The following is a 72,089-nucleotide window of genomic DNA, read 5'->3' on the forward strand; positions in this document are numbered from 1 at the left end:
CCGAAATCATCTGTTGGGAAAGCTTCAGGAAGAAGTGAATTGTTAAGAGTTGGCAAGGACAATCTTTTGTTGTTGTTGTTGTTTTGGTTCAAAACAAAAGGCAATTCCATTGCTCTGCATTTCTGCAGCAAAACTATTTTGCTCTTAAAATTTTATTTTAGGATTTAATGAATTAATGCTTTATTGAAATACAGGTAAATATTTTATTATAAAATATCTTTTATTGCAACAATATGGATGAATGTCAGAAATATAATGTAAAAGAAGTCAAACATAAAAAGTAGATATTTTAAGATTTCACCTCTAACAAAGTACAAATTTGAAGTTAATCTTTGCTCTTAGTAGTCATAATGGTTGTTATCCTTGAAAGGGAATGGCACAGAAATAGGAGCAGAACTAGTAATGCTTTGTTCATTGATTTTGGTGCTGATTACATAGACATGTCTCATCTGTGAAAAATTTATCAACCTATATAAACTTATACACACATATTTAAGAATGCTGTATTTCAAAAAATGTTCAAGTAAGAATATATTCATCTAGGGCTTCCCTGGTGGCGCAGTGGTTGAGAGTCAACCTGCCAATGCAGGGGACGCGGGTTCGTGCCCCGGTCCGGGAGGATCCCACGTGCCGCGGAGCGGCTGGGCCCGTTAGCCATGGCCGCTGAGCCTGCGCATCCGGAGCCTGTGCTCCGCAACGGGAGAGGCCACAACAGTGAGAGGCCCGTGTACCGCAAAAAAAAAAAAAAAAAAAAAAAAAAAAAAAAAAAGAATATATTCATCTAAAATACAGAAACCACAATGAAAAAAACTAAAAAAAAAAAAAAAATTAATTTCATGACCCAAAAACTGTCACTTCATTTTTTTTTAATTTTAAGACTTTACAATTTTTGTAGTTATAAAATTAATGTAAGGGTGTTGTAAAAATTCAAATGAAGAAGTATATTTAGTAAAAAGCAACCATTTACACTTAACTGCCTCCTTTCCCAGTATAATGAATCCCTCATTCTTCCCCATATCCCCAGATTGAACCCATGCTATCAAGAGGGTGTTTATAGTTCCACATATTTATTTTTCTTTGCATAAGAGAGCATACTATATATTTAAACATATAACATATCATTTAAAAACATAAATAGGAAAATTTGTTCTGAGTTTCTTTTTATCTTGTAGGTCTTGTCTTATCAGTACATAAGACAATACTTCATTCTGTTGAACATCTGCAGAATATTCCAGTTTATGAATGAATTTATTAAGATGTGTAAAATTATGAATACTTAATTTGTATTTGTTTCCAGTTTTTCATTATTAAAAGCAATTCAGAAAAATCCTTGTAGACAGATGTGTTAATCCACTCAGGTTGCCATAACAGAATACCACAGGCTAGGTAGCTTAAACAACAGAAATTTATTTTTTCACAATCCTGGAGGCTTGAAGTCCAAGATCAAGGCGCTGGCAGGGTTGGTTTCTGGTAAGAGCTCTCTTCCTGGCTTGCAGACAGCTGCCTTCTCCTTGTGCCCTCACATGGCCCTTCCTCTTGGAACACATTGAAAGGGATCGCTGGTTTCCCTTGCTCTTCATATGAAGACATCAGCCCTATTGGATTAAGGCCCCAACCAGATGATCTCATTTAAACTTAATTACATCCTTAAAGGCCCCATCTCCAAATGCAGTCAGTCACATTAGGGTTTGGCAGGTTAGGGTTTCAACATGTCAGCTTGGGGAGGGGACACATATTTGTGCAAGTGTGTATTTTTGTAAGTTGTAAGTTTGATACATATATATGTGTATATGCATATATAAGTAAATATACATGTATGTATGTGTATATATATAGTATGTATATCTATCTATATAGTATGTATACAATTTAAAAATACTATTGAAAACCTTATCACGTGAGCCATTTTATATCCTTCATTTCTTAACATTCTGTCATGAGCATTTTCTAATATTATGCAATATTCTGTGAAAAAATTATTTTAACTGTTGTATAGTATTTTATAGGGTTTGTAAACATTCTGGTTTGGGGGATATAAGATTTTTTCCTAGTTTCTTTTAACATAAAAGTGGGCTGTCATTGAATGTAAATTTCTACCCACATCTCTATTTCTTTTATATAGATACATCCTTAGAAATTAATTACTTAATCACAGGACAGGATAATTTTTAAGACTTTTTGTATATATTGCCATATTTTTTTACTCTTAGAGTTATATAAACTTACATATCTACCAAGTGTATATTATCAATGAGATTAAATATTTTTATATACATTGGACATTGACATTTTTTCTTTTGTATTTCTCTAATCAGGCTTCTTTTAGGATATATTTTTCCTATTGATTATGTTTTCATTTTATATACTATGCATTTTTTCTAAGTATTTTCTCTTTTACTTTTAATCAGGTTTATTGACATCCAGGTTTTTGATAAATTACTCTGTTATAATTTTTAATTATTTTGTTCATAATGTATTGTTCTAACCCAAGCTCTGATAAATACACATACACACACACCCTTTCTATTTTTAATGACTTTGTATTATACATTTCACTTCATATAAATATTTTTATATAAATTATAAAGTAAGGCTCTGTTTTCCTCCCTAATGCTAATACTTTTCTCAGTACCACTTAATAATTCTTTTTCCCCACAAAGTTATGATCTCACCTTTATTATACATTGAAGTTTTGCCTACAATAGGCTATCTTCTGCTATATTTTATTCTGTCCATTTTAATCTGGCCACCAGTTCTTCTACAAAAATTATATTGTTTTGATTATCATGTGTTATATTACACTTTGATATCTAGTAGGAGCAGGACACAGTAATTACTTTTCTTTTCAAAAAAATTGTTACAAGGAGACTACCTGAGACCTTCCTTTAGGGAGCTGGATGATTGCTGATTTGGGACCAACACTCCTTTTTTTGTCCAAAGAGACCATTTGAAACTTCAGGGCACTTTGCTCTCGTCACAACTGTTGCCCTTTGTTACTAAACACAAAATCAAACTGTTTTCTTTAATCATGTTATTACTAGACTTCTACTTCATTTGTTGGACAACTAATTGAGAAGGAGAGAGTGACCATAGTTTTACAGGTTGAGAAACAGAAAACAAATTCACTTAATTGTTTACGAGAAACTGAAATGCCACAAGAGTTTCTGAGAAGCCTAATTTCTACAACGGCATTCTACTGTATCCAACTTCAGAAGATTTCTCAAACTCCAGGGAACGATAGAAAGTCTTCTCAATCTTTTATAGTTATACAACACTGTATTTATTTTTCATCTTTCTTATGCATTATGACCACAAGCATTACAGAAGGCTATGAAGTCTGGGCTTTACTGGAGCCCCAAAGTGATGAATCATCACATGAATCTTTGTTGCCAAGGTAGGGGCCTGTTTTCTGCACTTTCATGAATCTTTTAAAATTTCAGAGGCACATTTGAAACAGTGTACCAGTGTTAATGTTGTTTTGCTGAGAAACTTAGACACTTTTTGTGTGTTTGTTTGTTTGTTTTCCAGTTATCATTTCATTTCCCTCAGGTTTCTTGGGATGTAGGGAATCAAGCAACAGAGGTTTTATAAATTATAAAATTGTACTTCTCCAAAACCACTCCCATGGTATGATTCTCAACCCTTTCAGGGCTCCGAAGAGCTCAGGAGTCTCCCTCCTCCCCGCCCAATTATAACACACTTCACCAAAATCAAGAAGAGCAGTTCACCTCATAATTCTAAAATTGTTCTGCACTCTCTGAGTCCTGTCGTATACTGAAAAACTACTGGTACTGATATGTAAACTCTCAGTTCTCTCTTGGTGAGAATTTTCCAAACGTAACTGGAAAATCCATGCTTTTTAAACCTACTACAAGACTGGTGAGGAAAAAGGTCTATAGGTTTTGATTTATTCACAATGACAAGTACACTCATTCAACATTTAATGAATGCCTCTCCTGTTTAGGCTCTATGTCCTGGAGAATAAAAAAAAAATGAATAACACAAAGACTTTACCTAATACATAGGTCATCGTGTGCTCTTGTAGGCTGAGAAAAGCAACTGACAGAAGTGGCCCTATGTACAGAAGCTTGACGTCTTCCAGAGTCAAAACACAGGCTTCCAGGCCATGCATTCAGGAACAAGTGAAACAGAGCTGCCATAAAAGACCATAAGGACAATGGAACTGTTCCAGAGACCTGTTTAGAAAAGTTGCTGCCTGGGCAGTTTTTGTACAGTAGCTGCAGGCATGGCTAATGACCCATGAAACCATGGACCTTGACAAAGTAAACAGTTTCTCAACAGTATCCCTGAAAGACTAGACTGACTCGTTCAACTCCTGTAGCTAAAAGCAGAATTTGAGGTGGTATAACGTTATCTGAATAAATGTGAATTAAGACCTTCTTGAAATGTAGCTCCAATTTCTCAGTAATCTTTTGTAGAACACCCCGGGAGAAGGGCATATTCATATCCGAGCCTGTTTCACCTACAAAGTAAGAGAATTCGTTGGCATGATACAATCATATAAAGAATTCCCTTCTGGAAGAGTGGAAACAAGATGAAAGAGACATCAAACTGCTGGTGTGACCCTGAAACTACCCCTTTGCCACTGCTGCTTCCCACCCCCAGCCTGGACAACTCAGCACAATGACTCAAGTGTGCAGCCCCTTCCTCATGAATTGGCCAAGCAACCAACATGCTGTTACTATGTGAGGATCATTTAATCACAGCTTTCCTTGGAGGAAAAAAATAAGTGATTGTACATATATTTCTTACTGCTTCTCTCTCTCTCTCTTTTTCATTCCTTTCATCCTTCCCTTCCTTTTTCTCTCCTTTCATTCTTCAAGCACTCATGCCTCTTTGCTATGGTGTGGCTGATATGGTCAGAGATGGTGAGGTGGGGATTTGGGGCATCTGGTGGGTTGCAGAGAAAGGGAGGAAAGGTTTATTTTTAATGATATGAGATAATAAAAAGATGACTAAGTTTTGGTTTTATTCATTCCATAGCACAGCATTCAACCAGGGAGACAGATATAAAGCAAAACAAACAAGCAAACAAAAACAAACAAAAAAACCTATAAATGGACAAAGTAATAGTATCCTGTGAGTGCATAGACTGTGCCAGGATAACTAGTCGGGTAAGCGATTTGATCACCAATTTTTTTAAACCCTTGCCTGGATTGTATGAAAGTGAGAAAATCTGATTCCCCATTTGCTAAGATCCCGGTGTAGCCATCACCGGTGTAATGGTTTTATTCATTTATTTAATAAGTTTTATTACAACACTTACGGACAAGGCCACTGCTACAAGCTATGGGAATACTGAGATCTTAAGGACAGAGCCTGAGGAATTAAAAGTAGGCTAGGGACAAACAGACAAGTAACCACCACCAAGACAAGGAAGCGTAGGATGCCTCTCATAGGGGTGGTAAACGGCATCGTTCTGGAGTTTAGGAATGTAGAGCTGGATATAGGAGAAAATCTGCAGTGGCATCCCCTGGACCATTCTTTTCCTGCCCCCTTCACTCGCCCGTGTCCCTCTCAGCTTTCTCTAGACACTCACTGTCCCCAGGGCTCTTCTGCAAAGTGCATCTTGCTCCTTCTTGTATTTTTTTGCTCCTGAATCCCAATAAACAGATTCTTGCTAGTGTGCTGAGTGATAATGGATTAATCTGTAAGAGCTGCGAGGTAGTCCATTTCAACATACATTTTGGAGATAATGTCCCAAAGGAATGGTGAGACATTTTCCGGTAACACCACAGGCTGGTGGTAGAAATATTTTTGGATAAGTCGGTAGATGTCTTTCAAATCTTACCACATAAGCAAACCACTTTCTCTGCCATCATGTAGGGCTGTTCCTCCAAGTATATTTACCTTTTACAAAAAATAAGAAGTTTGACTGTAGAAGACTGTTATTTAATGCAAACTTAGTTGTGATACCACCCGCAAATTGCCCCACACAATTTCCTGTAGGCATCCACAGTCTAGCCCTGTCTATTTTATGTCTTTTAGAAAAGCCAAGAGTGACCTGTAATTACAAGCAAACATTGCCAGTTTGTGTTTGTGTTAAGTGTTCCTCTTACACTTTGAAAAGAATGATTGTATGTTTGTGCTAAGTGTTCCTCTTACACTTTGAAAAGAATGATTGTATCATGAAAGCAATTCCCTTGGGTGCTAAGGACTTGGAGACAGTTAAGGAATCTCATTCTTGCTTAATTGTAAGCCTCACACTGATTTCTTCTCAATTATTGCATATATTCTTATTCAGGGTCCCTCATCTACATATACAGCTCTCAAGTGAAAAGGACGTGTGAATGCTAAAGGGCCAGGTCATGCTTTCTTACCTAGGCATTAACTGGCTGGAGAGAAGATCAGTGTAATATTGTTATTTGGAAATGGGAAACGCTTATTTGGAAATCCATATGTGTCAGGTTTTAAGCTCTTAATTTTTTTTTAAGTCCCGTATCCTCCACACACAGACAGTTGAGCTTGTTTAACTGTAAAGATTTCCACCTGCCAGTCCATCTGCTGAGTAAAGAATTGGCTGGATGGGGTGATCGGGCTCAGAAAGGAGAGCCGTTGTTCTGGGCTGATGGAAACAGACACAGTCATGGCCGGAGACCTGTTATTCCCTCCTGCATCAGAGAAAGTCTCAGGCTGGTTTCACAGCTGTTTGTTCACATGACTGAAAAATGGAAGGAAAACCTGGGGAGCTGTAAAAAAAAAAAGGCTAAAAATTTCCTGGCTGAGAACATTTTCGCATCCAATCATTCGTCTAAAAAATCTTCCTGAGTGCGCTCTGAGTTTCTTCTTCTGGTTCTTCTCCACCAGTCACTGGAATGTTCTTTAAAAAGAATAACCGCCTCGGTCATTAAAGAGAATCAAGGTGGCATTGGTCTGTGGCCTTTTTGGCAGGATAGGCTGTCCTCACACATTACCTTTGCAGTGACAGAATTTTGCTTTTCCCCCCTTTTCCTGCCATGGAACGACGCCAAAGGAAAACTGAGAGAGATCCCAGCTGGATGAGTCCTGAATGAAGTATTTCAACTGGACAGGGCTCACTTCTTCTTTGCTTTGTTCCTCAATTTTTAATTTTATTTTGTCATACTATAATGAACGTCATTATAGTAATTATAATGGTAATTACTTGGAGTTCACCCATTTTTGCCAATTAACATCTTTGATCAATACAATGGAAATTTAAACATTCATCAGTATGATCAGATAAGCTTAGAACTACAACTATTGGACTGAAAGTTTCATCACTAAATATTCAGTATATCCACAGAGGCACACACACAGATACATATATGCAAACAGCATGAGCTGTAGAGCAAGAATGTGTAACCGAATTTTTTAAGTGGAAAAAAAATAGGTTTGCAATTTTCAAAACCAGATTAAGCTTTAAGATTAAGGAAATTGAGATTGGGAGTCATTTAAAATTAATTTAAAACTTTTCAAATTTATATATTATATATAGTTTTTCCTATTAAAAAGATTTAAACTATACACACGCACAAGTACATCTGTGACGATATAGGATCAAAAATAAGTAAAAGACAAACTTTGGTCTGGGTCTAGCATTTAACATTACCTCTTCATAAGAATATTTTATGAGTGGAGCAAGAGAAAAAAAAAACTATAAAAGGAAAATACTTTGGTATTGAAACTTTTTACAGCATGCATTTTTTTTTCTTTCCCTTTTTGCGGTACGCGGGCCTCTCACTGTTGTGGCCTCTCCCGTTGCGGAGCACAGGCTCTGGACGCGCAGGCTCAGCGGCCATGGCTCACGGGCCCAGCTGCTCCGCGGCATGTGGGATCTTCCCGGACTGGGGCACGAACCCGTGTCCCCTGCATGGGCAGGCGGACTCCCAACCGCTGCGCCACCAGGGAAGCCCACAACATGCATTTTTTTAACTAAAAAGGGAGGAGGAGGAGAGGAAGAATAAAAGGAGTGGAAGGATGACCAGAGGCAGAGGGGAAGGAGAGAGAACAAGAGGAAAGGAAGAGAAAGAAGGGGGTGAGGGGACAGGGAAGCAGGAAGAGAGAATGAAGGGCTTTTCCAATCACGGGCTGTGACGACCTTTTGAAATTTGTCATTCATAGTATGTCATCCTTAGTTAAACTTGGCATCCCAGGTTAGAGAGAGAGAATTAAAAACAAAACAAAAACATTTTAGTGATTTGATAAATGTTAAAATTCCTGGGCTACCGTTTCTTCATCTATGAAAATGATTCTGTGTGTCTTAGACATCACCAAACCATTCATCAATTTATGGATTTAATAAATAAGATAAAATTCAAACACTCTAAATGCCATAGAAAACATATTTTTACCTTAAGTTTCAATCTATGTGGAAATGTCCCTATGTATCATTATTTACAGTGGTTGTATTTTTTAGGTTGTTAGGACATTATTAAAATTAGATTTGGAATTTTTAAGCCACACAACTCTGTCTCTTGGTCCCAGGGGAAAAAAGCACTATTTTTTCCCCATCTCATTTAAGATATAGGAAAATCAGACAGCAGAAGCTAAGTTAAATCAAAATGCATTATGTAGCAGTCACCTTGTGCATTGTGAAAAAGCTCCATGGTTTGTTTGTTTGTTTTCAGCTTTCAGCAACTGTTAAAAAATCACTTGTCAATTCAGAGATGTAGATTTGAATATGTGCATTTGAAATAATTATCTTTCAGAGCCTTTGGTCCCTTTAGCAAAGATTAAATGGGCAGTGTCAATCCAGTAAAATGTTTCATAACTAAAATTTAATAAGAACTTGAAAAAGATGAGGTGCCAGTGGCTATTCAAAAGTACACTTTGAAAACAGTGGTATTATGTTACAGCCTGACTCTCCTATAGTCAATTATTTTAATTAAATGGGTTTTCTGGTTAGTGACAAACCCTCAGGTACAAAGGCATACTAAAATCCCATTATCTTTTCTTTGTACCCATTCGTTAAATTTGTATCTTAAAAGTTTCCACTGTGTTATGATTTAGAAAATAAATTTTGAGATTATCACAAAATCTTAACTGTAGACAAAAATTTATTCAAACACTGATTATTTCACTTAAGTTTTCCTCTAATCATAATGTACTTGCATGGGATGCTGTTATTATTGATTAAAAGGTACTGAGTTAAGAAAAATATTTAGTTTGCTTAATTAAGCTGAAGTAACATTGAATAAAAATTCAGGTACAGAATAAAACAGAGAAGTGATGTGAATAGAGGTTCATTAATAGCATCTTCAAATTGGAAGGGACCTCAGTGGTCATTTAATCAAACCTCTTTCTTAAGTCAGAGAGCTCCACAAAAATAGGCTGACATTTATTCATCCTATGCTTGCTTACTTTCAAGGATGGGGAGCTCATTCCTTCACAAGACAATGCATTTATATTATTGAAATTGTGTTATCTTTCTTCCTGCATATGCTACCCATTGGTTTTATATTTTCCCTTTGAAACATTAGAGAAAATAAGTCTATTCCTTCCTGCAGATGAATGATGCACCTCCTCCCACCTCCTAATATTTAAAAATGATTTTATGTTCCCAATTACATCTTAACTTCTCTAGTTTTTCAACCATTCTTTGAGGACATGATACTCAGACCAGATTCCACACTATCTCAGTTAAATTATTCTGAATCCTCTCTACTTGGTGCCATACAATCACATCTAGAAATGGATTCATTCTCCTAGATGTGGTCTGACTAGTGCTGAATACAATGCTGGAGGAAAGCTTAGTTGATTTGAACGGTGTTTTTCTCTTAATGCAACATAGAAACATGTAATTAGCATGCTGGATAAGGGGATGGTGGTGGTGGCTGTTGTTTGATGACATCATCTTTGGGTTTTCTTGCTGTGGTCAACTAAAGCACTCCGATCTCTTTTTCGTCAGCTGCTGTCAAGACAGTCTTTGTCATTGTTTTGTTTATCTGCATTTTTGTTGTTGTTATCGCTTTTGATCTCCAAGGAGGAATTGAGTGTTGAATTGAGTGTTAAAGAGGCGAACTTCTGGTGCTACTAAGGCCACTTTGAATCTTAATTTTATTCTCTTGTGTGTTCTCTGTCATCCTCATGCTTGGAGTTCTGCAAGTTTGATAAATAAGGCTTTCTTGTCACAAAGTTCACAGGTGAAAAGTTAAACATGACAGAATCAGAAAAACCTGTGGAATCCTACAGGTGTTTAGAAGTCTTGTAGCCTGTTATAAAGCAGTGGTCCCCAACCTCTTTGGCACCAGGGACCAGTTTCGTGGAAGACAATTTTTCCACTGATCCAGGGGAGGGGATGGTTGAAGAAGTAATGTGAGCAATGGTTCAGGTGGTAATACAAGTGATGGGAGCGATGGGGAGCGATGGGGAGCAATGGGGAGCGGCAGATGAAGCTTCATCGCTTGCCTGCCACTCGCCTCCTGTTTTGTGGCCCGGTTCTTAACAGGCCTTGGACCGGTACCGGTCCACGGCCCAGGGGTTGGGAACCCCTGCTATTAAGGATCCTTCTCCAGTCACTAATTTATATATACACTTTGAGTATGACCAGTCAAGTCTAAGTTATTACCTTATGAGGAACCTCCTCAAATCGTTTAAAAATCAAGCTTTAAAGTGAAAGGTGATGGAGGTAAGGTTAGCAGACACAGGCCCCAGAGTGCCAGGGTTCAAACCTGGGCTCTGCCAATGACCAGCTGCATGAGCTGGCCTTTCTTATCTTCTCTTGATTCACTTACCTCACCTCTAAAGTAGAGATGATAATGATGGTCTGATGATGATGATAATGATGATGAAAGAATCTGTACATAGGACTGTTGTGAGGATTAAATGAATTAATATACCTAAAGTACCAAGGAAAATACCTGACATATAATAAACACAACATAGTGACCAAAATTAAGCTTACATTTTTAGCATTCTTCTGACATATCAGCTTTTGTGAATCAATGTCTTACCAATCATCAATTTAATTGTTTCAGTGGTAATAAACCATGGGATTAATAATTTATTCTAAAAGTATACCTAGAATAAAAATTAAGCCTGCAGTTAATCATTTTAAAATCCAACTTTGTCCATTTTTTTAAGTTTTAAATGGTTATAAGGTACATAAATATGACATAAAAAGGTATCATATGTTCTTTTGAAGCCTTCGAAGAAAGAGAAAAATTAAAAATGACATCAGTTTTTTATATATATTTAAGACTATATTAGGAAATATATTATTCTAAATTAAAGAAAATAATATATCCTTAATCTTAATTATATTATATTTGAAAGAAAACTGCTTTTGAACACCATGTTTGGTATAAAAAATGACGTCCATGTATGTATACAATAGCTTATTTTTCATTAGTTCAAATGTTTTCCTATATGTAAAGGATTTTGCTCTCTCTCAGTGGTCTAAGTAGAAAAGAAATACTTAGAGATGTTTGCTTTTAGAGGGAAAAATAAAATTTTTATTATCAAAACTTATAGGAAGTCTTCTTGAAATGGAAATGGAAATCCTTTTCTGGACTTTATTAAATTGTCTATTCATAGTAAACTCCTTTCCCATATTTACTAAGATGATAGGGATGGGTGTCTTTTCGTTTGCTTTGGATAATTCTGTGCATCCCCAAGATTGGAAGCCTCACTTAAATGAAGTTCAAGTATTTCTGAAAATACTTAATATAAGAGTCAAGGTGTATTCTAAATGTAAAATATACACCGAATTTTGATAACTGTGCATGAAAATGTAAACTATCTCAATACTTTAAATATTTTGTCCATATTGAAATAATATTTTGTATACACTCAGTAAAATAAAATCTATTAGTTTTACTTGTTCTTTTTACTTTTTCCTAATGTGGTTACTAAAACATTTATGTCGTTCCCATTATGTTGCTGTTGTACAACCCTGATCTAGAAGCATCTCATTTCCATCTACCACCCTCCAGCCCCACAGCCACCATAATCTGGAACGCCATAATATTTTCCTAAAATATGGTTTCCAATACTTCTATCTCCAGTCTAACCTCCACCTATTAGTGAAGACGATATTCCTAATGCAAAATCCACATTGAATGGATTCTTCACTATTTCCCCAAATTAAATTCTAATGATGGTAAGCAATCTTAATGGCTCACCTCTCTAAACTTATCCCTAACCCATCCTCTTCAAAAGATGTGTCCCAACCATGCTTTTGCATTCTCTCTCCCTGATGGGACTTAGTCACACCACTTCCTTTGCGGCTTCTTCCCTTGTGGCTAAGGTTTACTCACCCTCCAGGATTAGCTCAGATAGTATCTTCTCTGTAAAGTCCTGTTTGATATCCCAAGCTTTATTTAGATCCCCTCCCTGTCTCCCAAATAGCTTAAAGGCATCTGAGCTATTTTTCACATTACACTGCAATTATCTTTTCGCTTGTGTCTCCTTTATTATACCATGAGATCCTGAGTGCAGAAAATGTGGAAGGGAGACCCATGGGAAGGTCATTATATATGGTTTTAAGTTCTCTTAAGGAATCTCCTTAATTCATGTTACTTCACTATAATAGTATCAACTGCAAAGTATCTTTTGTTTAAAACTACTACTGGAATGAGACTTATGTTGAAAACGGGCATTCAAAACCTTCTATTAAAGGATCTATGAAAACTCCCAGTGCTTCTGGGTAATTTTGTGAACAAGAAGAATGCACTGTTCTTGTTGATAAGTGCCTTGATTAACTGTAACTGACATATTTCCTGGAGTCAAAATCAACCATTTTTCATGTTGTGTGAATTCCACCTACCAGGACAGAGGTCCACAGAGGTGAGGCTCAGTTGGGCGGGTGCTGCTTCTTCCTCAGGGCATCACAAGGAGGCACCCATCTTGTGCCCTTTGCCTCTCTTCCACTGGCTTTTTGACCCAGAAAAAGCACCAGAACAGTGTTTGCCTCCCTTTCTCCTCTCCTCCCCCAATCCAAGTACTCCAAAAGTCCTAGATGTTAATCCTCAAATCCCCAAATCTAAAATGATAGTATATATAATCATACTCTCATAGTATGTCTAATCATCGTAATTTTGTTGTTTACTCATTTCTTGTGAGGAATTAATAGGAGTGTGTTGATATATGCTCCTCTGCTTGCCTCTTTGATTGTTAAATGATTTACCTTAAATGGTTACGACTGTGATAGCTTCATCTCAAATGTTGATGATGTGGAGGTAGCGTTAAAGTCAAATATCATTTTCTTAAACATCGTTAACCAAGAGGGGCTACAGAGAACATTCATTTGTCAGATCAGCAGAGACTCTCACTTCCACCAATCATAAGCGCTTACCATCTGAAAGATTGTGAGTCAAGGTTGTATGTTGAATAGTTCTAGAGATAAACCTTATATACAAATATTTATTGGGCAGGAAGTAATGAGTTCTGTAAGAAAATGTGCACAATGTGTGGACAAAGAATGTCACCTGCCATATCAGTAAATGAGGGGTGTTGCAGCCATCAAGTCATAAGCCTCTGCAGCCACCCCTAATGGTGCACCCTGAGGGGATTCCGGGTGGAGAAAAACAGGATACTGGCCGTAGATAGTTTAAGGTGCAGATCAAAGGAGTAATTTCACTAAGCCCAGACTCTTGCATCTTTCCATATATAGAAAAGTACCAAATCTATTAACTTGAGGTGTCTGTCTTTCTTTAATTAGCAGTAATCTTTTGATTTTGACCATCTTATTTGTGTGTTTGTTTATTTATTTGCAAAAACTCCTGCATAACTCCTATATATCCTCACTTACTTCTTCAGGACAGCCCCGCAGAGCTATCTCAAGTCTTCAGTATGTCCACTGAATAAACCATAATTCTCCCCTTTTAGGTTGTGCAATATTTTTCAGTCAACAAATGTTACAGATTTTTCATAAAATAGAGACATTCTTTCCACTTAGAAGCATAAAAGAAAGATTCAAAGAGTTGGGATAATTTGATCTGGGCCCTAAGTAATTTTGGAAAAAATTTCGATGGACTTTATATAAGCCAGGATCTTTAGCTTCAGAATCTTAGACTTTAGTGAATTTGAGCAGGAGAGGAACTTACTGCAAGGACATTAAGTTGCTCAGAGGATCTCTAGGAGGGCTCGAGAATTCTGCTCCAGTGTGATACAAGCAGCCATAAGACCTCAAATCATGCTCTGAGAATGAGTTTCTGTTCATGTATACTGCTGTCACTGAAACCTTGGAGACTTCTTTCTTTTAATTAATTTTTATTGGAGTATAGTTACTTTACAATGTTGTGTTAGTTTCTACTGTACAGCAAAGTGAATCAGCTATACGTATACATATATCCCCTCCTTTGTGGATTTCTTTCGCATTTAGGTCACCACAGAGCATTGAGTAGAGTTCCTTGAGCTATACAGTAGGTTCTCATTCGCTATCTATTTTATTCATAGTATCAATAGTGTATATATATCAATCCCAATCTCCCAATTCATCCTGCACCCACCTTTCTCCCTTGGTATCCATATGTTTGTTTTCTACATCTGTATCTCCACCTCTGCCCTGCAGATAAGATTGTCTATATCAATTATTCAGATTCCACATATATGCATTAGTATACGGTATTTGTTTTTCTCTTTCTGACTTACTTTGCTCTGTATGACAGTCTCCAGGTCCATCCACATCTCTACAAATGACCCAATTTCATTCCTTTTTATGGCTGAATAATATTCCATTGTATATGTGTACCACATCTTCTTTATCCAATCCTCTGTTGATGGACATTTAGGTTGCTTCTATGTCCTGGATATTGTAAATAGTGCTGCAGTGAACATTGGGGTGCATGTATCTTTTTGAATTATGGTTTTCTCTGGGTATATGTCCAGGAGTGGGATTGCTGGGTCATATGGTGGTTCTATTTTTAGTTTTTTAAGGAACCTCCATACTGTTCTCCATAGTGGCTGTATCAGTTTACATTCCCAGCAACAGTGCAAGAGTGTTCTCATTTCTCCACACCCTCTCCAGCATTTATTGTTTGTAGATTTTTTGATGATGGTCATTCTGACCAGTGTGAGGTGATGGCTCGTAGTTTTGATTTGCCTTTCTCTAATAATTAATGATGTTGAGCAACTTTCCATGTGTTTGTTGGCAATCTGTATGTCTTCTTTGGTAAATGTCTATTTAGGTCTTCCACCCATTTTTTTGATTGGATTGTTTGTTTTTTTGGTATTGAGCTGCATGAGCTAGGTGTATATTTTGGAGATTAATCCTTTGTCAGTTGCTTTGTTCGTAAATATTTTCTCCCATTCTGAGGGTTGTCTTTTCGTCTTGTTTATGGTTTCCTTTGCTGTGCAAAAGCTTTTGAGTTTAATTAGGCCCCACTTGTTTATTTTTGTTTTTATTTTCATTACTCTAGGAGGTGGGTCAAAAAAGATCTTGCTGCAATTTATGTCAAAAAATTTTCTGCCTATGTTTTCCTCTAAGAGTTTTAGAGTGTCTGGCCTTAAATTCAGGTCTTTAATCCATTTTGAGTTTATCTTGGAGACTTTTTCTTGCTGCAACCAGAGAAAAACCTCTGCAACCTCTACCACCAGAGAAAATTCTTCCTAGTTCCCTTTTTTGCATCAATACCCACAGACTAAAAAGGCAGAGACCATCACAAGTGACCATATTCATGCTGCAAAGGAAAAGAAGAACAAGTATCTGACGTCCTTCTCTTCTGCAATGAGAGGAAGGCTGAACATCTTGAAAAGATTCCTAGGGAGTTCAGATGCCCGATGATCCAACGAGTGGCCGATGTTCAGCATAGGTGGAGGGAGTGTGAGTGAGCATTCCCTGAAAAATGAAAGGCATTAAGAGAAAGCATCCGGATAATGATGCATGCAGTGTGACCAGAGAAATAAGCAGTGTGTGCTGTTTCTAGAACCTAAGAGTCCATGGAAAGGCTGGTAGGGATGCGGGAGAGAAGAAAAGAAGACTAGAAGTCAGACTAGGTCAGATGATAGACCTTTTTATATATTGACCAAAGAAATCAGGGGGTTTTTGCCTGGTTTTGTTTTTTAATATCGGTAATGGGGAGTCTCAGAGGCTTACAGCAGGGAAGTGATTTGTCTTGAGGTACACAAGCCCTATTGCTCTGTCTTTGAAAAAGAGATACGGTTATTTGACACTTGACTCTTTCTGATGCTAATTTCTACTGTTAGAATTTGCCTTGTGAAATTCTTTACTCTCTGAATTTCTAACAAGATGACTTGGAGATTTCATCTTCTTCCAATACGATTTTGATTTTGAATAATACATGGGAAAGCATGATATAAATCAAACTTTTTCATATCACATGTCTCAAGTGATGTTAAAATAAAGTTCTCATAGTACGTGACATTTCAGAGAATTTGACTGGTCTTAATATTAGCAGATGCCTCAGAAAAGAAGTAGGGCCTGAAAGGGCAGTTCATCAACCACTATAAATTCCAGTTTTCATGTTGTTACTCTTGGAAAGTAGATTGGCCTTTTTGTTTTCCGTTTTTTCTTCTCTTCCCTTTTTTTTTCTACCAATAAATTAAATTTGACCATTTTACACTTTTGCTAAATTCTTGTCTATTTTCTATTTAAAAAATCTATTCCTGTTTAGTTTATTTGTATAATTTTATTTCCAAAAACAGATTTAGGAGTGAGATCTTCAATGAAAGGCATATCTTAGGTCAATAATAAGGAAATGGAAGGAGACCAATCAGAATGGGAAAAAGAAGGAAAATAGGTCAAGCCTCAGTGTAAGGTGGTTTCTGTGATTGAGCTTCAGATGGACTCAGCTTCCTTGAATTTAAGGCAAAAAGAGTAAGAGAGATTATCGCCAAAATTAAGAGCTTTATAATTTTCAAGAAACAGTTTTCAGGTACTAAATTCTAATAAAAATGTCAATTGTGTGACTTCGTATGGGTCATATTGAGTGATATAAATGGCAATCAAATCAACATTAAAAAATAAATACAGAAGCAAATTTGACAAGGCTAAATTGTTAAAAATGAGTTTGTAAACAACTTCTAGATACGAAGAAAAAAGATGAGTTGTAAATGCATACACACATGGATGATGATGTAATTGATAAATATTTGTATGGAGGAAGCAAGAATAAGTGAGTTAACGTATGCTGTGGAATGTCCACTGTAGGCAAGATGTGAGCTTTTTCCGTCTTTCCTTTTTCACTTTTGAGTCTTATTCATTCCTTTCTTATGTTAGTAGTTATAAATGTATATTATTTATCATAAAGGGCTATTCTGATTAATGAGAAAACCGTGGTGACATTAATATATATGATAGATTTTATTCCTATTGACCATGGTAGAAGGAAAATGCTTTTAATCATGGAGAGTAATACTTTTCAGAGACTGGCTCAGGATCTTTATTTTTAGTTATTTCCTATCCTTTCAACTAGATTATGATTACTTTTATTCCTGAATATACCACAACACATATGATAGGTATTTGTTACATATTTTCTAAATAAATGACTACTTTTATTGCTTTTTCAAGAGAAAGGCCATTTTCAAGGCTCAGATAAATAGCACACCCTACCAATCAAATGTCTATACTTGATGTTTAATTTCAAATGAAAGTTCATAACATTAAATCCAGACATTAGACCTATAATAAACACCAAATATAATTATGTTGTCCTTGAGTCAGTCTTCTGCTCCTTTGGATGTATTATCTAAGTGACTTATTTCATGAACTTCAGCCCAGAGCAGTTTCTTATTTATAAAGCACTTAATTAATGGAACAGAAATGGCTGCTAATGTTTAGGGATTTATTGGTTTAAGATGATGACCGAATAAATTAAACTTTAGTGGCATTGTAAAGGGAATTAATAATATCAGCAGAAGTTCTTGATTTGCACATTTTAATTAAAGCAAGCCACACTGGTAAATTTAAACAATTTTAAAGGAGTACAAATAAGTATAATGACACGTTCCATATTGTAAAGGATATATATGTATATCACTACATTGAAATTGAAAACTGGTCATGAAGTGAAGCTTAATGTGCTCTGTTTACTAGCTCAGAAAGTACTAGCGACCATCCTATACATAATGGTCTCTCAGTGACTGCTTATTTACTAGAGCCTGAGGCCCTTCTGTGACACATGATTTATATACACAATTAATTCAGGCCAGTCAGTAAAACAGAATCATCGTAATCATTAACCTCTGCACGTTCTATGTATTCACATGGACATGGCACCTAAGAGATGTTACCAATAAAATGGTCTTCATGTTTGCTCTCTAAATATCCTTGTTTTTATGCTGAAAATTTGTCTCTTTAGAGTTTTTAATATATATATATATTTATACTTATATATTTTAGAGTTGTATATATATGTGTATATATATATAATATATATATATATTTTATATTTTCATTATATATATTTAGAATCCTAAAAGCAGGGCAGAATAGAATTGGAGATTCTAACATATGACAGTCAAGATCTTCTATAGTCTCAGCAGGTATATCCCAGGGGCTGCCACCATTCAAAGAGTTAATCTTAGAATGAGCTGGATGATTTGGCAGCCAAGATTCAGGAGAGGGGAACTGAGGGCTTTCCTAGCAGGATTTCTGTTATGGGTCCAAACCCGGCTGGCCATTTAATAGTGGGAAGGAGACCAGAGTAGATGGATGAAGAACTAAGCCAGGATGATTTCAGTGTGAGGCTGGGTTCAAAGGGAATATCGTCAAAGAAGGTGACCTCCAAACTCAGAACTAAGGTTCCTACAGGGGCTGATAGACCAGATGGACAGATTAGAACTCTGAAGAAGAGGCTCTCAGAACTTATCTTTCTTGTTTTCAAAGTGGCCTAACCCCAGGGGCCCTGGTCAAGAGATCCAGGCCAGACACCTGGGAAGCTGACAGTTTATGAGTGAAGAATGCAATTTTAAAACAATCTGTTCTTTGAATGCCCTCGTGGGAGATGGTTGCTTCATTGACAGTGGGGGTCAAGTTGTTTTTAGCATCAAGACTTCCTCAACTTTTAATTGACTGTCAGCTCAATAGTGCCTCTATGGTGAAGATGGCAGGCACCATCTTTCTAAAATAGAAACTAAATGAGTTTCAACCGTGTTTCAGCTGAACATTTCGATAGAGTACAACGTTTCAGTAACATGAAAGATTTCAAATTTTCAGGAACATATTTTCTCACTGAGGTTGACATTGGTGAAATATTTGAATCTCCAGATCTCTCTAGAGATTGTGTACCTGCCCCACCCTGACTTATTTTTGGAGTACCTAGGTTGTATTTCATAGGCACAACAGCAAGTCTCATCTGCCATGTTAGTTACGCTTCCTCTGCAAAATTCCTTCATAGGCACAGCCCCTATTGATGTGCTGATCAGAGTGACCACAATACGGCCACTGCTAAAACTCTGAAAGTGTGTGTGGGGAGCACTGCAGTAAGTCTGGAGGAGGCAGCGTGGCTGTTCCCTGGAGCTCCCCTGTGTCATGATGCCACACTGCCATCCTCTGCCACCAGTGAGCTTGGAACAGCAACTACATTCTCTTGTTCTGGCGCCAAATGGAAGACTGTTTTGTGGATCCTCCATCTCCTAAAAATTTTGCATGAAGGGGTTCCTTCCTTTAAAATAATTCCCATTTAACAGAAGAAAATTGTGTAATTTAGTAAACTGTCAACGATTACGTAGCATGGAAGTGCAAGAGATATGATTTACAGCTAGCAATCTGAATTAAGTGTGTTTGTATTTGAACAATTATGCTGCTTTGCTCCAGGTAATCTGTTACTGGAGACCTCTCACCTCTTAATATGATTTCTTTCAATCCCTCAGGAAAATAGATTCTTGGTAAAACAGAACCACCTTGGCATCTCCATGAATACCCAGCCAAGCCCGAATTTCAATAATTCTAGTAGACTGAATTTTGGAAAAGATTTGCTGCTGCTCTATCCTGGCCCTCTCTCTGTTGGGCTTGCCCCTGCTGAATGATCATACTTCCTGCCCCTTGGTGTCATGCTTGCTCGCGTGACCAGCTTTGGTCAATAAAATTTAATAGGAATTTGTAGGTGCCTTTCTGGACTAGAAGTTTGAGGAGTCAGTTCTATTTTCCCTATTTCAAGACCACCATGCGCAGAAAGGTGTAGCTCATTTAGCCTGCATCACAGAGTGAAAAAGATAAAGAACAGAGCGGAAGTTGCTCCCCAAAAGACAAGAGTTAGAAAAGAAACTTTGTTTTCGTAAGGTACTGAGACTTTGCGGTTGTTTACTATCAAGCATCACTTAGCCTAAGCTGGCTGACAGAGGGGTCAACACAGTGTGGGCAAAGGCTTGGCTCCTTGTGAAAGTCAGCTGCTGCCTCGGTCTCCATAGGATCTGATGAAGTAGCATTCCCAGGCTACAGGGTCTAAGGCAATCATCCTTTCTCTTGAAACATGGCTTGGCAGTAGGTAAACTTAATAGGAGAGAGTAACTGATTGGGTTGTGATACAGTGAAACAGAGGAAGGAGTCAAAGATGTCTTCCATGTTTGCATGGTTCTGGGATGCGTCGACTACTGATTTGTCTCTCCCCCCACTCCTTCTTGGTCAAGTCCACCATAGTTGAATCTTTAGTGATGTTGGTTCATCCTTGAAAACTTCATGGTAAGTTAAAAAATTTTTGATCATGAAGAACTGGATGTAAGTCCTGGATCTGCAAATGGCTAGCTTTGTGACCTTCAGAATGTTAACTATTGCTCTGATCCTCGAGTTTTTTCAACCTGGAATATAGCAATAACCATTTTCCTTGTCTTCATTTCAGCTCCCTCCTGTCCCTGTCCCTCTTTTGCAAGCTTGTCTGTATAAAATACATACTTGCTTTTATCCTTTGCTTGCTTATCATTTTTCAATAAGTCCTTCTGCCCACTAGACAAACTCTAAATTCTTTGACAAGGCATACCAAACCTCCATGAACTGGCCCCTATCTACTGCTATAGTTTTCATCTCCTGATGTTCCTTACCCGCACTTTGTGCTCTAACAATATAGAACTACTTGCATTTCCCCAGATGAGACCATGTCTCACTGTCTTCTACCTGCAAACCTTTGTATATGCTGCTCCCTCTGGCTTGTTCTTCCACTTGAAGCTCCTGCTTCCCTTACATTCGGGTTTGTGATTTCAGCCAGAACTGTTTTAAGCACTCGGAAAACCTTCTCTTGCTTTTTGTTAGGTTATACCCATTTATGTTTTCTTAAACACACAGGGAAAAAAAAAATCCAAGATAGGCTTTTTACAGTGAAAAGAAGCAGTCTAGACTTGTCTTTTGAGAAAAAGGAAATATTCCATAAGGTTCAAACTCTTATATTCTATGATTAGCGAAACATAATACTTTAACTAAATTTATTTGTGATGTATATCTCTATCAGCAACCTCAAGAGGAAGAGGGTCTGGTCCTCTGACTGAAGATAGACCTGGGACAAAGATATTCTTTTCTAAATTTAATTAATTAACTAATTTCTTACTTTATATTGGTTTTTTTAAATTTAATTTTTATTTTATATTGGAGCATAGTTGATTTACAATGTTGTGTCAGTTTCAAGTGTACAGCAAAGTGATTCAGTTATACATATACATATATTCCTTCTTTTTCAGATTCCTTTACCATAGAGGTTAGTACAGAAAATGGAATAGAGTTCTCTGTGCTATACAGTAGGTCCTTGTTGATGATCTATTTTATATATAGTAGTGTGTATACGTTAATCCCAAACTCCTAATTTACATTAAGCGGTTTTGTAGTTAATGGTTTACAGGTCTTCCCTCCATTATAAACTGTAATGAACTTCAAGATATTAAACACGATCTTTCCATCTTTGGAACCCCAGTGCCTAGCTCATGCTGGTTCATTATAAATATTTTATTTTAATTTATCTCCAGAATAGAGTCAGATTCAGACTTGACTAATATGTTTACTAGACACAGAATACTAGGCACTTTGATATGTTATTTTATAAACTCTCCATTCATTGTATAATTTTCATTTCATAGCTACAGAAACTGATTCATTAGAATATAAGTTACACAGTGTCAGATAATAAGAACAGGGCCAGAAATTCAACCGAGGCCTCTCTGAATCAATGAGTTTTGTTGTTTTTACTATATTATAGTCTGGCTTTATTATTGAAAAAAGCTACTCACAGAAATACTTAATGACCTTACCTCTAAAAGGAAGAAAACATAATTAACAGTTCCAAGTATCCCTCTCATTTTCCTACTAAATTTGAAACAAAAAGCAGTGATTGGAGGTTACAGGAACAGTGTGAGGGAAGACAAGAATGTTGAAGTTCATCTTCAGGAAAAAAAAAAAAAACAAGGACAGATGCTTAATATTTCATGTCTTATAGGATATCAAAAACTATAAGCCAGACACTATGACAATAAGATAGTAAAAATCTTAATAAATTTTGTAGACAGCCCACATTTATTCATTTTGCTATCAACTTTTTATTTCTCCACAGTGATTCACATTTAAGCCCTTAAAACATGAAAAGAAAGTGGTCTCTTGGGAGAACAAGAAGAAAGAATGGAGTCAGAGATATTACATCTTTCCATTTCAACGGCCAGGCATGGAGGAGAGCAATCTTTTGGGATTGAGTCACTTACATGGAGGAGGAGAGAAGGAAATGAGTCATCACAGTCTGTGAAACAGAAAGAAAAGAAAGAAAAGGAACCAAGGAATAACAAGGCTCATGTGAGTTAATAGGTTGTGCCCCTGGAAAATTACTGACGATCGTCAAGCCTGAATTCCCTCTTTTTTAAAGTGGGAATAATTGCTCTTACTTCACAGCGTTTCCTTGATGTTAAATTATGTAGATAACATGGGTATTGCATATAGAATTATTTCTATCACATAATAACCCAGAACTGAATTGTACTGGGTGCTTCAATAAATATTAGTTCCCTTCTCCCCAGTAAATGCTCATTTTTTGATCTGCCTACCTTTGGTGGTGATATTCACTTATTTTAAAGCTCAAGTCTTTGTGGAGTCTTGTGATTTTATCTCTCTTTCAAAGGAAACACAGAGACAGATAATATACTGCCTTGGTGGATTTGTAGCTATATGACTTCTTCTCAAGACCCCATATACCTCCATATCCCTCAAGATTCTTAGGAATGAAATATAATTCTTTAGGAGGTACACAGACCAGTCTCTCTCTTTGGCAAGGCCAGTGCAAGGGTAGAAATGGAAGCTTACATACCTTATATCTAACTATCTAAAATTCATAAACACCAACAATCAGTTATAAGAATTATGTTCTATCTTCATGCCTTGATAAAATATCTTCATAATAAAAAAATTTTAAATGCACTAACCAGTGATTTTATATGATTAAAACTAAGGACAATGTTAAAAACTACTGAATTTACTTTTTATTGCACATGTCTGCATGTTTTGTTGATGAGGTACTGATGTTTGGATGAGTAATTAAAGAAAAGAGGTGTAATTCATAGTTTATTATATGTTTGTTCCATAAAATTTATTTTTATTGCCTTCATTTCAACAAAATCGCTAATTATGTTGGTAAAAATCAAGATTTCTATATAATTTATGTTCTGTTCTATTGATAGTAATGCCTAATTAGGCAATCGTTACTAAGTCTGTGAAGTTTTTTGATAGTTTTTTTGATGAGCTTCTGTTTTTAGAAAGTTTCCTTTGTTGAAACAGAAGCAGCTAGATTTCTCAATGAAATTCTTTTTTTTTTTTAAGGTGATTTTAAAAAAACATAAACTTTGTTTGTTTGTTTGTTTTTGGTTGTGTTGGGTCTTTGTTGCTGCGCGGGCTTTCTCTAGTTGTGGTGAGCAGGGGCTACTGTTCGTTGCGGTGCATGGGCTTCTCATTGCGGTGGCTTCTCTTGTTGCGGAGCACGGGCTCTAGGCACATGGGCTTCAGTAGTTGTGGCATGTGGGCACAGTACTTGTGGCTCGCGGGCTCTAAAGCACAGGCTAAGTAGTTGTGGCGCACGGGCTTAGTTACTCCGTAGCATGTGGGATCTTCCTGGACCAGGGCTCTAACCCATGTCCCCTGCACTGGCAGGCAGATTCTTAACGACTTTGCCACCAGGGAAGTCCCCTCTCAATGAATTTCTTAAAACCACACTTAAATTTGAAATAAACAAAGGATTTTAGATGTCGTGTTCAGTCTTGATAATGGGATCATAGATGCTAAACTATTGGCAAGCAGAAAATATTACAAGATATTTTGATTGCATCATAGAATTTTCTACAACTTTACTTTGATTTTCATAAACTCTTAAAGCAGTGTCTCCATTTATATATAAGAAGTATCACACTTCAAATATATTGTCTAGATTATATATATGTACATAAAATATATGTACAAATACATACATAAAATTTTAGAGTAATGTGAATTATCTAGTATTGCAGACTGTTTCTCAGCTGCCCTTTTTAAAATCATGATAATTTGTGAGTACCTCTGGAGCGACAAATTAAAACACAAAACTAAATGGATGCTGGTTTCTTATGCAAGAAAGAGCATTCTCACTGTTAATAAGGAAGGCTTTGACAAGTTAGTGAACTTGTCTTGTCTTTTATTGAGACATCTGCTGAAGTCTTCTTCCCATTCTGAAGCAACATTGGTATCTGAAGTTTTCTGTGACACAACCCACAAACTTTCAGCTCTCGTTCTGGCACAGTTACTAGCCCGAATTGTGTTAGTTGTGGGTCAGAGTGTACCAGCCATAGTGCTGGATCCTGAGTGACAGAGACACTCATGGGCATCTCAGTAAATTTATTTTGCATGTGCTTGTGATATGTGGGGCCTTCTACAGTACAGATCCTAAGGACAGGGATCCCTGTAAGGAAGAGTGTTGTAATTTTCACAAAGTGGTCAGAGTAGCTCATGGAGAAGGTAATGGAGCAAAAAATTACAAATAGGTAGAGTGAGCCATGTGACTATAAGAGGGGAGAACATTCCAGACTGAGGGACTAGCCAGAGCAAAAGCTGTTGGGCTGGAAGTGCAGCAGGTGTGTTGATGTATTAGCATGCATGTCAGTATGGCTGAATCAAGAGGAGAGTGAGTAAAGAGGAGCGTGGTAGGAGACAGGAGGCCCCTGGAGTATTCAAATCAGAGGGTCAACATGGTTTTATTTATGTGCCAGACCACAGCAGCCAGAGTCATCTTTTTAAAGCACAACTCTCTCCCACTTCTTCTCCCACCTTCAGTCATTCCCTACTACCTAGAAAAGTAAAAGTTCATTCTCCCTAGGCTACCTCTTAGCAATTTCCACACTCTAGATACAATCTATCACCTGCTGTTAATAATCCCAAAGCACTATTTGACTTTTTTAAATTAATTTATTTATTTTTGGCTGCGTTGGGTGTTCGTTGCTGCATGTGGGCTTTCTCTAGTCACGGTGCATGGGCTTCTCATTGCGTTGGCTTCTCTTGTTGTGGAGCATGGGCTCTAGGCACGTGGCCTTCAGTAGTGTTGTGCGGGCTCAGTAGTTGCAGCTCACAGGCTCTAGAGTGCAGGCTCAGTAGTTGTGGTGCATGGGCTTAGTTGTTCTGCAATATGTGGGATCTTCCCAGACCCGGGCTCGAACCCATGTGCCCTGCATTGGCAGGCAGATTCTTAACCACTGTGCCACCGGGGAAGCCCTTGACATTTTTTTTTTTAATTTGTTCTTTCCTAAATATTCTCAAGTCTTTTGTCCCTGTGACTCTGCTCAAGACCTCTCTCCACTTAAAACATCCCACCTCTGTCTTTATTGATGTCTTTCTGCAAACCTCACCTCCTCCATGGCAGTAGTCTCTGAAACTCTCAGCCAGAAACAATCCCCACCATCCAGAGAGCTTGGCATTTGCATCCCTTATAGCAGTTAACATCTTCTACCCTTTGTCAGGATTATTATGCTCATGACTCAGCTCTTTTACTATTGAGTCAAGAATGCTACTTTATTTATCTTTGGATTTCTCTCATACGTTGCACTTAATATATTCTCATAATTGTTCTTGAGTAAATGAATGAATGAAAAGTCTTCTCTTCAGTTTACCTCAATATGAAGACAAGATAATAGTTAATGCTGTAGAATGCAGGTAACAGTCCCTTTAGAGTCATGATTCTAGACCAAGATCCCAAATATGAAGTCTTTTTTGAGTTTCTAAGAATGTGTTTTGAAGTGTGGAAGATAACTGTTTATAGAATTGAGAAAGCTATAAATAGGAATCGGTTTTTCAAATAATCTCCTGTTCAGCATTTGGCATACTATAATAAATATAATGCTAAAAAAGATCTCAATCCAAAGCAAACTTACAGGTAACTTTCACAAAACACTATCTTGCATTAGCAAATTCTAAAAACGCATTAATTATACATTTATAATGGAGTTAGATCTTTGAAAGAAGTTTTTCCCATGGCTTTTTAGTGGATCTTATTGTTTTCAGTATGAATTGCTTTTCTATACAACTGTATAAAAATAATACAATTTAATTAATTATTTTGTATGTTCAGCACAGTGTTAGGTTTATAACTCCATTTTGTTACATTAAGACATTTAATATGACAAAAATTTCATTTTTGAAATTTCGCATCATAGTGCTTATTCCTTTAAAGATAATTTGCCCTAGACACCATAAACTTGTATAACACTATTAATGAAAAAACCCAATATTATGCAGAGTTAGTTCAATAAAGTCGAGTGCTTGGAAAACTCAAGACCAGTAGTTATTTAACATATTGAGAGATGATAACTAAATGGCATCCATAGTGATGGAGAGTTTGTTTCTGGTGAAGAATAAAGTGCACAATTCAAATTATAAGAGAAATGCCACAAAAGAACAAGGTTATAAAAAGACAAACTGTCTTTGAAAGAGCAAAGAGAAGGAGAAAGAGCAAATAGAGTGTCAAAATAATGAAATAGTTTTCAGGGGCAGCAATATCCACTTCCACCAAACTGAAAACTTTCTGCCAAATGCGGCAAGATACTGTTAGCATTTTATTCTTTTTCTGTCTAGATGGTTTAAATTCCTTTGGGTGTATTAGTTGCCTAAAACAATATTTCAAATGAGAAGTATTTGTCTTCCAACATTCAGTTCAACATTAACACACTTAGAAGCAGAAGTAGCGCTTTCACTTGCGTGTGGTTATTGTAAAAGCTGAGAGAAAGTAGCATAACTGGACATAATAATACAGACCAGGTCATCAACCGTTGTTCAATCTATTACTAGTCTATTAAGACAGTCCTGAGTCATGGTATACTGTAATTATTTTTCCCACCTAGTTGCCAATGATCTGTATATTCTCTCTTGTCTCTTCCCCTTGTTTTCTTCCCAAAGTGGTTTCAGGCTTTTTAACTGATCTCCTTTCCTTGGGGTCCTGATTCTCCATTAATATTTTCCATTTGGAACTGCAGGTCGATGCAGGTTGCAAGTCACTCTCAACATGTGAGCTCCTTAAACCCAAACTGAAGAAGTTGGATTACCTCATTGCTTTATTGGCCTGGTACTTGGAAATCTAGGTTTCCACATAAAAATCTCAGAATGGTGAATAGTGGGGTATGGGGGAAGTGGAAGGTTAGATGGTGGATTTAATCCTCACATCAAAAAAGGCAAATCCACTTTATTCGAGCACATTTTGGAACTTCACTTATGATTTTCTTTTTATTTTAATTCCACCACTAAAAACTGCTGAAAACCCACAATTTTCTTGAAAGTTTAAATTTAGTTTACATTTATCTTCTTTATGAATTAGCATACAAAACTGATGTGTGATGGAAACACACTTTGTTAAGGTAGAAAAACCAAAGGCCATAATAAAGAACCATTTTCAATATAAACAAAGAATAAGTCTTGTAAACTGTTTTCTACTTGTTCTAAATATTTTATTTCATAAAAAGTTTCCATGGTCAAATTAACTTAGAAACTGCTGTAAATCTCTTAGAGATTTACAGTGTACATTAATTGATTAAAGACACTGGTAAGTCTTTTATATTTTGTTCAACACAGTTTTCCCCAGTTTTATTAGATGACAGATGACAGACCTTCCTTTTAGCATAATATCTGTTACTCATTTATGGAAACATGCAGCCATAGGGAAATGGAAGTGAACCAGAAAGAAGATACTTCATTTTCCACTGTCTCTGTAGCCAGTACTTGGTGAAATAATCCAGAACATTAGTGAACTTTACATTCCCTTATTTTTTGACACCGATATCTTGGATTCCTGCTACAGCACCCATGCCAAATATTGCCTGACATACTGACACAGAAGTTTTCAATATTGGTAAAAGATGACTTAATGCAGAATACATTACACAGGACTGTAGAAAGAATAAATAATGGCGAGTTTCTTTTCACGTCATGTCTTTTTAATAATAGGAATGGAATCCATTCACAGATAGGAAAAATACTTAATTGCCATAGAAATGATGTATGTTCATTAATAAAAGAAAGTGAGCTAAAGGCTTCAAATAAGAAAATTCCATTAATTAGTGGTTTCACAAAGTATTGATTTGTCTTATCAACTTAAAATAATACAAACTTTTAGCTATTAGTCTAACTGCATGCTATTTTAATCAAGCTTGTTTCTTGCATATGTGGTATTGCAATAGCATTATTTTTATATAAACTAGCATAAAATATTATGGTTGTGAATTGAATTAATCTATTTTAGCAAAAGAGGTAGAAATAAATCAATTACCATACCAAGAAGTCACAAATTGTATTCTTGGTGATCAACTATTTTATATGTTAGTAATATGGAACCAAACAAGGATAAATGAGTTATGTACACAAAAGCCTGAAATGTAATAGGGTCTCAGAATTGATAGCTCTTCTTCTACCTTCTACTGCTTCCTGAAATAGAAGCTTTCTTGGGCACATTACTTAAGAATTTAGAGTCCATGATTCTTTTTGTTGTTGTTTTTGTTTTTTCATGATTTTTTATTTTTTAAGGGGTCCTAATTCTAACTCTCTGCTAACCTCATATAACTCTTGTGAGGATTAACTGATAATTCAGTAAAAAAAAAAAAAAAAAATTCTCTCACCTCATGCAATGAAGACTGAAATTTGGGAAATTGAAAAAATGAGGTCTGGGGGGAATAAAGATTATATATCAACTGTACACATTTTATTTAGTGTAAAATTTAATCTATATTTATTTTTCAGTCTTTGATTTTAGGTCAAAGCTTTTCCTTTAGCTAAGGGTCTACTCTGGCATTCAGACTCTTCTGTACATAGAAAACACTCACAGGCATGAGGTCAGTGAAAATGTTGGAGTAGGGATATCTGGGGACTGTCCTTCCGCAGAAAATTCCTAAAAATTTATCAAAAACTGTGAAGATTAACCTTATTGAAATGCAGAAAGATAGTCAAATGTTTACATCAACTAAAAGGATGCATAGGAGGAGAAAGGCTACTGAAACAGCTTAGATCTTAGCAGCATATTAGCTAACCTAGATCCACCCCTTCCCTTAGGCATCAGTGGTCTTGGAGATGACAGCCTGTTCCTAGTGTGGGCACAGAGTAGATATGGTTTCCAGGGAATTGTGTTATCTGTTTTTATCTGACTGGGGTTTTCCTGAAGGACTCCTGCGTGGAGTTTCCCTTTGTTTTGCCTAACTTGGAACTCTTTCAGGGCTGAACAGCCTGGAATGAAAAATAACAGTTGGGGTAAACAATTGATATACCAAAAACCTGGGAGGAAAAGCTGAGTAGTGAGGTTTTGGTGGGGGGAAGAAGGACTTTGAAAAATTACCACATAAGCAGAGGAAACTACAAAGCTACATAAATGCTCAGGATAGGACACATATTCAGAAAAGACCTGAGGAGGCCACAAGCTTTCAAATGTAGCCAACTTTTAGGCTCAGGGCAAGCTGGAAGTGTAAACTAAGACAAAGCTGTAAACAGCCAGGGAAAGGGTTGAAAGAAAGCCACAGCCCAGAGCAAATCTGAAAAGACTTGCTGAGTGATTTTTTTTCATTATTTGCTTTATTGTTTACACATCATAATAGTCAAAATGTCCATTTTTCAACAAAAAAATTATGAAGCATGCAATGAAACAAATATGGCCCATACACAGAAAAAAAAAAGAATTGAACAAGAACTATCTCGAGAAAGCACAGATATTGGACTTACTAGACAAGACTTTAAATCAACTCTCTTAAATATTCTCAAGAAGTTAAAGGACACAATACAAAATAAATAAAGGAAACAGGAAAATAATGGCTCAGCAAACAAAGAATATCAACAAAGAGAACCTGTGAAAAGGAATCAAATATAAATCATGGAGCAGAAAAATACAATAGTTGAAATTAAAAAACCCACTGGAGGGGTTTAACAGCAGATTTGAGCAGACAGATGAAAGAATCAGCAAAGTTAATAACAGGGCAAATGAAATTATCCAGTTAGAGGAGCAGAAAGCTCTTCCAAAGCATTCAAGTTAGTTTTCAATATAAGCAACACTCTCTATTTGCACTTTGATTTTATGAGCTTGCATAGAATTTAGTTAAAATATTTAATTGTATATTAATATATGTTAACAAACATATTTATAGAGACATGTCACAGGAGTAAATAGTTTGGAGAAGAAACTCAAGTAATTTGCACTAAGTAGCTCAGCTGTCAGTAGCAGAGGGATGTGAGTACATAGCGAACATGCTACTACCAAGAATATCTGGGTACCATGGGCATCTATCACTATATTACTACAGAGAGAATCAAGACAGTGGATAATTCAGGGAGTCGGTTGAAAGCTTCAACTGTGATTTGTATAGTGAGCTTTGGTTTACAAAACATTTTCTCATCAACTCTGGGAACTTTATTTATGCAAAGACCTTGTCTACATCATTCAGAACTGAGTCCACAGTGCCTAAAAATAGTACGTGGCACATAATCAGTTCTCAATAAATATCTGTGACCAAGAAAGGACTCAACAATGGAGGGGTAATATAGGGGGTTGGGGAGTGGGAGGTACAAGCTATTGGGTGTAAGATAAGCTTAAGGATATATGGTACAACACGGGGAACATAGCCAATATTTTGTAAAAACTGTAAATGGAAAGAAATCTTTGAAATTGTAGAAAAGAACTTAAAAAAAGAAGACTCAACAAACGTGTTTTCTTCATTTAATAAGAGAGGATAAAATGTATGTGAGGGCTTCCCTGGTGGCGCAGTGGTTGGGAGTCCGCCTGCCCATGCAGGGCACACGGGTTCGTGCCCCGGTCCGGGAAGATCCCACATGCCGCGGAGCGGCTGGGCCCGTGAGCCATGGCCGCTGAGCCTGCGCGTCCGGAACCTGTGCTCCGCAACGGGAGAGGCCCCAACAGTGAGAGGCCCGCGTACCGCAAAAAAAAAAAAAAAAAAAAGTATGTGAAAGTGTTTGAAAATATATACACTCTATATAATAGGCTTCATAATAACATATTTCTTTTTAATTTTGCAGCCCATATCTTCCTGTAGTATATACTTGATTTAGAACATGAACTTTCAATCAGCAGTCATTTGAAACTGTCTTATAAAGAGTTACACAGTTCTCTAAGAAAACCACAAGACAGAATGAATGGCACTTTTCATTATTTTGTAAGTTGGATTACGGGGCCAACAATTTACAAGGCAATAATAAAATGAAAAGATTTAAGTAGAGCTTATGTACTCTCATATACTTGTGTGTGCCAACTTGCTTTTGAATCTTAGCTTTGCTTTACAAGCAATTCCGTTAAGCCTGAAAACTGTCAAATGCGATGGGTGTGAGTATGTATGCCCTAGCTTACCAGAGGCTAAGTGATATACTTATTTTTAAAGATAGTTTCCATTCTTATCCTTGCTTTCCACTACTTAAATCTTTCTTTAAAAATGCCTGTTTTTCTTGAAAATTTGCTTGTGTGGTCTGACTAAGTGTAAACTCTCTTTGGGGCAAGAGAGGGAGGAAGAACAAAAGGACTTCAGCTCTTTCCAAGTAAGGAAAGCATATGCTGTGTATGACCTTTTTTTGGTTTTCCTTTAGCACTTGATTATGACAGTTTAATAAACAATATTGAAGGAATATTACCGTGAACACCCGTATATCCACCACCTGGATTTGGCCATTACCATTTTACTTTTTCTGGCTTTATTACATATTTATCCATCTATCCGTTTCTCTACCCATCCATCAATCCTTCTTATTTTTTTGGACACATTTCAAATGCAGGCATCCTTTAACTCCCCTAAAATACATCAGCGTGCGTGTAATTATTGAGAGTAGGATATTTGCTTACATTTTTTCTTTTGATTTGAAATTTACATTCAATGAAATGTACAAAATTTTTTTAAATTAATTAGTTTATTTTTGACTGCATTGGGTCTTTGTTGCTGCACGCGGGCTTTCTCTAGTTGTGGCGAGCGGGGGCTACTCTTCATTATGGTGCGTGGGCTTCTCATTGCTGTGTATGCCCTTTATTTTAATGAATTAAGAACAGGCATTTGATGCTCCCTCAGCATTTTAAAAGTCATCCGTACCTATCCTGGAGGCAGCGTGGATAGTGGAAACATCAGGAGCCCTAGGACCAAAAAATATTGATTCCAGTAGAAACATGGCCACTTTTTTGGCGGCGTGATCTTAAACAAGTCCTACTACCGAGCCTGGCCTTGCTTTCCTTATTAGTCAATGTGAAAAATAATAATACCCATGAGAAAGCAGTAGTAAAACAGTCTGATAGCTTTAGAAGATACTATTAGTTACTATGAAGTTCTCAAATATAAACATGAGGAGTATGCTGAGTTCATACACACATATATAATTCTAATTTTAATCGCATTCTTCACTTCCGCAAACTTTAATAGCTTTTGGTATGAAGAAATAGACACGATTTTCCAAGTGCTGATAAGTTAGTTCCCAGTGGTTTCTGCTATGAGCCGTATGAGACTGCTAGCGCTTTATCAGAATCTACCCATATTTTGAGTCGAAAGAGAAAAAAAGAGAGTGAAACACTTTCGTTGAGTCCTTTCTTGGTCACAGATATTTATTGAGAACTGATTATGTGCCAGGTAATTTCTGTGGGCACTTTGGTCTCAGTTATGAATGATGTGGACAAGGTCTTTGCACCCACAAAGTTCACATAGTTGATGAGAAAAGGTTTTGGAAACCAAAGCTCACTATACAAATATTAACCACAACTGAAGTTCTTTCAACTCGAAATATGGGTAGATTCTGAAAATAAGGAGCTAGCAATCTTATATATGGTTCGTAGCAAAATCCACTGCTAAACTGATCTACTCACCAGTTCCCCAGAGGTGGGGCAAATCCCTGAGGCTTCGGCTAGCTTTCACTTTTAGTTGTAGTTTTCTGCAAAAATCCTCAGCCTACATTCAGGTCCTGGACTCACTGCCATGGTCTAAAAACCCCAAATTGCCTAGTTCTGGGATAGAAAACTTTCCATAGACTGATGATCATTATTCTTTTTTCAGTCTTGCTTTGACTACCAACTTTGTCACCATCGTCTTCCATTATGGCTGCAGCAATTCACACACAAACAATTATAAAAATGCAGTGGGTTATTCAACCATCTGTGTACAAACTGTGACTAAAAGATGTTCTCTCTCACAGGAAGACCACGAGTAGAGTCAAGTTTTATGTATGGTTGGCTCTTTAAATATATGTGAGCCTTCGTTTATCAATACTTTCTCCACAGGAGGACAGCTGCCCTCCCTGCTGCCTTGCTAATTCAACTGAGCATGACCCCTTCACATCCCAAAGACACACAGACATCTACACACAGACTTCTCCTGATGCCAAGAAAGAATTTCATAAGGTAACACCTTTTTAAGAAAAAAAAAAAAAAGGCAGAGAAGTGGAATTTTCAGCAAATTATTTGACCTCATTTTCATAGGAATATTTAAAGTCTTTATAGAAGTTGTTTGAGTGATGATCACTTTGAAGAAAGACATCCCAGAACAATCACATTATTAAAATGGACTGTTTTTAGGATGAAATTTAGTAGGGCAGAATAAATGAAAGGAACAGATTTTAGTTAAACAAATACCATATGCTAACACATATATATGGAATCTAAAAAAAAAAAAATGGTTCTGAAAATCCTAGGGGCAGGACAGGAATAAAGATGCAGACATAGAGAATGGACTTGAGGACACAGGGAGGGGGAGGTGTAACTGGGACGAAGTGAGAGAGTGGCATGGACATACATACACTATCAAGTGTAAAATAGATAGCTAGTGGGAAGCAGCCGCATAGCACAGGGAGATCAGCTCAATGCTTTGTGACCCCCTAGAGGGGTGGGATAGGGAGGGTGGGAGGGAGACGCAAGAGGGAGGGGATACGGGGATATAAGTATATGTATAGCTGATTCACTTTGTCATACAGCAGAAACTAACACACCATTGTTGAGCAATTATACTCCAATAAAGATGTTAAAAAATTTTTTTTAAAAAGAACATAATCCAGTATCCATAAATGAAGTACTATTCCATCCAACATCACGGAAATAGTACACGAAGGAGTTTTTACATTCAGAAAACATTCAGACTTTCTATGGTAGCATTTTCCATAGGAATAGATAACAGTGAAACTCAAAAGCATGATTCTACAAAACTCTGATTTGAACATGCAATTGCTTTCCTGTGTGAGGTTTGAGATATGTTACCTCCCTACAACTGAGCATCTGTTTTTATAAACCTAAAATGGCAGACTATAAAATGTCTTGTTACTGAAAGCTTCTTTCAAAATATCATCAGGGAAATTAGCTATTTAAAAGAAACTCCATGTTCCTATAAATACGTTGTTAGAAAGTCCTCAAGCTCTTTCCTGTTTCTTGCAGGAGAAGCAGCAAAGGAACAAGACAGCTCGAGCCAGACGACTCATTACACCAAGAGCACATAAGACACACAGATCAAAGAGAATCTTAACCTCTTCCAATGCTTTCTACAATACTCTCTTGCTTTGTGAAACTTAACTCCTTTGGCTTTCTGAAGGATTCTTCAGTAGACGATTTATTCAAAGAAAAATGGGTATGTTTCCAAAACAAAGATACGGAGATAAGGACACTTCAAATAAGATGGAGCCCAGGGGCAACTCAAACCTTATCCCACACCTACTTTTATTCTGCGAGGGAATAAAAATGTGGGCAAAGACAAGAAGTTCATCAAAGGACAACACTGACCTTGAATTTCTACCAAAGAAGATGATCAGGCTTCAAAACCTGAAGAAATTTCACAATCTTAGAGCCATACCTATTTTTTTTTTTTTTTTTTTGGAAATTAAGGATTTCAACTCGAAAAGAGGAAAGAGCTTATCATTGTGGTAGAAGCTAAGTAAATGTATTTTTCACATTTAAAATTCATAAGTAAGACTTTTGTCAAATCAACATACGTCTCGATGAAGAATCACAGGAGAAATGTGAAGAGAAAAAAGGAAAAAAAATTTTTTAAAGTATATGTTTTCTGACATAAGGGCAAACAAAATACAAATGATTGTTTCATATAAGAAGAAAAAGGAAACAATGAAAATGAAGCCTCTTTACTGTGACTGTAAAGCTGAAAAAGACAAATTTGGGGATAGTGAAGAGTAAAGAAGAGTGATGGAATCCAGAGGCCAGTTAATGGTAATGGCACTTATCCTAAAGGAATGTCTGGGAAAATGTTTCCAGTGGAAGCTGGTGCATGGCTGGTCCCCTGATGAAAATGAAAGTAGGGAACCCCAGCCAGCCCAGGTAGGAGCATGAGAGGGAACATTCCGCTGGCCAGGACAGATGATACAAGCTGAGCAGCCACAATCAATGCCAGGTCGGGGACAGTCTGGAGGGAGAGGACGCCAAGGTGGAGTCCGAGCTGGTAGGGAAAAATACCCAAATCTGAGTTAGAAAAGGCAAAACCAGAAAGGTCACTGAGGTACCCCTTACTCTTCAGCTTATGGATATCATGGTGGGACATTAAAATAATACTTCAGAAGTGCGTATTTTGATGATATGACCCAAACGAAATTGGGGGATTTTTAAAAGTTACTTTAAGCAGTTTCTTTATTCAAAGAACATTCACCTAGAGCCTATTCTTTGCTAAATACCAAGCTAGGTTTCAGGAATACAAAGATGAAAAGGAAGTCAGGACAAGAAAGGGTTTCAGTACTCTACTATGTTTAAAATAGATAACCAACAAGGACCTACTGTATAGTACAGGGAACTCTGTTCAATATTCTATAATAACCTAAATGGGAAAAGGATTTGAAAAAAAAAAATAGATACATGTATATGTATAACTGAATCACTTTGCTGTACACCTGAAACTAACACAACATTGTAAATCGACTACAGTCCAATATAAAACAAAATTGTTCTCAATTTTTTAAAAATCAGAAAAGAAGATACAGGACCACTATTATTAGATACCACCAAGAAATCAAGATCAAACTTAAAAATGTCCATTGGATTTGGGAATTAGAAATTGGTGGGTGATTTTAGCAGGAGTACTTTTAGTGAATGGCAGGGGCAGAAAAAAGAATGTAGTGAACTGAAAGATAATTTAGTAGTAGGTTCATGAAAAAAGGAGTAAATGTAAGTTTTCCATGTCCCTGGATGAAAGGAGGAAAGTAGGGTAGAAACTGAGGGGATATAGGGCTCAAATGGGTTTGGTGTTTGTTATTGCTGTATTGTTTTTCAAAAAGAAAATAGTAATTCAAATTGATAGTATTGTTTGATACATTATTTGATTTACCATAGTACTAGAGTAATGATAATTTAGGCTGGGGGAAGACCCTAAAGATGATGCACTTTTCACATTTTACAGATGAAGAGCTGAGGACCTGAAGTATAGCCAATATTTTATAATAACTATAAATGGAGTATAATCTATAAAGATTTTGAATCACTATGTTGTACACCTGAAATCAATATGATATTGTAAATCAACTATACCTCAACTGAAAAAAAAAAAACTTAGGACCTGGAAGTTGTGATTTTCTAGTCATTCATTTTAAAACCTATACCAGCAGACATCATCTGGGAATATGTGACATTATGAGGGAATAAAAAATGCGATGATAATTTAGGATTCCTTTCCTTCCTTCCTGTCTTCCTATCTTCCATTTCCTCCCAAAATTTGAAATATCTTCCTAATGCTACCCATTCTATATAAAGTATATTATTGAAGCTAATATCAAGATAAATTAAGGTGAAAATATATAAACCATAAGTTTTAATATAGCCATGGATTTAAGCCATATAATTAAGTGAAAAGTGCATTTTGGAATGATCTTATTGTTACATTTTACTTTGCTTTTGTGTACCTGACATTCACATATAACTCTTCTTATAAAAGGTAACTTGTTTTAAAGCTGGGCTTCCCTGGTGGCGCAGTGGTTGAGAGTCCGCCTGCCGGTGTAGGGGACACGGGTTCGTGCCCTGGTCCAGGAAGATCCACATGCCGCGGAGCGCCTAGGTCCGTGAGCCATGGCTGCTGAGCCTGCACGTCTGGAGCAAAAAAAAGGTAACTTGTTTTAAAACTAAAACAAACAAAAACTGGACACTCTTCCTGTACAAATTCTTAGCAATAATTTTTAAAGAAAACTGGACACTCTTCCTATACAAATTCTTAGCAATAATTTTTAAAGTATTGTCATTAGAAACTATAGATCTTATACCTGGATTCTCTTCATTTAAAGTGTCAATAAAAGTACTAGTAAGCTGTAAGAATCCCTTAACCCTATACCAAATAGTAGACATTTTGTAGTGCTGAAAGCGTTAGCATTAAACATATTTAGTGCTTAAAAGCAGGCATTATGTGAAACTAGAAAAAAAAAACAGGATTTAAAAACCTTATGTGACCTTCTGCTCTAATTGAGCCAAAATACATAAATTAGCGCACCATTGAACTTGTAGGAGGAAATGGCCTATTAGGTCACTTAGTATTTCCCTTACTAAATTTAAACAGTGCCCTACAGCATATTTTTTAACACTGTAAGTCTAGTTTTGAAAGTTTCACGTGATAATACTTTTCACCACATCCTTAAAAAGCTATTAATCTAGTTGAGCTTCATAGGAAGTCACTAATAATGTTGAACTAGAAGCTTTCCTTTCTTCACGTGATTCCATCAGCTTCCTTGCCAGGTATCCAGGTATCCATCTCCAGAACTCTTCTACTTCCCTTCTTTTTTTTTTTTTTTTTCTGAGTGTTTGAGTTGTATGGAATCCACCTGAAGGAAAATTGCAAAAATGGCAGAACTTTGTCACTAATGAACTTCCTCTTCCTGCTTCTTCCCCAAGTTTAGACAATGACGATGAAATGTTGCCCCTTGTACTTGACATTATCTTGCCCTTGTCAACTACAAATTGGCACTTGTCATTGGCACTTGCCATCTACCTCTACAGGGATTAAATCATGTGCTGCTGTATCTCTAATTTTCACCACCCCCTGAAAGGGGTTCAGGGTGGAGAGCAGAAATGAGGCGCTCTGTGCTCTGAGAAAACTGGCAGAACAGGTTTTCAGATAGCTAGGTATTTTCAGGAGCTGATTTTATGGGCCCAATTCTTGTATCTCCTCATATCTAGAAAAGCACTAAAACTCTTCATGGTGAGTGCTAGTATCAAGATATTATATTGAATATCACGAGGAGCAGTATATGAATGCTCCTCGTGACTAGCAGAAACCTTCTGCAAAACAAATATGTGCTTGATTGCATGTACTCTCCCTTCACCAAAATCACATATATACTGACCTTCCCCTCTACCTCTTTGGAACAGTTTCTCAGAGCTATGTGAAATGCTGCAGTCCTCATTTTGCCCCAAATAAAACTTAACTCGCAACTCTCACGTTGCGCAGTTTTTAAGTCGACACCCTTTCCTTTCTTCTAACTGTAGTGTCCCCTGAAAAAAGGCTATGGGAGTTTAAAATTGTATTTACCATCCCTGAGAGATGGAATTTTTGTTGTTGTTGTTAGCCATATGCTTTCAGAAGCCTATGGGGAAAGCAGGGACTCTATTACTGCAGCTTGTTTAGAATAGATACAAAATGCCAAACTGATAATTATCCGAAGTGAATTTAGTCTCTTAATGCCTTTAGAGAGCAGAGACATACTTTGGGGCTTATACCTTGTGAGTGATAAGTCATTAATTTTTATTCTAATTGACGACTGAGGTAGTCATTCTGAAAGACAATGGAAAGATGATTTTGGAAATTTGGGTCAACAATTGCATAAGTGATATTTAAAACACACTGATATATACGCATACATGTGTATATATGTGTGTATATATATAAAATATACATGCATGCATATATGGGCCTTTGTGTGCTAGGGCTGACTTATACCTGCCCAGGGGTTCAGATTGTTGAATTTTCAGGAATTTTGTGAAGCAGGTAAACACACGCATGATTAACTATTAAATTATATAAGCTAACAAATAAATTATATTAAAACAAAGGTAAGCAATTCTAAATATTCATAGTTCCCTAATTTTTTTTTTTACTACATTTTGGTATTATCAGTGCTCTAGAGATTATTTATATTTACTGCCTCCATATGGTGGAAACCCTATAAACTAGTGAAAACCTGAGCATTTCTTCCCAACACTGTGTTCAGTGAATTCATGGTGCTCGCTTGAAATCAGCAAATGCTACAAAGCAGGGCCCTTCAGCCCAACCAAAAGCTGCTTGTTACACATTTACTATCACACTACTGTTAACAAATTTATAAAATAACTGTATTTTAAAAACGCTAAACATATAGTTAAAGAACAGGGAAGACATGGAATATCTAGCCACAGTTTTATCTGTTGTATAATGTCATTTTTGCATGTTCATTTTGATACCACTATACATTTAGCTGAATTCCATTATTGATTTATTTTAATAATATTCTTCATACTATAATAATTGTGATAGGACATAAAATTTAAAAAATAAAATGAGAAAAATTAAAAATATAATCAGGCTTCCCTGGTGGCACAGTGGTTGAGAGTCCGCCTGCCGATGCAGGGGACACGGGTTCGTGCTCCGGTCCGGGAAGATCCCACATGCCACGGAGCGGCTGGGCCCGTGAGCCATGGCCACTGGGCCTGCGTGTCTGGAGCCTGTGCTCCGCAATGGGAGAGGCCACAACAGTGAGAGGCCTGCGTACCGCAAAAAAAAAAAAAAAAAAAAAAAAAAAAAAAAAATATATATATATATATATATATATATATGATCAAAGTAATGTTAATTATTAGAAGCAAAGTTATGGATGTCACTTTGTAACTTGAATAGGTTAATTCTTGTAAGTACTGATCTGGTTCCAAATTTTCTAGAAGCAAAATAAAAGTGGAACTCAGTTAATTATATTGTGCTCTTTATCTGAAGAGGCATTTATTTTTATTGCCACTGAATACAGAGGTAACACATTATATGGGCCATTCTGAAATGGGTATTAAATAATATTTTTTTAATGTTGTAAGTCTCTAGGGGCATTAAATTAAAACCTATAGGCTCCAAATATGTTTTTTGAATCAACAAATTCATGAGCAGTGAAATCAATTTTTTTTCTGATCACCCTTTATGTAAACCCAAGGTGTAACTTTTTAACAAATTGAAGGAATTTCTCTGACAGGGTTAGAGCTTAGAAAACAGAGAGAAGTGTTGATTTTTCGACAATATTTATAATCTTCTGTGTGCTACAGACTTCAATATTTTATGAAACAGATTTATTCCTGGCTTGTGAAACCTAAAACATAAAGCGAGAGATTTTTCACTATTCTCATTTTTACTATTCTCTTAAATGATAAAATTAAGTCCTAATCTCAATGACTTGCTCAAAGACACATAGCAAATAGGTGGGGATGTCTGAATTGCACCCATCCAGTCTGGCATTAAATGTCTGTTACATGTTATCAGGAGCTCAGTCTCAATCCAGAAGCCACATTATGTTTGCCAACTGGAAAGATATCCATGGGCTTAAGATATCAAGTACAAAAGAAGCCAGATTGACACTTTTTGACAGAAAACTTTGTGTACTAACTTATTTTTTCACAGATGGGTAAGCCAAACTTCCTATGCAAGGAGGTGGCCTACAGCTGTATTTTAGAAAAAAAAAAAGACAGACATTTCTCTATACAACGAGGCAAACTGTCCCAGAGGCCATGCAATAGAAAGCTCACAGACCAAGGTAAGATTCTTAAATTACACACACACACACACACACACACACACACACACACACACACACACACACACACACACACACACACACCCGTCAAGAGCATAGATGTTGTAAAATGTAGAAAAATATTGGGTCAATATTTGCAGATTCACAGGTTTGTTGTTATGATGCCACAACATTTTCTGTTTGTGTCTCCAGAATAAACTCATCTGTATGCCCTTATACACTCTCCAGCTACTTTATGAAGGCAACGTAATCTTAATACCAAAACTGTGTCTGGGGAATGTACAAAAATTAAACTACAAACCAACCTCACTATGAAAAAAGGCAGTTTTTAAAATAAAATGCAGCCAAATAGCAATGTCATGAAATAATATTTTAAATAATGTTATTCTAGTAGTTCAAGGGGAGTTCATTATTAGAAATCTATCAGCATAATTTATGAAGTCAAAAAAAAGAAAAATATCCATAAACCACAACAAAAGATGTTGCAAAGGCCTTCAATAAATTCACTGAGAACTGTAACATTCTAGAGCATATGCAGAAGAAAACCACTTAAGTATGATAAAAATTTAGTGTGGCCCAAATCATATATGTGTTTAATTTATTCCCAAAGTTGATTTCATGTTCAGAAAAATAATATAAAAGAAGTCTGAAATACTTTCATGTTCAAGTGTCAAGAAAAATATCACAGGAAATTAAGATATAAGTGCTTCACAAGATCCAGATTTGAAAATGAAATGTGAAATCTGGAAATATTACTGTAAATGTCTCTTTTTGGTGTGCATGGAGAAAATATTATTCTGGGAAACCATGAAAGCCACCTGACTTAAATTACAGAATATTTTATATCTGAAGTAGCAGTTCTGTGAACTTTTCCTTTGTATCTCAATTTTTGCTCAAGATAAATCTCAGCATAAGATTACTTTTGATACCTAAATATAAGATATGACACCATAAAACTCCTAGAAGAGAACACAGGCAAAACACTCTCTGACATAAATTGTAGCAATATTTTTTAGATCAGTCTCCCAAGGCAAAAGAAATAAAAGCAAAGATAAACAAATGGGACTTAATCAAACTTAAAAGCTTTTGCACAGGAAAGGAAACCGTCAACAAAACAAAAAGACAACCTACGGAATGGGAGAGGATATTTGCAAACGATGCAACCAACAAGGGATTATTATCCAAAATATACAAACAGCTCATACAACTCAATATCAAAAAAACAAACACCCCAATCAAAAATGGGCAGAAGACCTAAATAGACATTTCTCCAAAGAAGACATACAGATGGCCAACAGGAACATGAAAAGATGCTTAACATCACTGATTATTAGAGAAGTGCAAATCAAAACCACAATGAGGTATCACTTCACTCTGGTCAGAATGGCTATAATCAAAATGTCTACAAATAATAAATGCTGGAGAGGGTGTGGAGAAAAGGAAACCCTCCTACACTGTTGGTGGGAATGTAAATTGGTGCAGCCACTATGGAAAACAGTATGGAAGTTCCTTAAAAAAATAAAAATAGAGCTACCATATAATCCAGCAATCCAGGATATATATCCAGAAAAAAATGAAGACTCTAATTCAAAAAGATACATGCACCCTAGTATCATAGCAACATTACTTACAATAGCCAAGACATGGAAACAACCCAAGTGCCCATCAACAGACGCTCGGCTTAAGAAGATGTGATATATATATATATATATATATATATATATACACACACACACACATACATACATATACACACACACACAATGGAGTATTACTCCCATAAAAAAGAATGAAGGGTTTCCATTTGCAGCAACATGGATGGACCTAGGGAATATTAATGCTCAATGAAATAAGTTAGACAGAAAAGACAAAAATCATATGATATCAATTATACGTGGCTAAAAAATAATACAAATGTATCTATATACAAAACAGAAACAGACTCACAGACATAGAAAACAAACTTATGGTTACCAAAGGGGAAAGGGAAGGCAGGGAGGGACAAATTAGGAGTATGGGGTTAAGAGATACATACTACTATACATAAAATAGATAAGCAACAAGGATTTACTGTATGGCATAGGGAATTATACACAATATCTTGTAATAACTTACAATGGAATATAATCTGCAAAAGAAAATCACTACGCTGTACACCTAAAACTAACACAATACTGTCAATCAACTATATTTCAATTAAAAAAATATTACTTTTGATTTTAATCAGGAATTCCAGCTACCCAGCAGCTGCTGCATCCATATGTGCTACTTCTGTGTTTATGCTAAAGTCACCTGCATCAGAACTCAGCACCTTTCAAGTTGCGCTAAGAATCCAGTCTCACACTATCAGTTCTAAGCAGTGTACAATTTACTGAAGATTTCACATGGGAGACGGGGGATGACCTTAATATTGTATATTCCTCAGCAAAGTATGTGATCAACCCCTGTCATTTCTCAGAAGTGTTCTTTTGGTGGTGTGGCACCAGGATAAAAGTCCTTTGATTTGCATTTCCCTGTTGATTAGGAATGCTGAGCACCTTCTTAATGTGCCTGTTGGCCATCTGCACATCCTCTTTGGATATCTTGATACTGGTAGATTTGTGCTTTCTTCCTTTTTCTTCATCAAATTAATTAATGTTTTGTACACTTGATATTCTGAATGATACTTTTTAAAGAATTAGTATTTTATTATCTTCTTATAAAGAGAAGCAAACATGTTACCTTGAACTTGTAGAGGATATGTTCTAGCAAACCTATTACCTTGAACTTGTAGAGGATAGATCTTCTGCTTTTCTCTTAGTTTTAGGATGAATCCCTTAGTCCTGACACGTTTTGTTCCTACAATGTAATCACGATGGGACTTAAATAGAAAGTCACGGTTTAAGGCCCTCTAACAATGCAGGACTCAACCCCAAACTCCAGTCTTTATTCTGCCTTTTCAGCCTTTTTTAAAAAAAATTTTATTTTATACTGGAGCATAGTTGATTAACAATGTTGTGTAAGTTTCAGGTGTACAGCAAAGTGATTCAGTTATACATATACATGTATCTATTCTTTTTCAGATTCTTTTTCCATTTAGGTTATTACAGAGTATTGCTTTTCACTGGGTTCCTTGAAGTTCCCTCCATTCCCACAAATACACTTACAGTTCAGCCAAGGCTTTCATGGAAATTAAGATGCAGACGTCGAGGTCTCCTATTCTGTGGCTGTTTCCTGTTTTGCATATTCCACCTCTATTTCTGGTTTTACTGGAAGCTCTAAAATCCATTCTCAGACAGCTTAAGCCAGAAAACCGTGGCTCTCTTTTTGAGTTCTAGCCAAACTACGCTACATGGGCAATGGACTCTGCTCAGGAGTAAAGCTCTACAAATGTGAGTTCACTCAGTACAGTTCTTTTCTTTCAGAAGTATAAATCTCTCAACTCTCTGCCTACTATTGATAGTATTTTATCCTGACACTAATATAAAATATTCAAATAAATAAATATAGCATAAATATATTAAATTCAAATAAAATAAATACATTTTATCCATCAGCCTCATTCATTTGAAAAATGAACCCTAGTTACAAAACATATAACTTGTAACTAATTATAGAAAAAAAAGGGAAATTATAGTGCAAGATACTGAAAGGTTTTTATCCCCTTTATCAGGGATTTTTGGGTGGAGATTTTTAAAAATATATCTTTTGCTTTTATAAAAAATTATTATATAAATGTGACAACAGAATTCTAACGAATTCAAAAGATATAACAAAGTATTAGGAAGAATCAAACAGTTGTACAAATGAGTTTTGAACTTGTTTCCCTTTGAGTCAGACTGTTTTTTATATATATATATATATATATATATATATATATATAATTTTTTTTTTTTTTTTTCGGTACGCGGGCCTCTCACTGCTGTGGTCTCTCCCGTTGTGGAGCACAGGCTCCGGACGCGCAGGCTCAGTGACCATGGCTCACGGGCCCAGCTGCTCCGCGGCATGTGGGATCCTCCCGGACCGGGGCACGAACCCGTGTCCCCTGCATCGGCAGGTGGACTCTCAACCACTGCGCCACCAGGGAAGCCCAGACTGTTAAATATTTAACCATGACCAACAAAATTATTTTTGTTGAAAATTTTTCAAACTCCTGAGGAAGCTTCAGCCAAAAATGCAGAACCTATTTGCCACATAATATTATCTTTGGTCTCAGACTTATTTCTCCTATTTTGTAAATGCAGTTATTCCTTATGTCCTTCCACATAAGGCTGTGATCTCATGTCTTTGATGATATTTATGTTGTGCCTTTTCATTGTGTTACCAAGTCCAAGCTCATACTGCTCGCCCCACGACGGGCAAATAAATTGAGAGATGAGTTGTTGGGACAAGGAATATTGACTTTATTCAGAAAGTCAGCAGATGGAGAACATGGTGGCCTCGTGTCCCAAAGAACCATCTTGCCTGAGTCAGAATTCAGGCTTCTTTTATACTAAAACGAGAGGAAATAAAGTCAAGCATTTCCTGGTGCTAGTCAGCCTCTGCAGGGGATGTGTTCATTTCTTCCTCCCTGCAGTCATTCACAGGTGGGTCTGGTCAACATGTCTCCTGTGCTCTAAGCAAAGGTATTTTAGCTTAACACTTATTACCTGGGAGGCAGGGTTCCCAGAGATGGACCATTATGTATAATTTAAGCTTATAGGCAACATCCCTTTAGTGATTAACTTGTAATAGAATACAAAGTTTCTTCCCTATTACAACTGCAAGCAACAGAAGAATCATCATCAGAAACATGCACTGAAGGTAAACTCAACAAAATCATGCTCAGTTTTTCTACATGGTTGTATTTCTATAAGACTATTACCCAAATCTTTAATTCTAGTCTAAGTTAGACCAGAACCACAGAGCACCCTTCTAGCCCTACAGTCACACACTCTGTCCTCTCTCCTCTCTTTACATACTTGCACTAGAAATATTATTTCCCACTGGCCCTGCTCATATTCATCAACTAGGAGCTGTGAAGAAAACCCATTACTGATTTAAACACACTTACAGCAGAAATATTTATATGAACAAATGAGTATTAGTACTGAGTCACTTATGAGACATAAAATGTGGAGAGAAGTGACATAGAACCTGGGAATAGTGAGTGACCACTTGGACCATAGCTAGGTCTTAAAGAACAAATACTGGTAGGAAGAAGAGCCTGGAATAAAGAAAATAATTAGATGGGGATATTCAGTTGAGCAAAGCAGAGAGGTATAAAAGGAATGTTCTGTTTAGGGAAAATAAAATGAGTAGATCATCCTGGCTGATTCTACAATCAGAGGGTCCATTGAGAGAAAGGGAGATACTTCATGATAGAAAATATGCAATGGGGCTGGATTTATATTTTACAAACTTTTTATCCCCCAAAAAATCAGTTAATAAAGGCAAAGAGAAAGTTCCTTTATCATATTGATTATTTTAACAGTTTCTATTTCTGAAAACTGCAATATTTAGCAGTGATCCTGTTGGAAAATAAATTCAAATTGTATCTTCTGTGAGCAAACATCTTTTGATGACTAAGCTGAACTCTGACTTTGTGTGGGCTTCTTGTTGATTGCCATTTTTAACTGAGAGTCAGTTCAGAAACACGAGTTTTATTTTCACAGCACAGATTACACAGGATGCTTCACAAAATCAATCCAGTTGAACAGACTCTCTTAAAATGAATCATAGGAGTCAGCAAATGATGGGTAGACAGGCCTTTCCCAACAGTCAATATTTTTTCTGTATTTTGACAGAATGTGTGGTGAATGGATGAAAGGATGGATATCTCAGAGGAAATTTAAAGATAGCTCTTAAGACGTAAGATGAATCCATTTATGGGGCCACAGAGTCAACAAAGTTGTAATTTGTTGTAACCTGAACTAAGACATACAATATCAAGGATGTATAGAAACGTTTAAATAATTTCAAAAAATAATTTCCTCTTATGTCAATTTACTGTAACTTGAATATTCTCATTAGAATATTCAGTGTTAACATAATAGGTTTAGTAGATTTAACGTTCATACCAAAAGAGAAGATAAAGTGTTCATATTAAAAAAATTCAAGGGCTTCCCTGGTGGCGCAGTGGTTGAGAGTCCGCCTGCCGAGGCAGGGGACACGAGTTCGTGCCCCGGTCCGGGAAGATCCCACATGCCGCGGAGCGGCTGGGCCTGTGAGCCATGGCCGCTGAGCCTGTGCGTCCGGAGCCTGTGCTCCGCAACGGGAGAGGCCACAACAGTGAGAGGCCCGCGTACCACAAAAAAAAAATAAATAAATAAATAAAAATTTAAAAATTCAGTAATTCAACGCCTTTAAACAAATACTTATTAAGCACCTGTGTCGTATAAACCACTGTTTTTTGTTGTTATTGTTCTATAGACAAACAAAGATGGAAAACATACTGTTTGTGTTCTCAAGAAATTTACAATCTAATGATGGGGTCGAATGCCCAGAATGCTGGAAGAGAGGCAGAAAGTGGTAAGTGCCCTAAGAGGGCAAACAAAACATTATGGAATCACAAACAGTAGTAAAAGTAGCAGTAGGGGAGGAATTGTGAAGAAAGAGCGGGGAAGAAGAATTCTTTTGCTCTGGGCCAGGCTCTGTGCTAAACATTATATGCACATTACTCCATTTAACCTTAATAATTTCATGCCTTAAATACTACTGCTACATCAATTTTTTTTTTTTTTTTAATGAAGAACCTGAGGCCTAGTGAGATTAAGTAACAAACTCCTACAACTGGAAAGCTCACATACTCAGATTTTTCTGACTTTAAATGTCCTCTTAAACCTGCACTATACTGCCTCCTAGGGGAAAGTTGCACAGAGGTATAATTATAACTCCCTTACATGAGGTGAAGATGAGGATAAGGGTATTCTGGAAAGTCACAAATATGAAAGAGAAGAGAACAAGGTTTGTCCAGGAAATGCTAACAGTATAACAAACTCATAGTGTCAGGTGTATAATATTGGGTAAGATGTATAATGTATACACTTTACATACAGTGTTAAGTAAAGACTAGACTGGCAGAGCCTTGGTTCCCAGGAAAGTAGCTTGGATTTGACCAAGGGTATTGAGACTCCTTTCATATGGAAATAACAGTATTTGAATTACCTTTCTTTTTCTTTTTTTATATTTTCAAAATTGATATTACCAAATAAAGTAATAAACAACTCTTAACTTGGAGTACAAAATGAAAGCACCTTATTTTTTAAAGGTGCAAAAGCAAGAAAATATGACATAAACTTATCCATTTTTAGTCATCTGTGTGATGGGTAAATGCCATTTAAAAATATTTTCAATAGAAAAATGAGTTATAAATCAGTTTTCAGAAGATCAAAAAAATCAATGTTTAATACCAACTTTAACTATAAATAAAAAGAATATTGTCATTTCTCCTGTTTTTGCTTCAACATTTATGTCTTCTGCTCTTTGCCTTTTGGAAAAAGTATTGCATTGCAAGGCTGCTGTCTTTTTGGATGAGGAGAAGGATCAAGATCTTCTTTAATGTAACCTCTTTCCATACAAGTCTGAGTGGAAGGAAAACCAACTTCCCAGAAATTCTCTGGTGTGTTGGGTGGAATGTAGCGAAATCGGTGTCTTGAGCAGGAAGCCAACTTCTTTTCTCTTCTGCTGGAAAATCTGCATAATAAATCTCACATTCCTTACATGTGTGTCCAAGCAATTTTTTTCTTTCTTCTTTTTTCCAAACCACCTCAATATGAGGAAAAGTTTGTAAGCTAGTCTCTCTTTCATCATCTTTAAAATATGGCTTCACAAACGCTTTCTGTTTGACTTTATCTTGTTTATCACCAGGAGAGTTTGTTTTTTTTGTAGCAGTTGACAACTCCTTCTCTTCATCTGCTACTTAGGGGAAGCTATCCACCAAACAGGATTCATATTCTTCATGTGTAGTCCGATCAAACATATCTTCCAAGCTATCTTTCATTTTTCTTTCTCCATTTGGACTTTTTCCTCCCTTCTGCTCTTGGTTCTTCATTTTTAAAAGCATAGTTTCACTAACCAACGTACAGTCCATGTCCACTGTCTTTCCTCCTGCTAATCTTGACTGACTGCCACCCTTTGTATCTACTACAGTAATATCCATTTTATACTGAGAAAGATTTGCTCCTGGATCTATACTCCACTGGATGTTTTCAAAGGATACATCTTAGTTGTTCTGTAGAGACTTTGTTTTAACAATTCTACTGGATTTAACTGAAGAACTGATGCAAGTTCACATGCTCCATGGACTGACCTGGTTTTTATTTTTATAGGCTCACATAAACCAGCACCGTTCATGTCATCAAAAAGATTGTCTGTCTCCAAACTTTCACGTGGACGTAGAGGAATTTTAAAGATAGAATTTTCTTCCTTTATTTGTAACAGTGCTTTATTATCCGGAGATTTACTCAAGGACGGGAGGAGGGACTCCTGTAAACTGCTGGTCTCTTCTGGGGAATCTTTGGTTAATCCACAGCTCCCACTCAAGGCCTTACAGCTTGAGGAAGAGCCCTTTGCGACAGGCTTCAAAACCTTATAAAGGGTCACTTGCCTAAATCCAGTTTTAGAGTTGTCACTTCCTTGGCTTTTCTCTTGTCGCTGAATAGGTGAAAATCGATCAGACAGATCCAGAGGTTTATCCATCACATAGTCTCCATTCATGTAAGAATGACTATCCAGTGGAAAAGGAAAAGCATTTTCTTTATCAAAGGAGGCTTGGGGGCAGCTTACTTCATCTTCACTTTCTTCCTTGATTTTCTTCCTTTTGGTTCGGCCTCCCAGTGATTTCAGGGGTACCACATGTTTACCTTTATCAGTAACTATCTTTTTTTTTTTTTTTTTTTTTTGCGGTACTAGGGCCTCTCACCGTTGTGGTCTCTCCCGTTGCGGAGCACAGGCTCCGGACGCGCAGGCTCAGCGGCCATGGCTCACGGGCCCAGCCGCTCCGCGGCATGTGGGATCTTCCTGGACTGGGGCACGAACCCTCGTCCCCTGCATCGGCAGGCGGACTCTCAACCACTGCGCCACCAGGGAAGCCCAGTAACAGTATCTTTAATGTGACCAATACTATCCTGTTCACTTAGGGGTTCACTTGTATTTTTATTTATAAGCATCTGCTTATTAGAAGATGACTCGTTAGTGATCTTGTTCACTTCAGCCCCAAGATTATGATGTGTGAAAAGGGCACCATCTTCAGATTTTCATCTAGGTTTCTCTGATCTAGAATTAGAAGTGTCGCTGAAAGACATTGTTTTCAGATGGTTTTTCTTACCAGTCTCTAAAAGAGAAGGGGACAAACTTGTATTCAAACCTAAACTATTTTTCACATTAGAGGTAGCTCCAAATACAGGAGATGATACCCAAGTAGTCGATTCTTCTTGAGGAGGAGTCTTTGAATTAGAATCTGAAAATCTTAAACCATCTTCACAATTTCTTCTAGATTCCTCAAAAGGTTTTCTGTGATCTCCTTCCACACAGTAGTAGAGCTCATCACCAAGTGGGCTCCTAGGTCCTCGATATTCAGATTCATCTTGAACACTAAGTCCAAGTGTTTCAGCAACAACTGTAGCTAAATTATCAGGAGGATAACTGCTTTTTCCATGTGTGTTAGCCACTGGAGCTTGACTCTGATCACAAGTGTCAACCACTAGAATTTCACGTTCATTATGTTTATGTTGCGGATGAGGTGAAGACTTTGGTACTTTTCTCCATTCACGTGCACACCCAGAGTGCTTCAGTTTCGTATGTGTTGGTTCTACGTGTCGGACGTGGAGGTTCTCCTTCCTTCACAGCCGGTTAGTGCCAGAAAATGAAAAGGTTGTTGCTGGTGCATCTGGAATAACATCTTCCTCGGATTCAAGATCGGTTGCTTGTTGTGGTTGATCATTCTCAGTTTTCTGCTGCAGCTGTTCAGAAAGCTTTTTATTTTCTTCCTGCATTCTTTTCATTCATAAGCTCTGTGATAAGCTTAAGATTCTGCTGCTGAATATTTTCAAACTCTTGCTGTTTCTTCCGCATATGTTCTTCAGTTACTGCACAGTGATCATGTAAACCTGCTCTTAATCGGTCTTCTAAAATTTTAATGGTTTCATGAAGGACTTTCCGTGGCTCTCTCAGCTGTTGATTTTTGGTGAAGAATTCTTCTAGTCTTAGTGCATCTCGAATCCATTCCTTTTTCAGTTTGGTTACTTTTACTTGTAGACCTTGTACTTCTTTATCATGATACTCCTTTAGTGTTGTCCAAAGATCCTTAAAGTCATTAGATACATCTGCAGAACTAGGGCTTCCACAACTGCTTCCTGAGACGTTCGTCTTGCTTAATATGCTCACACTTCTACTGCCTAATGTTTTCTGACCTTTGCTGTTACATTATACAGGTCTGAAGTTGTCTTTGGCCAGTTCAAATATGGCTTGCAAGATGGCCTCGAGATTCTCGAAAGCCCCATCAGGAAAGCGAGCACGCTATGGGGCAGGGAGGAGACGGCTGTTTGCTTTTCTCCTCATTCCCTCACCAATCTGCCAAACCGCCTGCAGCCGAGCCGCCCCCTCAGGGCAGCCTGCAGTTACCAGAGCTGGGGGAGGGCCCGAGGGCCCTGAATTACCTTTCTGATGATTTTAAGTAAATTAGTATCTCCCGTTTTTCTAGATCTCATATCCACATTTCCTTATGGTAATTACAGCATGTCAGAATGTCTTAAAACAACCAGTCTTTTCAAATTTCCCAACAATGGACTTGATAAACAGAAAAAAATGAACCTAACACAGAAATCACCATACTATTCAATTGAGTCCTCAGCCAGTGATTCATATATCTGTCAAACATAGCTCATTCTATGTGAAAAAATCTTTCCTATAAGAAAATTTTTCTAAAAAATCCTTCCACAGTAGCACAGTTCATCTTTTGTTTGTGCAAATGTATAAATGATCTGCTTTCCTAAGCCTATAAAATGTGTTCTTCTTTCCAGATGTGGGTGGTTGAACACATCAATCGTTAAGTAATTTGTTAGTTTCTCTGTAGAAGTTCTATCAGCACCTGGTACTCTAACAGATGCTAGTATAGCAAAAATGTAATGAGGTTGGTGATGGTCCAAGTTTGGTGTTTGCTTTTCTTTGAGGAATCATAATGGAGAAAAGGAATGTCACAGTTTTCTGGCTGATTAAGCACCAAACAGTCCTGCCCTTTGCCTGGGTTGTAGCATTTTCCAGCATCTTAACATGGCTTGATGACACGTACTTGATAGGATTGTCTCTTTCCTATCAGTCTGCCTTTGAGAATCACTGAATCTGAATTATATGTGTGACTTCTCAACTCATCTCGGTCCAACTCCATCACGTTAGAGATGAGCAATCTGATGTCCGGAAAGATGAAATGACTGACAGTAATCTTTCAGCTGATCAGTGCTCACGTAGGATGTGAACCTGGGCTCTCAGTCGCGCTGTTACACTTCTCTTTCCGTCCTTTTGCCCTTCTTGAAGCTTAGGTCATGGTCTCATGATCAAGTATAATACTTGATAACTAACGAAGGTTTGTTGTTGAATGTATGAATTAGGTACACCAAAAATAACTTATTTTGCCCTCAAATTTTTTTGAAAAATTTCAACTTTAAGTTAATTTGTAAGACATGTAAAATAAATATACATAACACCTTTTACCTAGGATCATCAATTCTTAATAATTTGTCACATTTTCTTTCTTTCCTTTTTCCTTCCTTCCCCCTTCTTTCCTTTCTTCCCTCCTTCCTTCCTTCCTTCCTTCTTTCCTCCCTCTCTCTTTCTGGACATATATATATACATACATATATATACACACCATATATATGAGACATACATATATACACACAATGTGCATACATACACTTATGTGTATATACATATATATTCATAAGTGCATATATATATTTTCTCTGACATTGAGAAAAAGTTTCAGACATCATGAAAATTCACATCAAGTTCTTTATTGTGTATTTCCTCCACCCATTATCCAAAATTACCATAATGCAATTATCACACTCATGAAAATTAAATTGATACACTAGTATTGTCTAATTTATAGTCAGTATTCGAATATCCACTTTTATTCTAGTAATGTATCTTATAGCTATTTCTTTTTCCATCCAATTCCTGATCCAACCAAGGATCAAAATTGCTTTAGTTATCATTCTCTTTTGTACTTTTACACCTAGTAGAGTCCTGCATTTTTTTAAAAGTCCATGACATGGACATTTTTGAAGACTCTAGACCTATTTTTTTTTAACATCTTTATTGGAGTATAATTGCTTTACAATGATGTGTTAGTTTCTGCTTTATAACAAAGTGAACCAGTTATACATATACATCTGTTCCCATATCACTTCCCTTTTGCGTCTCCCTCCCTCCCATCCTCCCTATCCCACACCTCTAGGTGGTCACAAACCACCTAGCTGATCTCCCAGTGCTATGCGGCTGCTTCCCACTAGTTATCTATTTTACGTTTGGTGGTGTATATATGTCCATGCCACTCTCTTACTTCATCCCAGTTTACCCTTCCCCCTCCCCGTATCCTCAAGCCCATGCTCTAGTAGGTCTGTGTCTTTATTCCCGTCTTACCCCTAGGTTCTTCATGACCCTTTTTTAAATGTTTTTTTCTTAGATTCCATATATATGTGTTAGCATGCTGTATTTGTTTTTCTATTTCTGACTTCACTGTATGACAGACTCTAGGTCAATCCACTTCACTACAAATAACTCAATTTCGTTTCTTTTTATGGCTGAGTAATATTCCATTGTATATATGTGCCACATCTTCTTTATCCATTCATCCGTTGACGGACACTTACTTAGGTTGCTTCCACGTCCTGGCTATTGTAAATAATGCTGAAATTAACATTTTGGTACATGACTCTTTTTGAATGATGGGTTTCACAGGGTATATGCCCAGTAGTGGGATTGCTCGGTTGTATGGTCATTCTATTTGTAGTTTTTTAAGGAACCTCCATACTGTTCTCCACAGTAGTTGTATGAATTTACATTCCCACCAACAGTGCAAGAGGGTTCCCTTTACTCCACACCCTCTCCAGCATTTATTGTTTCTAGATATTTTGATGATGGCCATTCTGACCGGTGTGAAATGATATCTCATTGTAGTTTTGATTTGCATTTCTCTAATTATTAGTGATGTTGAGCATCCTTTCATGTGTTTGTTGGCAGTCTGTATATCTTCTTTGGAGAAATGTGTATTTAGGTCTTCTGTCCATTTTTGGATTGGGTTGTTTGCTTTTTTTGTTATTGAGCTGCATGTGCTGCTTGTAAATTTTGGAGATTAATTCTTTGTCAGTTGATTCATTTGCAAATATTTTCTCCCATTCCGAAGGCTGTCTTTGTGTCTTGTTTATGGTTTCGTTTCCTGTGCAAATCTTTTAAGTTTCATTAGGTCCCATTTGTTTATTTTTGTTTTTATTTCCATTTCTCTAGGAGTTGGGTCAAAAAGGATGTTGCTGTGATTTATGTTATAGAGTGTTCTGCCTATGTTTTCCTCTAAGAGTTTGATAGTGTCTGGCCTTATATTTAGGTCTTTAATCCATTTTGAGTTTATTTTTGTGCATGGTGTTAGGGAGAGTTCTAATTTCATACTTTTACATGTACCTGTCCAGTTTTCCCAGCAGCACTTATTGAACAGGCTGTCTTTTCTCCACTGTATATTCTTGCTTCCTTTATCAAAGATAAGGTGACCATATGTGCGTGGGTTTATCTTTGGGCTTTCTATCCTGGTCCATTGATCTATATTTCTGTTTTTGTGCCATTACCATACTGTCTTGATTACTGTAGCTTTGTAGTATAATCTGAAGTCAGGGGGCCTGATTCCTGCAGCTCCATTTTTCGTTCTCAAGATTGCTTTGGGTCTTTTGTGTTTCCATACAAATTGTGAAATTTTTTGTTCTAGTTCTGTGAAAAATTCCAGTGGTAGTTTGATAGGGATTGCACTGAATCTGTAGATTGCTTTGGGTAGTAGAGTCATTTTCACAATGTTGATTCTTCCAATCCAAGAACATGGTATATCTCTCCATCTATTTGTATCATCTTTAATTTCTTTTATCAGTATCTTATAATTTTCTGCATACAGGTCTTTTGTCTCCTTAGGTTGGTTTATTCCTAGATATTTTATTCTTTTTGTTACAATGGTAAATGGGAGTGTTTTCTTGATTTCACTTTTAGATTTTTCATCATTAGTGTATAAGAATGCCAGAGATTTCTGTGCATTGATTTTGTATCCTGCTACTTTACCAAATTCACTGATTAGCTCTAGTAGTTTTCTGGTAGCAGAAAACTTTTATGGCTGTTAGTATTTGCCTTCTGTATTGAGGTGCTCCTATGTTGGGTGCATAAATATTTACAATTGTTATATCTTCTTCTTGGATCGATCCCTTGATCATTATGTAGTGTCCTTCTTTGTCTCTTGTAATAGTCTTTAAAGTATATTTTGTCTGATATGAGAACTGCTACTCCAGCTTTCTTCTGATTTCCATTTGCATGGAATATCTTTTTCCATCCCCTCACTTTCAGTCTGTATGTGTCCCTAGGTCTAAAGTGGGTCTCTTGTAGACAGCATATGTACGGGTCTTGTTTTTGTATCCATTCAGCCAGTCTGTGTGTTTTGGTGGGAGCATTTAATCCATTTACATTCAAGGTAATTATCGATATGTATGTTCCTATTCCCATTTTCTTAATTGTTTGGGGTTTGTTATTGTAGGTTTTTTCCTTCTCTTGTGTTTCTTCCCTAGAGAAGTTCCTTTAGCATTTGTTATAAAGCTGGTTTGGTGGTGCTGAACTGTCTCAGCTTTTGCTTGTCTGTAAAGGTTTTAATTTCTCCATCAAATCTGAATGAGATCCTTGCTGGGTAGAGTAATCTTGGTTGTAGGTTTTTCTCCTTCATCACTTTAATATGTCCTGCCACTTACTTCTGGCTTGCAGAGTTTCTGCTGAAAGTTCAGGTGTTAACCTTTTGGGGATTCCCTTGTGTGTTATTTGTTGTTTTTCCCTTGCTGCTTTTAATATGTTTTCTTTGTACTTAATTTTTGATAGTTTGATTAATATGTGTCTTGGTGTGTTTCTCTTTGGATTTATTCTGTATGGGACTCTCTGTGCTTCCTGGACTTGGTTAACTATTTCCTTTCCCATATTAGGGAAGTTTTCAACTATAATCTTTTCAAATATTTTCTCAGTCCCTTTCTTTTTCTCTTCTTCTTCTGGGACCCCTATGATTTGAATATTGGTGCATTTAATGTTGTCCCAGATGTCTCTGAGACTGTCCTCAGTTCTTTTCATTCTTTTTTCTTAATTCTGCTCTGCAGGAGCTATTTCCACTCTTTTATGTTCCAGGTTACTTATCTGTTCTTCTGCCTCAGTTATTCTGCAATTGATCCCTTCTAGAGTATTTTTAATTTCAGTTATTGTGTTGTTCATTGTTGTTTGTTTGATCTTTAGTTCTAGGTCCTTGTTAAATGTTTCTTCCATTTTGTCTATTCTATTTCCAACATTTTGGATCATCTTTACTATCATTATTCTGAATTCTTTTTCATGTAGACTGCTTATTTCCTCTTCATTTGTTAGGTCTGGTGGGTTTCTACCTTGCTCCTTCATCTGCTGTGTGTTTTTCTGCCTTTTCATTTTGCTTATCTTACTGTGTTTGGGGTCTCCTTTTCACAGGCTGCAGGTTCGTAGTTCCCGTTGTTTTTGGTGTCTGCCCCCAGTGGCTAAGGTTGGTTCAGTGGGTTGTGTAGGCTTCCTGGTGGAGGGGACTAGTGCCTGTGTTCTGGTGGATGAGGCTGGATCTTGTCTTTCTGGTGGACAGGTCCACGTGTGGTGGTGTGTTTTGGGGTGTCTGTGGCCTTATTATGATTTTAGGCAGCCTCTCTGCTAATTGATGAGGCTCTGTTCCTGTCTTGCTAGTTGTTTGGCATAGGGTGCCCAGCACTGTAGCTTGCTGGTCGTTGAGTGAAGCTGGTTGTTGTTGTTGGTGTTGAGATGGAGATCTCTGGGAGATTTTCACCGTTTGATATTATGTGGAGCTGGGAGGTCTCTTGTGGACCAGTGTCCTGAAGTTGGCTCTCCCACCTCAGAGGCACAGCACTGACTCCTGGCTGGAGCACCAAGAGCCTGTCCTCCACACGGCTCAGAATAAAAGAGAGAAAAAAATAGAAGGAAAGAAAGAAAGAGGATAAAATAAAATAAAATAAAGATAAAATAAAATAAAGTTGTTAATATAAAAATTATCAAGGAAAAAATTTTAAAAAGTTAAAAAAAAAAAAAAAAAAAACGGACAGACTGAACCCTAGGACAAATGGTGAAAGCAAAGCTATAGACAAATCTCACACAGAAGCATATAGATACACACTCACAGAAAGAGAAAAGGGGAAAAAATAATATATCTTTGCTCCCAAAGTCCACTCCTCAATTTGGGATGACTCGTTGTGTATTCAGGTATTCCACAGATGCAGGTACATCAAGTTGATTGTGGAGCTTTAATCCGCTGCTCCTGAGGCTGCTGGGAGGGATTTCCCTTTCTCTTCTTTGTTCTCACAGCTCCCGGGGCTCAGCTTTGGATTTGGCCCCGCCTCTGCGTGTAGGTTGCCGGAGGGCACCTGTTCTTTGCTCAGACAGGACGGGGTTAAAGGAGCCGCTGATTGGGGGCTGTGGCTCACTCAGGCCCGGGGGGGAGAGAGGGGCACGGCGTGAGGGGCGGGCCTGTGGCGGCAGAGGCCGGCGTGACGTTGCAGCAGCCTGAGGCGCGCTGTGCGTTCTTCCGGGGAAGTTGTGCCTGGATTACGGGACCCTGGCAGTGGCGGGCTGCACAGGCTCGCGGGAGGGGCGGTGTGGAGAGTGACCTGTGCTCGCACACAGGCTTCTTGCCCGCGCTTTTAGGCGCGGCTCGCGCCAGTCTCTGGAGCTCATTTAGGCGGTACTCTGAATCCCCTCTCCTCGCGCACCAGGAAACAAAAGAGGTAAGAAAAAGTCTTGTCTCTTCAGCAGCTCCAGACTTTTTCCTGGACTTCCTCCCGGGTAGCTGTGGCGCACTGGCCCCCTGCAGGCTGTGCTCACGCCGCCAACCCCAGTCCTCTTCCTGCGCTCCAACCGAAGCCCGAGCCTCAGCTCCCAGCCCCGCCCGCCCCGGCGGGTGAGCAGACAAGCCTCTCGAGTTGGTGAGTGCTGGTCGGCACGGATCCTCTGTGCGGGAATCTCCCCGCTTTGCCCTCCGCACCCCTGTGGCTGTGCTCTCCTCTGCGGCTCCGAAGCTTTCCCCCTCCGCCACCCGCAGTCTCCGCCCGCGAAGGGGCTTCCTAGTGTGTGGAAAACTTTCCTCCTTCACAGCTCCCTCCCACTAGTGCGGGTCCCATCCCTATTCTTTTGTCTCTGTTTTTTCTTTTTTCTTTTTCCCTACCCTGGGATGTGGGGAGTTTCTTGCCTTTTGGAAGGTCTGAGGTCTTCTGCCAGTGATCAGTGGGTGTTCTACAGGAGCAGTTCCACGTGTAGATGTATTTCTGGTGTATCTGTGGGGAGGAAGGTAATCTCTACGTCTTACTCTTCCGCCATCTTCTCAAATCTCTCTAGACCATTTTTTTTGTTGTCTGGATTTGTCTGATTTTTCCTTATGATTAGAATCAGGTTAAACCTTTTTGGCAAGAAACTGCCAAAGTGATATTACATCTTTCTTAGCACATTAATTCAAGTAACACACGATGTCAGCATAACCCATCATTGTTGATGTTAAATTAATCACCTAGTTAAGGTGATGTCTAGTTGATAAGAGCCTTTTAAGCAGTTAAATATTATCTAGATTCTAACTTTGTCATATAGTACCTACCAGATTGTCTATACATTTCAATTTTTATGTTCTGTAAATTTTCAAAATTAAAAATATTGGTTATATAGTAAAAAACTTTATTTTTAGCCTCAAGACTAATTTTTTATATTTTCATCTCCTTTATACCTATTTTTAATATGTTCTGAAGTTTGGAATTCATTATTTGTATGCTTCTGCTTTTTTTTTTTTTTTTTTTGCGGTATGCGTGCCTCTCACTGTTGTGGCCTCTCCCGTTGCGGAGCACAGGCTCTGGACGCACACGCTCCGCGGCCATGGCTCATGGGCCCAGCCGCTCCACAGCATGTGGGATTTCCCGGACCGGGGCACGAACCCGCCTCCCCTGCATCGGCAGGTGGACTCTCAACCACTGCGCCACCAGGGAAGCCGTGCTTCTGCTTTTTGATGACAGATTTTTCAGCATTTTAAATATGGTTTTATTTGCTGTTATAGAAGAAAGCATGTCATTTACACAGTTATTTATTTGAGTAGCATCATCATTTCTTCTAACCCAATAAATCAAACATCACTAAATGACTAAGATCTTGACCATGGCTGTAGTCATGACATATTAAGCTTTTCAACCTACTAATAACCTCATAAATTTAATATGCAGAATATGCACAGTGAAGTAACTTGTGTTCTGTTAATATTGCATTAAACATCTAGCAATTATTTAATAACATTATGTTCAGCTGTGTGATTCCAATTAACAATTAGCATAGGCATTAAAAACACCAATAATTACTGACTTTTTTATAGAGTACAAAAACACTTTGACATCTTCTGAAGTATTTGCCGTATGAAATTATCTCTCATCAGTGTTATATTTTGACCTGTACTTAGTCTAACTAAATTATTTTCACTTGAATCTGATAACGTGAAGTTTTCATAAAAGATAACAATTTGATGTTGCTTGTAACCTCATTCAAATACCATGTTGCCTTGGATAAACGTGTTTGCCAGTGTTTAATTAGGAGTACGCAGCATCATTTTGACAAAAGAAAGCTATTCCAAGAAAGAAAGCATCCCTAAGGCCTTGGTGTTTCTTTTGCATCACACTAATTCTCTTGCCAAGTTGGCTATCTGTCATTCAGGCTGCTTGCCATTGTAGATTCCATGTGTCAGCCTGAATCCGTCTCTTCAACACTGACAAGTTTTTCTTGATCTCAGAGATTGATCAAGGTTTTCACACAGGAAAAGAAATTAATATTTTTTCAGAGTTATTTTTTATTTTTTAGTAAAACCCGGAACTCTAGAAGAATTTATTTGTCAGCAAATTATAATCAACTCTGTCTCTGTGCTTTGACAAAAAAGTGCTATACCTGGAATGCTTTTTCCTGAGGTTTCCAAGTAAAAATTGCTGCCAGATACCTTTTTTTTTCTTTTTTTTTTGCTAGCTTCCATCATACTACTTGCTAATATACCTCATTGAAGAAAGGGCATTAAGTGAGGCCATATGGGAAGCCATTCACTGCTCCATGTTTCTTGTAATGCGCGCAGGTATCCCTGCAGGTACAATGTTGTCCCTAATAGTCACATTTAAGCACGACCACCAGGGATGCTCTTCCTATGGAGGAATCACCGTGAAAACTTCTTAACAACCTTGTCAATTTCTAATAAACTATTTCTAAAAGGTAATGTTCTCATGTGGTGTAACCCCATAACAGAATGGAAACAGGCTTAGAGAAATTGAATTTCATGATTTGGAAGGGTTATTTAGTGTAATGTTTCTTAAACCTGAAAGATAATCAGAATCATCTGGGGAGCTCTTCTGAAATAGAGATTATCCAACTGCAGACCTACTGAATCAGAATCTCCAGGAACCTGTGTTTAATTTGTAAAATTTGTTCAGCCTTCTAAGTAAGTTAGGAATGACATAAGGCCTAGCTCAATATGCGCAACCTTTTTTTCACATTATCCCTCACAAGGGAAGTTACCGTATTAATATGGCACACTTGGATAAAGAGCTGGGACGCCTCCAGAGGAGCTCCAGGGTCCAACCAGTTGTACCCAGGCTGGAAGAAGCAGTATATAGGCACATCTATAACACATCTTTGGGTCATCGATATATTCTAACAACCCAGATTAGCTAACAGGAAAACCTAGGAGTAGAAAATAATCTAGAGTGGGCTCACTCCCAGAACAGTGTGATCTTTCAACTCTTCCACTGTTTCTCTGTTTTAAGACAGAATGATATTCAAAGGATTCAAAGAGAAATTTGTAGCTTATGAAGAAAGTTAAGAAAGTGTACTCCTTAGAATTCTTCCTTTTAACAGTGACAGAAACACAGCTCACATTTGAAAAATTAAAAAAAAATATATATATATATATATCTCCAATCTCCTGTATATCTGGGTTCTGCTTTCCACTTAGAGTTTCATTTTCAAACAGTCTCTCTCTACATTATCTCAAGAGGGCCACTAGCAGCTCTCAGTGGGACTAGAGCAGGGATGTGGGAGAGAAATATGATGCTCATAGTAAAGAGATGCTAGGTACACCACTATATGTTTATGCTGAGTAGAGAATATGTTATTGCTCAGAGCCATGTGGCTGATAAGGAAAGAAGGAAAGAGCAAAGCTGTCCTAAATGTTCTAGATACAAAATGGGTTGGGATCCTACAGCAGTGGTTGCCTAGGGAAGGTTTCTTGCTCAGAAGATTTAGACTCTCCTACCTCAGCAAAAACCTTAGCCTATCTGAAAGATTATGTTAAATCTATAAGAATATTACCTTAAATTAATCTGTGCTTTAAATTTTTATTTATTTCATATAATAGTTATCATTGGTTTTTTTATAAATAAAACATTTTTGTTATACAAAATATATAACACAATAGAAAGCATGCTGTATTTTTCTCTGAAAAATCTGATTTTGTAGAACACAAGGGTGTAATGAAGGCATTAATATCCTTGTGGTTCCTCACCCCAATTAAAGGTAATTTACAAAAAAAGGTAATACTGAGCTTTATGAGGACTACTTTGGCATAGATAAATGTAAAATTGCATTAAACGTTACTTAACCTGACAGAGTCTTTAGTAGATAAATTATCAAGCTGCTTTTAACTGAATCATCACCACAGGTCACTGTGCCTGGAAATCCCCACCAGGAGGATGACTCCTAACTTCACCAGGCCCTCTTCAAGAGCTCAGCCTGTACAAATGGGTGAGAGGAAACTAGGAGACTGTTAATGAATCAAAATTGTTTTAGTTTGTCAATTTTTGCTATGAAAATCTGACTATGGGACAGTGTAGAACATAATTTGTATAAATTTATCTAATAAAATAGAATACCTGAGATGACTCACAATGAATAAACAAGTCATTCACAATTATTGAGTATTTTTGTATTTTATAATATTGATATTTATGGTGACTTCCTCTAGTTTATCACTTTAGAGGTAAAGTATTTTTGTAAAGCATATGCCAGTTGAAAGTGTTCTTATTGAAACAGTACCATCAAATACCAGAGAACTCTCTTTTAACGTTTCACTACTAATCTTTCCTTTGGGTTTTGCCTGTGGCAGTATGTACAGATTTGCTAGGCAGATCCGGAATAAAATCCCAGCTGATTGACTTTGTTTCCTAAAGTCAGCTTCCTAAACATCAGTTTCATTTTCTATAAAATGTGATCTACAATTTTAATAACTATAATACTACCTATATCACAAGACTCAGAGAATAACATTAGATATTACCTATTACTTGTTCAGTACCATGTGTAATATGTGTTACTTTTAGATATTGATATTATATTAAGCCCTATAAATATTCTTGAAGCCATATCTAAAAAAATCATAAACACATTTCCAAAGATAGAAAACACATCCTTATTTTTAATTTCACCATTTTATTAATACTTCAGACACATCACCTTAGTGATTACACACATTTTTATACCCATGCATTAGTTTATATTATTCTTCCCAGAATCCCATGAGACAAACCTCTCAGGAGACTGGGATAGATTAAGATTGAGTGATTTTTCACACAGTCATTTGGTTATTATAAGACCTATGCTTCTATGACTCTATGGCTCTGTCACCCAAGGTTCTTGAGAGTCCTGCATTTTCTCTGAAATAAAGCAACACAGCTGTTAAAGAAGTATCATCAATCCTGTTCAGGAATCCAATAATATCACATTATATAATAACATAAATCTTCTTTTTTTCAAAGATTTTGTTTTTCTTAAGATGTATTACATACAAGGTCTTAACATGTCTTAAGACATGTTAGATTTCCCTGGTATACTCATTATAATTTAGTCCAATGTAGCATGAAAATATTTTTGACCCTGTGTTGTCTCTAGCATTATCTGTAAATGTTAGAACTACATTAACATTTAACTTTAATTTTAAACTCATTTTGGGAGATACAGTAAGTTAAATATAACGTGTAATTAAATTCAAAACTACATATTGACTACTTTGTAAAACACACGATAGATATTGTGAAAGAAATAGTATTGATTAAATCACATCTAGAAGAAAAAAATAGTGATAAAGAATAGTAGTACAGAAGGAGATTGATTTTAAATAGCAGAACCTGAGAAGGTTTACAGAGGAAGTAGTATGAGTTAGTTATTGAATGACAAGAGGGAAATTCATTTATTCACTTCTTTATTCATCAAATATTGATTAACATCTATTATATTTATTTTCTCATTCATTCAACAAATATTTATTGAGTATGTACTATGCCATTCACTGTCATTGTCACTAGGGATAAGGAAATGAGCAAAGAGATAAGCGTTTTCCTTCAGGTATTATGTATTCCATGGGGCAGGAATAGAAAATAAGTACAGAAATGAATAAATATAAAATAATATAGATATGTAAAACATAAAGCCAAATGCTTTGGAGAGCAATGAAGCAGGATGAAGTGGTCACAGACAATGAATTTTGCTCTCAATCTTAACTGAATTGAAAGTTACCTGGAAAGCTTGTATTTTTATTGTTTTCCAGGTTTATTGAGATAAAAATTGACATATAACAGTGCATAAGTTTAAGGTATACAACGTAATGATTTGATAGATGTATGTATTGTGAAATGATTACAACAAAAATTTAGTTAATATCAATAACATAATCACAATTTTTTCTTGTGATGAGAACTTTTGAGACCCACTCTCAGAGAGTTTAAAATATATAATACATTATTGATAATTATAGTAACTAAGCCATATGTTATACTCCCCAAACTTATTTATCTTATAACTGGAAGTTTGTACTTTTTGACCACATTCACACATTTTCCTTACCTACTACCTCTGGCCCTGGCTACCACCAATCTGTTTTCTGTTTCTATGAGTTTGGGCATTTTAGATTTCACATTTATATAAGGGAGATCATACAATATTTGTCTTTTTCTATCATATTGTTATGCCAGTACCATACTGTTTTGATTATATGTTTGTAATATAGTTCGTTTTGATATAGCTTTATAATGTACTTTGAAATCAGGAGTGATGTTTCCAGATTTGTTCTTCCTCCTCAGGATTGCTGTGGCTAGTCAGAGTCTTTTAAGGTTTCAAAAAGACTTAAGGATTGTTTTTTCTATTTTCTGTAAAAAAAAAAAAATGCCATTGGAATTTTGATAGCAATTGCACTGAATCCGTAGAGACATTTTAACAATATCAATTCCTCTGTTCCATGTTCCTTGAACACAGGGTATCTTTTAATTTATTTGCATCTTCTTCAATTTCTTTCATCAATGTCTTATAGTTTTCAGTGTACAGATCTTTCACCTCCTTACTTACATTTATTCCTAGGCTTTTATTATTTTTAATACTATTATATATGGAATTCTTTTCTTTATTTCTTTTTCACCTAGTTCATTTTCATAGATCATTGTTAGCATAAAGAATTGCAACTGTTTTCTTGTATGTTGATTTTTTATCCTATAACTAAACTGAATTTGTTGATTAGATCTAACTTTTTTTGGTGGAGTCTTTAGGATTTTCTCTATATAAAATCATGTCATCTGAAAACAGAGAAAATTTTACTTCTTTATTTACAATTTGGATGTCTTTTTTTTTTTTTTTCTTGCCTGATTCTTCAAGCTAGGGCTTCCAATATTATGTTGAATACGAGTGGTGAGAGTGGCACCCTTGTCTTATTCCTGGTCTTAGGGGAAAAGCTTTTAATCTTTCACCATTGAGTATGATATTAGCTGTGATCTTATCATATATGGACTTTATTATGTTGAGGTATGTTTCTTCTATATCCAGTTTGTTGAGAGGTTTTATTGTGAGTGGATGTTGAATTTTGTCAAATGCCTTTTCTGCATTTATTGAGATGATCATATGGTTTTTATGTTTCATTGTCTTAATGTAATGTATCACATTTATTTTGAACCATGTTTGCATTGCAGTGATGAATCCCACTTGATCATGATGCATGAAATTTTTAATGTGCTGTTAAATTTGCTTTGTTAGTAATTTATTGAGAATTTTTGAATCTATATTAATCATAGGTATTAGCATCTAGTTTTCTGGCATCTAGTTTTCTTTCCTGTAATGCCCTTATCTGGCTTTGGCATCAGGAGTATTCTCATTAGGAGTATTCTCTCCTCTTCAATTTTTGGAAATATTTGAGAAAGACTGCCGTGAATTCTTATTTAAATGTTTGATTAAATTCATCAGTGAAACCATATGGTCCTGTGCTTTTTTGTTTGGAGGTTTTTAATTACAAATTCAATCTCCTTATTTGCTTGATTCTGTTTAGATTATCTATTTCTTCATGATTCAGTTTTGGTAAATTGTATATCTCTACAAATCTATCCATTTCTTCTAGGTTCTCCAATCTGTTGGTGTATGGTAATTCACAGTAGTTTCTCATGATCCTTTGTATTTCTGTGGTATCAGTTGTAATATCTCTTCTTTCACTTACAATTTTGTGGATTTTGGTCTTTCTTTTTTCCTTAGTTAGTTTAAAGCTTTGTCGATTTTGTTTATATTTTCAAAGAACCAAATCTTAGTTTTGTTAATATTATCTATGGTTTTCTGTGTTTTATGTTATTTATTTATGTTCTAACTATTATTATTTTCTTTCTTCTGCTAACCTTGGGCCTAATTTGTTCTTCTTTTTGTAGTTCCATTAGGTGTAAAGTTGGGCTGTTTATTTGCCATCTCTCTTTTTTCTTGAGGTATTTTTATTGCTATAATCTTCCCTCTTAGAACTGGTTTTGCTACATTCCATTAATTTTTTTAACATCTTTATTGGAGTATAATTGCTCTACAATGGTGCATTAGCTTCTGCTGTATACAAAAGTTAATCAGCCATACGCATACACATATCCCCATACCCCTCCCACCTGCATCTCCCTCCCACCCTCCCTATCCCACCCCTCTAGGTGGTCACAAAGCACCGAACTGATCTCCCTGTGCTATGCAGCTGCTTCCCACCAGCCATCCATTCTACATTTGGTAGTGTATATATGTCCATGACACGCTCACCTCATCCCAGCCCACCCTTCCCCCTCCCCATGTCCTGAAAACCACTCTCCATGTCTGCATCTTTATTCGTGTCCTGCCCCTGGTTCTTCATAACCATTTTTTTTTCTTTTTAGATACCATATATATGTGTTAGCATACGGTATTTGTTTTCATTTTCTGACATACTTCACTCTGTATGACAGACTCTAGATTCATCCACCTCACTACAAATAACTCAATTCCGTTTCTTTTTATGGCTGAGTAATATTCCATTGTATATATATGTGCCGTATCTTCTTTATCCATTCATCTGTCGATGGACAGTTAGGCTGCTTCCATGTCCTGGCTATTGTAAATGATGCTGCAGTAAATATTGTGGTACATGACTCTTTTTGAATTATGATTTTCTCAGGGTATATGCCCAGTAGTGGGATTGCTGGGTGTATGGTAGTTCTATTTTTAGTTTTTAAAGAAAACTCCATAATGCTCTCCATAGTGGCTGTATCAATTTACATTCCCACCAATAGTGCAAGAGGGTTCTCTTTTCTCCACACCCTCTCCAGCATTTATTGTTTGTAGACTTTTTGATGATGGCAGTTCTGACTGGTGTGAGGTGATACCTCGTTGTAGTTTTGATTTGCATTTTTCCAATGACTAGTGATGTTGAGAATCCTTTCATGTGTTTGTTGGCAATCTGTATATCTTCTTTGCAGAAATGTCTATTTAGATCTTCAGTCCATTTCTGGACTGGGTTGTTGATTTTTTTGTTATTGAGCTGCATGAGCTGCTTGTATATTTTGGAGATTAATCCTTTGTCAGTTGCTTTGTTTGCAAATATGTTCTCCCATTCTGAGGGTTGTCTTTTGCTCTTGTTTGTGGTATACTTTGCTGTGCAAAGCTTTTAACTTGAATTAGGTCCTATTTGTTGATTTTTTGTTTTTATTTTCATTACTCTAGGAGGTGGGTCAAAAAAGATCTTGCTGTGATATATGTCATAGAGAGTTCTGCCTATTTTTTCCTCTAAGAGTTTTATAGTGTCTGGCCTTACATTTAGGTCTTTTATCCATTTTGAATTTACTTTTTTGTGTGGTGTTAGGGAGTGTTCTAATTTCATTCTTTTACATGTAGCTGTCCAGTTTTCCCAGCACCACTTATTGAAGAGGCTGTCTTTTCTCTATTGTATATTCTTGCCTCCTTTATCAAAAATAAGGTGACCATATGTGCGTGGGTTTATCTCTGGGCTTTCTATCCTGTTCCATTGATCTATATTTCTGTTTTTGTGCCAGTACCATACTATCTTGATTACTGTAGCTTTGTAGTATAGTCTGAAGTCAGGAAGCCTGATTCCTCCAGCTTCGTTTTTCTTTCTCAAGATTGATTTTGCTATTCAGGGTCTTTTGTGTTTCCATACAAATTGTGAAATATTTTGTTGTAATTCTGAGAAAAATGCTATTGGTATCTTGATAGGGATTGCATTGAATCTGTAGATTGCTTTGGGTAGTACAGTCATTTTCACAATGTTGACCCTTCCAATCCAAGAACATGGTATATCTCTCCATCTGTCTGTATCATGTTTAATTTCTTTCATCAGTATCTTATAGCTTTCTGCATACAGGGCTTTTGTCTCCTTATGTAGGTTTATTCCTAGGTATTTTATTCTTTTTGTTGCAGTGGTAAATGGGAGTGTTTCCTTAATTTCTCTTTCAGATTTTCCATCATTAGTGTATAAGAATGCAAGAAATTTATGTGCATTAATTTTCTATCCTGCTACTTTACCAAATTCATTGATTAGCTCTAGTAGTTTCCTGGTAGCATCTTTAGGATTCTCTATGTATAGTGTCATGTTCTCTGCACACAGTGACAGTTTTACTTCTTCTTTTCCAAATTGGATTCCATTTATTTCTTTTTCTTCTCTGATTGGGGTGGCTAAAACTTCCGAAACTATGTTGAATAATAGTGGTGAGAATGGGCAACCTTATCTTGTTCCTGATCTTAGTGGAAATGATTTTAGTTTTTCACCATTGAGAACGATGTTGGCTGTGAGTTTGTCATATATGGCCTTTATTATGTTGAGGTCAGTTCCCTCTATGCCTACTTTCTCGAGGATTTTTACCATAAATGGGTATTCAATTTTGTTGAAAGCTTTTTCTGCATCTATTGAGATGATCATATGGTTTATCTGCTTCAATATGTTAATATGGTTTATCACATTGATTAATTTGTGTTTATTGAAGAACTCTTGCATTCCTGGGAGAAACCCCACTTGATCTGGTGTATGATCCATTTAATGTGCTGTTGGATTCTGTTTGCTAGTATTTTGTTGAGGATTTTGCATCTATGTTTATCAGTGATATTGGCCTGTAGTTTTCATTTTGGGAACATCTTTGTCTGGTTTTCGTATCAGGGTGATGGTGGCCTCGTAGAATGAGTTTGGGAGTGTTCCTCCCTCAGCTATATTTTGGAAGTGTTTGAGAAGGATAAGTGTTAGCTTTCCTCTAACTGTTTGATGGAATTTGCCTGTGAAGCCTTCTGGTTGGGCTTTTGTTTGTTGGAAGATTTTTAATCACAGTTTCAATTTCAGTGCTTGTGATTGGTCTGTTGATATTTTCTATTTCTTCCTGGTTCAGTCTTGGCAGGTTGTGCATTTCTAAGAATTTTTTCATTTCTTCCAGGTTGTCCATTTTATTGGCATAGAGTTGCTTGGAGTAATCTGTCATGATCCTTTGTATTTCTGCAGTGTCAGTTGTTACTTCTCCTTTTTCATTTCTAATTCTGTTGATTTGAGTCGTCTCCCTTTTTCTCTTGATGAGTCTGGCTAATGGTTTATCAATTTTGTTTATCTTCTCAAACAACCAGCTTTTATTTTTATTGATCTTTGCTATCATTTCCTTCATTGCTTTTTCATTTATTTCTTATCTGATCTTTATGATTTCTTTCCTTCTGCTAACTTTGAGGTTTTTTTTTTTGTTCTTCTTTCTCTGATTGCTTTAGGTATAAGGTCAGGTTGTTTATTTGAGATTTTTCTTGTTTCTTGAGGTAGGATTTTATTGCTATAAACTTCCCACTTAGAACTGCTTTTGCTGTGTCCCATAGGTTTTGGGTCATCCTCTTTTCATTGTCATTTGTTTCTAGCTATTTTTTGATTTCCTCTTTGGTTTCTTCAGTGATCTCTTGGTTATTTAATAGTGTATTGTTTAGCTTCCATGTGTTTGTATTTTTACAGTTTTTTTTATTGATATCTGGTCTTATTTGGTTGTGGTTGGAAAAGATACTTGATATAATTTCAATTTTCTTAAGTTTACCAAGGCCTGATTTGTGACCCAAGATATGATCTATCTTGGAGAATGTTCCATGAGCACTTGAGAAGAACGTGTATTCCATTGTTTTTGGATGGAATGTCCTATAAATATCAATTAAGTCCATCTTGTTTAATGTGTCATTTAAAGCTGTGTTTCCTTATTTATTTTCATTCTGCATGATCTGTCCATTGGTGAAAGTGGGGTGTTAATGTTCCCTACTGTCATTGTGTTACTGTCAATTCCCCTTTTATGGCTGTTAGCATTTGCCTTATGTATTGAGTTGCTCCTATGTTGGGTGCATAAATATTTACAATTGTTATGTTTCCTTCTTGAAATGATCCCTTTATCATTATGTGGTGTCCTTATTTGTCTCTTGTAATAGTCTTTATTTTAAAGTCTATTTTGTCTGATATGAGAATTGCTACTCCAGCTTTCTTTTGATTTCCATTTGCATGGAATATCTTTTTCCATCCCCTCACTTTCAGTCTGTATGTGTCCTTAGGTCTGAAGTGGGTCTCTTGTAGATAGCATATATATGGGTCTTATTTTTGTATCAATTCACCCAGTCTATATCTTTTGGTGGGAACACTTAATCCATTTACATTTAAGCTTACTATCTATATGTATGTTCCTATTGCCATTTTCTTTATTGTTTTGTGTTTGTTATTGTAGGTCTTTTCCTTCTCTTGTGGTTCCTGCCTAGAGAACTTCCTTCTGCATTTGTTGTAAAGCTGGTTTGGTGGTGCTGAATTCTCTTAGCCTTTGCTTGTCTGTAAAGGTTTTAATATCTCCATTAAATCTGAATGAGATCCTTACTGGGTAGAGTAATCTTGGTTGTAGGTTTTTCCCTTTCATCACTTTAAATATGTCCTGCCACACCCTTCTGGCATGCAGAGTTTCTGCTGAGAAATCAGCTGTTAACCTTATGGGGATTCCCTTGTATGTTATTTGTTGCTTTTCCCTTGCCACTTTTAATATTTTTTCTTTGTATTTAATTTTTGATAGTTTGATTAATATGTATCTTGGCATGTTTTTCCTTAGATTTACCCTGTATGGGACTCTCTGTGCTTCTTGGACTTGATTGACTATTTCCTTTCCCATATTAGGCAAGTTTTCAACTATAATCTTTTCAAATATTTTCTCAGACCCTTTCTTTTTCTCTTCTTCTTCTGGGACCCCTATAATTCGAATGTTGGTGCATTTAACGTCCCAGAGGTCTCTGAGACTGTCCTCAATTGTTTTCATTCTTTTTTCTTTATTCTGCTCTGTGGTAGTTATTTCCACTATTTTATCTTCCAGGTCACTTATCTGTTCTTCCGCCTCAGTTATTCTGCTACTGATTCCTTCTAGAGAGTTTTCATTTCACTTATTGTGTTGTTCACCATTGTTTGTTTGCTCTGTATTTCTTCTAGGTCCTTGTTACATGTTTCTTGTGTTTTCTCCATTCTATTTCCAAGATTTTGGATCATCTTTACTATCATTACTCTGTATTCTTTTTCAGGTAGAGCACCTATTTCCTCCTCATTGGTTTGCTGCATTTTTACCTTGCTCCTTCATCTGCTGCGTATTTCTCTGTCTTCTCATTTTGCTTAACTTACTGTATTTGGGGTCTCCTTTTCGCAGGCCACATGTTTGGCGTTCCCGTTGTTTTTGATGTCTGACCCCAGTGGGGAAGGTTGGTTCAGTGGGTTGTGTAAGCTTCCTGGTGGAAGGGACTTGTGCCTGTGTTCTGGTGGATGAGGCTTTCTGGTTGGCAGGACTATGTCTGGTGGTGTGTTTTGGGGTGTCTGTGGACTTAGTATGATTTTAGGCAGCCTTTCTTCTAATGGGTGGGGTTGTGTTCCTCTCTTGCTAGTTGTTTGGCTTAGGGTGTCCATCACTGGAGCTTGCTGGTCATTGTGTGGAGCTGGGTCTTAGCATTGAGATGGAGATCTCCGGGAGAGCTCTCACTGATTGATACCACGTGGGGCCGGGAGGTCTCTGGTGGACCAATGTCCTGAATTCAGGTCTCCCACCTCAGAGGTTCAGGCCTGACAGCTGGCCGGAGCACCAAGACCCTGTCAACCACATGGCTGGAGAAGATGGGCTATGAGTTGGGTGTCAGCCACTGCCCTGTTGTAGGTCTGTCTCAGCTGTCTCCAAAGATCACTCAGATACACTGGGTTATTACACCATTCCTCAGAACTCGCACATGCCAGTCTGGGATCTGTAGATGTCCTCCTGATACTCTTCACTGAAATACCTTGCATTCATGGTGGTGAGAGATATGCTAGTAGTGTTGGTTCTCTTCAGTTCAGAGACTGGGACAGTCTGAGCCTTCATGTGGCCAAGTCAGGAGCAGCTGGCCAACAATCCCAAAGTGATAACATGTCAGATTCCAAGAAGGCTTTCTGCAGCACCTGAGCAGTAGTCCCAAGCAGCTGCTCCTCTCAGCTGTAGTACTCTGACCAGGGAACTTGGTGGGACCCTCA

At 36.9% G+C, this 72,089-nt stretch overlaps 1 long non-coding RNA gene and 1 pseudogene across 1 annotated transcript; one reads left to right on the forward strand and one right to left on the reverse strand.

Moving 5' to 3' along the window:
- Positions 1–22,426: 22,426 nt before the first annotated feature.
- LOC132437376 (uncharacterized) lies at positions 22,427–40,999 on the forward strand. The gene is made up of 5 exons (XR_009522018.1): positions 22,427–22,648; positions 33,588–33,707; positions 34,731–35,513; positions 37,222–37,389; positions 40,906–40,999. It is a non-coding gene; the product is annotated as an uncharacterized lncRNA (long non-coding RNA).
- A 7,466-nt stretch (positions 41,000–48,465) lies between these two features.
- On the reverse strand, positions 48,466–58,618 carry LOC132437173 (DNA endonuclease RBBP8-like; annotated as a pseudogene).
- Positions 58,619–72,089: the final 13,471 nt, after the last annotated feature.

Source organism: Delphinus delphis, chromosome 14, assembly GCF_949987515.2.
Source record: "Delphinus delphis chromosome 14, mDelDel1.2, whole genome shotgun sequence".
Taxonomy (NCBI): domain Eukaryota; kingdom Metazoa; phylum Chordata; class Mammalia; order Artiodactyla; family Delphinidae; genus Delphinus; species Delphinus delphis.